The sequence below is a fragment of the Medicago sativa genome, chromosome 5, assembly GCF_051527215.1.
Source record: "Medicago sativa cultivar Bolivia chromosome 5, Bolivia_mono, whole genome shotgun sequence".
In the NCBI taxonomy this organism is placed as follows: Eukaryota; Viridiplantae; Streptophyta; class Magnoliopsida; order Fabales; family Fabaceae; genus Medicago; species Medicago sativa.
In genome coordinates, this window is record NC_140753.1 from 42,112,590 (window position 1) to 42,184,678 (window position 72,089).

General features: G+C 34.2%; 3 protein-coding genes and 2 long non-coding RNA genes across 7 annotated transcripts; 3 read left to right on the forward strand and 2 right to left on the reverse strand.

Annotated features, from left to right (window-relative positions):
* Nucleotides 1–8,084: 8,084 nt before the first annotated feature.
* On the reverse strand, nt 8,085–16,396 carry LOC146922206 (uncharacterized). 3 transcript variants are annotated; one of them, XM_085715254.1, is made up of 5 exons: nt 16,113–16,396; nt 12,844–15,965; nt 11,552–11,620; nt 10,469–10,604; nt 8,085–8,681 (listed from the first exon to the last, which is right to left on the reverse strand). In XM_085715254.1, exons 2-5 carry the CDS (start codon nt 12,891–12,893, stop codon nt 8,409–8,411), a joined length of 528 nt encoding a protein of 175 aa, XP_085571380.1. In that variant the 5' UTR covers nt 12,894–15,965; nt 16,113–16,396; the 3' UTR covers nt 8,085–8,408. The 3 variants fall into 3 exon arrangements, 2 of the variants coding, with proteins under 2 accessions (XP_085571380.1, XP_085571378.1); XM_085715252.1 differs by having other exon boundaries at nt 12,844–16,396; XR_015012400.1 differs by lacking the exons at nt 8,085–8,681; nt 10,469–10,604; nt 11,552–11,620 and adding an exon at nt 12,597–12,662 and having other exon boundaries at nt 12,844–16,396.
* A 1,394-nt stretch (nt 16,397–17,790) lies between these two features.
* Nucleotides 17,791–22,101, forward strand: LOC146922207 (uncharacterized). The gene is made up of 6 exons (XM_085711491.1): nt 17,791–19,179; nt 19,276–19,946; nt 20,051–20,339; nt 20,438–20,896; nt 21,275–21,338; nt 21,779–22,101. The coding sequence occupies exons 1-6, from the start codon at nt 17,920–17,922 to the stop codon at nt 22,099–22,101; spliced, it is 3,066 nt and encodes a 1,021-aa protein (XP_085567617.1). The 5' UTR covers nt 17,791–17,919.
* Nucleotides 22,102–27,281: 5,180 nt separating this feature from the next.
* LOC146922208 (Adenosylmethionine decarboxylase family protein) lies at nt 27,282–29,876 on the reverse strand. Its single transcript, XM_085715255.1, has 4 exons — nt 29,768–29,876; nt 29,600–29,675; nt 28,840–29,000; nt 27,282–28,724 (listed from the first exon to the last, which is right to left on the reverse strand). The coding sequence occupies exon 4, from the start codon at nt 28,520–28,522 to the stop codon at nt 27,461–27,463; it is 1,062 nt and encodes a 353-aa protein (XP_085571381.1). The 5' UTR covers nt 28,523–28,724; nt 28,840–29,000; nt 29,600–29,675; nt 29,768–29,876; the 3' UTR covers nt 27,282–27,460.
* A 19,832-nt stretch (nt 29,877–49,708) lies between these two features.
* Nucleotides 49,709–50,415, forward strand: LOC146922209 (uncharacterized). The gene is made up of 3 exons (XR_015010834.1): nt 49,709–50,055; nt 50,167–50,209; nt 50,338–50,415. It is a non-coding gene; the product is annotated as an uncharacterized LOC146922209 (long non-coding RNA).
* A 926-nt stretch (nt 50,416–51,341) lies between these two features.
* LOC146922210 (uncharacterized) lies at nt 51,342–56,969 on the forward strand. The gene is made up of 10 exons (XR_015010835.1): nt 51,342–51,742; nt 51,854–51,896; nt 52,025–52,099; nt 52,391–52,448; nt 54,462–54,574; nt 55,620–55,753; nt 55,850–55,914; nt 56,081–56,445; nt 56,528–56,641; nt 56,757–56,969. It is a non-coding gene; the product is annotated as an uncharacterized LOC146922210 (long non-coding RNA).
* Nucleotides 56,970–72,089: the final 15,120 nt, after the last annotated feature.

Below are 72,089 nucleotides of genomic sequence, written 5' to 3' on the forward strand. Positions count from 1 at the left end.
TGATGAAACCGATGAGTTGCGCCGTAAGTGAGCATGCTTACTTAAGACGTAAGGACTTCAGGATCAACTTGATCTAGACAAGTTTGGCGAGTTGTAAAACCTTTTTAATAAAATTTAGAGACTTGTCCTGTGGTTCTGAGGTACCATTACAAACTTGGTTCTAAAATGAGATTTTCTTCATTCAAGTAAGTGTTCGTTCCAAGAACCTATGTACCAAAGTTTAGAAATTTTTGAAGCGAAGTACTAGACTGGGTATCGTTATTAACTAACAAGAAGCGGTATTTGAAAGTATGCAGAAACTGTAGAGGATAAAGTTTTATGAAGGAATGACAATGCTCATGTGATACTAATATCATACGAGATACGCAGATTTGTGCTAAGAGTGTTCAATGCAGTGCAAAAAGAAATTAGTAGAAAGTTTCAAGAGCATGTGAACTGCAAGACTGGTTAACAGATTGACAGAAGAATCCGAGTAGTCGATTTCGCTTCTTCATGTCAAGTTAGAAAGGTTTTTGAAGATCTTGAAAGAGTTAAGAGATTTGTATAATCATTAAGATAAGTAACATAAGTAAGAAATATAAATCGCATGATGCGGTAAGAAAGATTATGTATGCATAGTAAGATGTATGCATGATAAGATGTTTCAAATGCAAAGGAGCACTGCAGGGTAGATCCCGAGTGTTTTAGTTAATGAAGGATATTCAAATTAATGGTACAGGCCAAGTAACTAAGTTATGGATCTGAGATGATCATCTACAAAAGGCAAAGATGTGTTTCAAACACGATGTTCTGAGATAGCTCAGTGATTTGAGAAAGATGTTAAGGATGAGAGATCTTATTCAGTTTAATGCGGATAAAGAAAGAAGTTAAGTTACGTGTTTTAATGAAGAAAGCATACTTCGAGATCTTTAGAGTGCGCCCGGTCAGAATTTGTTATGAGGATTAGTAGGTGATTTCTAAATTTCGAGGACGAAATTTCTTTAAGGGGGGTAGAATGTAATATCCCGCCTGTCAGTATCAGAGCTGAATTAATCGATCGTCCCAGAGAACTTATTTTGAAAGAAAGTTTAATGGAGAATATTCATTACGTAATATCATCTTATTACGGATTAAGTATCAGAGGCGTATATAACACGCTTAAGTCAAGGGTATTTTGGTAATTACACACCAAAGGATATTTAATTGGTTTTGGGCACAAAATATCTCATTTCTTTCATCCTTTCTCTCTCTATGCTTCTTGAAGATTTTTCTCTCCTTCTTCTCTCTAGTTCCACGCCTTCCCTCTCTTCTCCAACTCTTCCAAAAGTTTGATCCAACCATGATTCAAGATAAGTTATGTTCTCTCATGATCTCCTAAGTTTATAGAAGCTTGGTTTTGCTTTGGGTTCTCTATTTCTCCACATAAGAAGAGATTAAAGTTAGGGTTTCGATCAAGTTGGAAGTTGAAGCTTGATCTTGTGCAAGTTATGGGTTCTTCATGGTTAAGAAACAAAGAGAAAGATGGTTTGAAGATTGTTTGGTGAGCTAGGGCCATGGAAGTTGGTAAATCAAGAATTAGGGTTTTGTTGAAAGAAGCTTTGGGTTGGATTTGAGGTGAGTTAGCAAGGATGAAGGAGCTTTGGAAAGTAAGAAAACAACAAGATTGGCTTGGTTTAAACAAAGAAAGCAAAAAGGGAACAAGAAGCTAGGGTTTTGAGGCATGAAGTGAAGTTGATGCTTGGAAGCTTTTGGGGATCAAGTGTAATCTTTTAGGTGAGTTCCTTAGATAGCTTCCCACCTTGAGTTTATGTTTTTGACTTGTAAGATAAGAAATGAATTTTAGGGTTTGCATATAGTGTGTAAGCATCCCTTTTCATGTTATGCTTGCTATACTTGCCAATGCTTGCCATTCAAATGTTTTACAAGTTTCCTATGACCTCTAGAATCATACTATGCATAAAGATATTTGGTTTTGAGGCTTTTGGGTCAAGAACACCTTTTATGCAGGGCTGGACTGTCACAGCTCGCCTCGCGAGCAAGTGAGCTCGCCATGGCGAGCAAGACAACCGAACCAGGGGTACTACTCGCCCCAAGCTCGCCTCGCGAGCAATTGCAACTTGCCCTGGCGAGTAATGCAGCTCGCCTCGCGAGCAAGGCAGTGCTTCCAAGGCATTGTTTGCTTGTAACATCCCGCTCGTCAGCTAATGGAAATTTTATCTGTTAAATGAACCAGAGGACTCAGGTTCATGGAAAGAGGTTATGATGAAGGATGCTAAGTACGACAGAAGATTATCCACGCCAGGGGGATACGGGAGGTTCTCGACCTAAGGGGAACGGTTCTGTGATTTATGTACGAACGCAATTTGTTGTATAATTATTCATTCGTATGTAAGTTATGTTGTAAATTTTAATGTATCCAGTACTAATATTAACACACATGCTAGACTTTCTAGATACGTCTGGTATGGGTGTTACATTGCTCGTCTCAGGCCTTGATGTCGTCCTTTGAGCCGGTGTTACCCGAGCAGTCTTTTAAGAAAATAAACCCTCAAGCCAAGATTCTATTGGTTAATTTCTAAGCAAAGATTTCTTGAGAAGAAGCAAGTAATTGGCATAGTTAGTAAAGCATGGCATAGTTTGTCAAGAAACAGAATAGAAGGCTAGACATTAGAGTTGTGTCTAGGAATCATGATGACGAAATGACGATGAAAGTCCAGTAACATATCTCTGGTTAATTATGACGATGAAAGTCCATTAACATACCTCTGGCAAATTATGACGATAGGTGTGGTACCACATTCATATAGGTCTTAGGATTAAGTCCATATGCATAAAAAAAATTGATGATGATTTGTATTTGGTGAATGAGTGTAATTGTGTGAGACGATGAAGGTGTTTATCTGTTGATATTCTTATGAAGATGATTATTGGTGATTATATGTGTTGTGATTATTTTGGAATTGAATTATGACCTCGTGTTAGTGAAGATATTAATTCTTATGATGTAAAGATATTTTTTTTTACTAATGTGGATTGAGTTGATATAATATATTATTCAAGGTTCTGAATATTATTTTTGTAATGTGATACGACTTTGACTTAATTGCTTACGTGTTCTTCTCATTTATTTTATACTATTACATGTTCTCGAAACTCACCCCTTCGTTGTTTGTGTTTGCTGGCTTGGCCCTGTGGTTGCGAAACCGTAGTTTTATAGGTTACGAGTCTTGGAATCAAGTACATGCCTTCAATGAAGACTTGTCCTGTGTCATTTGTTATTTTGGGGAAAAACACCGCTCTGATAGTGACACGGGAAAAGGGATATGCTTAGTTTTGTAGAAATAAATCATACCATTGTATATGATGTAAAAGAAAGTATTTTCAAAAGCAAAAAATTCGATGTTAATATCATTATAATTTTCAAGGAAGTAAAATGTGAATTATGTTCTTTTATGAGTCTTTGTGATATCCTAAATTTTGTGGAAGAATTCTTATACTAATAGAAATGTTTTTATTTGACACTCTCCACTGCGAAATCAAACTCTATTTGTGAATAAATAATAGTAATAATTATTTTAGGAACCGAACCTGTATAAAAGCTGGCAACTTTAATTAAAGAAAAGCAACCGCAGCAGTTTAATTACCCAGCAATTTGAAGAAATTGGTAGCAGCCAAGGAATTTACGTGTAGCAGCAATTTAAATAACCGTGGCAATGGAATTATTTTTGGATTATAATATAGAGCTGAAATCTAAAAGTGGAATAGGCAGCAAGTAGGAAATCGAAACACAGTAGCAGCTAATGAATAATAGTAATAGGGGTTGGGATTGGAATTGGCACGGCAATAGTGAAAACAATATGCATAAGAATTAAATCATAGCAGCAAAAGCAACGTGAATTAAAAAAAAAGAAATAAAATACAATTAAAACATCAAAATTGCATGAAATAAGGTTTCTCCAATTTATATATCAATCGGCGGCTGCAAATTTAAATTGAACGAATGGAATCATACCATCAACAGTTGCGATGAAAATAAAGTAAACAATGCAAAACTTAAAATTGAATTCAAAGGAAAATGCAGAACTGAAATGTAAATTGTGGTGGCTAGGGTTCTCAAAAGAAAATAAAACTGAAACTGAATAACTAGGGTCCTGAAAATTGCGGCAGCTAAAGATCCTTTGCAATCATGTCCTTTTATAGTCTAATTCTTGAACTGAATAATGGCTTGTGACGCATGATTTCTTTCTTTTCCTCCTTTTTCTTCACTTCTGCTTTTTACAAATTATGTTCCTGAAACACATCAAAGTACTAGCACTAATCATGCAAAACAAAATAACTGACTCTAAAATAAATGAAAAACAAACTGTTTAGACGGTGTATTTGGCATGTTATCAATGGCGTTGTTGAACGAAACTCATTGAAGAAGAGGAAAATTATAGTGTTGGATGTAAGAAGCAGAAATAGAGGTAGAAGATGATGATAATGGAGATGGGGGGTTATGATAGAAGTCTATCCATTATGCTTCTATCTATCTATCTGCAAAAAGCACAAATGTTTTGTCGTGGATTCTTTGCGTGTGTGTTTTATTTTGTGTGTTATTTCTCCCTATATACATATTTTTTATTTTTTTTCTGATACTTTAAAATGGATGACGTACCGTATCCCTGCGTATCCTACACTGATACTTCCCGATACGTATCAGGAGAGTATCCGAAGATTAAATTTTATTTTTTTAAAAAATAATTATCTGATACTTCCCGATACGTATCAGGAAAGTATCCGATAATTATCACTGATACCTGCACCGATATTTCACAATTAATGTCAAGTAAAATAACTTAACTCTTGAGTACTGATGTGTTCGTTTTTGGATATAGTGCTTCTTTTTTGGATCGATTTAGTATAGCACTAACAATGTTCCTTTTGGATATAGTATAGCACTAATGGTGCTCTTTTTGAGAGATATTGTGTATGTAATTGACTAATCATCACTCTCTTAATCGTCAATATTATTTGTATTTATGTTGATGTGATACGAGCCTATGACTGGTTACTTTTGTTTGTTAATATATTTGCATATTAAAAAAAATGGTTATAATTATATTGTACATTTAATTATATAATTTTTTTTATTAACGTATCCGAGTTGTATCGTATCTTATTTTTGAAATTTTTCCGTATCAGGGTATCAGTGCAGTATCGTATCTCGTATCCGGGCTTCACAAAAGTTTATCCATTATGCTTCTATCTATCTATCTATATGCAAAAAGCACAGATGTTGTGTTGCGGGTTCTTTTTGTGTGTTTTATTTTGTGTTATTTCTCCCTATATACATTTTTTTTTGTTGTGTTAATGTTTTGAATTTTTTATAATATATATATATATATATATATATATATATATATATATATATATATATATATATATATATATATATATATATATATATATATATATATATATATTAGCTGGTATTTGTCGCTCCCCCTAACATTTTGAGTAAGATCCGCCACTGAACGATACTGGAGCAAAAGTTGTTGCATGCCGTCCAAATCGAAGAAGATGACAACACACAATCCTGAACATTTGTTTCTTCGATTTGCACGGCATGCAACAACTTTTGCTTCAGTATCATTCAGTGGCGGATCTTACTCAAAATGTTAAGGGAAGCGACAAATACCAGCTAAAATATATTTATATTATAAAAAATAAAAAATTCAAAACATTAACACAACAAAAAAAAATGTATATAGGGAGAAATAACACACAAAATAAAACACACGCAAAGAACATACAGTATCTATCATCTTTCTACACCATCACATCAGTTGATCTATGTTATGAAGATTCGTCGATGTTTTTTCGGTGCTGTCATCTGCCTAACATAACCTTGTCGTTTTCTAGGCATACTGCAACATGGCCAATTGGTTTCAATTCATGCTTTCTACGTCGTTAATACTTGATGCAAGTTGATGGCACTTAGAATGAAAACTAAAATCAAATCATGTGCACAATTTTATTTTTCTATGAAAGTTGTTGTGGTTAAGTACAAACAATAACTGTAGTCTTTCCGTTTGGTTTTAGTTGAACCTCAAGGATGATTTTCTCTTACTCATCTAAGAGTATATATGCATTAATTCATCCAAAACTTTTGATTTTGGTCAAGTCATCCCAAACTTTTTACAATCCAACAACCTTTAAATATGGGGGCACCGAGCATTATTAATTTTTTTTAAGGGAATTAATAATTTGTTTTTAGAAACCATGCTTGGTCGCTTTAAAATTTAAACTAATTTCACTCCTATCAATCAGAACATGCCATCTATAAAAATAAAAAAAATCAAAACTTTGGTCAATCTGAGTGAGGGGTGGTAAATGATAAAAAGGGCAATGGATCAAAATTGCCCAATTGTAAAAATTAGGGGCCAAAAATGTAATTAAGCCAAAATCATATCTCTAACACACCTTTCAACACAATTGTAGGAATCCCATAGAAGTTTGATGGGGACTCACGATTTTTTACAAATAATAAAAAAATGTTGGCTTAATTGCACTTTTGCCCCCTATATTTTGCCAATTGTGCGATTTTGGTTCCCATAGTTTGAAACGAGCGATTTTGGTCCCCATAGTTTTCCCCCTTTCTGATTTTATGGTCCCCATGACATTTGGTGTTGATGTGTCTTTTTTTTATCAATTAATGAGTGCCACGTGTGTAATTCTATTATTTAAAAAATAAAAAAAAGGAATTTTCAGATTTCGAGAAAGGGGTCACGTGATTTTAAGTCATACCCTCACAAAATCTACCACCCCCCCCCCCCCCAATCAGAATCTCTAACTTCTCAAAATCCCTAACTTCTCAGATTCTACTCATCTTCTTTAATGGCTGCTCATCGCAAACCCAATGTAAACCATTGAATCCTCCCAATCGAAACCCTAATCAATCGTAAACCCTAAAATCTCGTAAACCCTAATCACTTCACTTTCTGATAGAAACAAAACCTAACCCTAATCTCGATGAAGAATAACAATCGTGGAAAGGCAAACAGAAAGACGAACAACCATGGAAAGGCAAAGATGAAGGAGACATCAACGAACAGCCGTGAGTCATTTGCGAAGAAGATGGATGATAGAAACCGTGAGTCATTTGCGCATCATGCTTTCATGCCAGAGTAAGTGTATTTATGGTTTATGGTTTACTGTATTTATTGTAAAATGGCTGAAAAAGTATGGTTTTTTTATTGTTTTTGTTTTGTTGGTAAAAAATAACTCTTGTATTTGTTTACTATCTGTCTTGTTTACTGTATTTTTTGTTTTTTTTTACAATACAACTAGGCCATCTGTCCATATGATAAAGATAAGATTCCATCATAAGGGAACTTTCACATCTGACCCGGAACCGGCATATTTAAATGGGGAAATATTTGAACCTGAAGGTACTTGGGATATGGATGCAATTAACACATTGGATTTGGAGAAATTTGTAACAGTGATAGGATATCCTGAAACAACTAAGTTTTGGTATGTAGTCCCAGGAAAAGGCCTAGCTGGTGGGCTTAAAAAGTTGGGCTCACTACTAGAAAACTCGGATTTAGCGACGGCCATTTTCCGTCGCAAAATAGTCAAAAATCCGTAGCAAACGACTTTCTGACGGATATTGCGACGCTGCAAAAATCCGTCGTAATAACGGGGGTCGGAAAAATCCAGCGAGGGAAAATCAATTCCGTCACTCGTTGCGGCGGATGACATTTGGTCGCAACTACAAAAAATCCGTCGCTAATCCTATCATAATATGGATTTGTTTGACCAAGTTTTCCGTCACAAATTACGGTCGTAATAAATATCCGTCACAAATTTCTGAGGGCAAAAACCGTTACAAATTACTGAGAGAACAATTTCGTCGCTAAATATCAGGAAATTTGAATAGCGTCGCCATATAGACCGACGCTACTCTTCAGGACAAATTTTGTGACTTTCTGATTTTCCCTCGCAAATAACCATTTTTTTTTACCTTGAAATAAGTTTAGGAAATTTCTCAATTCTTCCTCAAAACACTTTTGGAATATAAAACACGGTGATAAAAAATCACAATATAAAATACATCAATATGACAAAATACGATAAAAATCACATTAATATTTGATGAAAAACCTTTTTAAAGAATCACACTACTTATCTTTTGCATTAAAATATATTGAAATAATTACTAAATAGTATTATAACATTTACTTTAAACTAAAAGTTATAATCAAATTCTCAAAATAATATGATAAATAATCAAGTAGGTGGACATAGATGTTGATTCGAAGGATGAGGTCAATATGGAGGTAGACGTGAATGGCCTTGTGCAAAAGACTCCATAAATTTCTGCGACTGCTCTCGGAGCAATCGCGAATCCTCCTGTGATGCACGAATCAATTCCCCGTTAGTCTTCAACCGCGCTCCTTGAGTTCCATGTTTTCAACTGAAATTTTAGATATTGCAGTCCTCATATGCTCATATTCAGATAGTGAGATGCCGTCAGATGATCTGGATGAAGAAGGCTTGTATTTTCCTGCCTCTGCTCCCAAACCATATATGCGTCCTTTCTTGTCGACTCCAACTACGTCTAAGAAGATGAAGTTGTCTGACCGATGGTCATTAGACACACCATCCCCCTCTGTTTGTCGTGAGTTCCTTTCAAAAATTCGTCTTTCATATACATCCTACAAAATTAGAGTTCGTCTTAATTCTTACGTACAAAATTATGAAATTAAATTAATTACTACAATTACCATAATTAAATTCATATATAAACCAACCAATAACAACTTAGACAAATTAAAACTAGCTTTTAATTAATAACTAAGTTATCATGACTTCTTTCCAAGTGAAGAAACATAAGATTATCAGGTTCAGATGTCAGAACCTGATGAACAATAATAAGCATGCATAACATTAAAAACTATAGCATAAAAGCATGTGACATACAACAATATACATGATTAGATAACAAAAAACAATTATAGCACATGATGACAGAGTAATAGTATAGCAGCATGCATCAATACACATAAGGAAAATTATAAATACTAATTTTAAAGTATTTCCAATTACCTTGACTATAGGATAAATCGGACATCAAACTAGAAGCTACAAAGCAGTTGAACCCGTAGGACTTACACCGCAAAGATAAAATTTTATTCTTTTACATTCTTTTCAATATTAACTACTAGAGTAATAGATTACCTTGCCTCCACATTTTGTAACATGAATTAGAGGTGGAACTAAATTTTAGTTAACAATGAAGATATACATTGTTGTATCCATGGAACTTATATACACATAGATATATATTGTTGTATCCGTGACATGTAAACAATTTTATAATAGCGAAGTACACGACTCTTTAAGTGACAGAACTAACATTGAGAATGCCGAACATAAGTTGCAGGAAGATCAAATAATAAGAGAATAATGGAGTATCTTCCTTATCTCTAAGCAAATGACTGGAAAGAGAATATTTAAAAATAAATATTTTCTTACTAAAAAACTTACTCAAATTCCAAAGAGTTTATCACAACAAGGAAAATTAAAAATTAGTAACTATATGAAGAATTCATACTAGCCAACTACCAACAAGAATAGTTCAAGTTACATTAATATTATTCACATTCCCATGATATGGACTGATTTCATTATCCTTTCCGTTCTTTGCTTTCTTTTCGACCACGAACATTAGGACAAGACGTTTTGGGCTTGGGGCAATCTATTTTTCAGGTAGGACACTTTTAACAAACACTATCACTCACATTTAATTATTTGTCAACACTAATTTTTGCTACTTCTTGTTTGCCAAATTTTGAATGGAAGAGTATTTTGGTGGAGGGAGACATTTGTGCATCACAGCGTTGAGCATCATGTGAAGTTATTTGATATTTAGCTCGATTTGGAAATGATATCTTCACTGCTAGAATGGCAAGTTTTTAAGTTTGCTTCTCAAACTGCATGTTAATTCTGCTGAACTGTGATTACCTAAAACAATTTTTTTCTTCTTCCACACACTCACATATAGCTTCTTATGTTTTGTCAGTGATTTCATTTCTGATTATTTTTTTCCATCTTTGATGGTGGCTCACAGACTAGATCACTACTTGGTGATCTAAATGGAGTAACTGATTCCTACTATGCTGGATCAATTGCTTTGGCACTTGGCTACATTCATCGCAGGTCACTGGTCAATAGCAATTCATCAATTTGTCAAACCCCACCCCCTTCAAACCAAGATATCTTCCTTCTACTCAGAATTACTGATAATTTTAGTTAAAATCAAACATATATACGTAAACATAGATAACAATGTTGTCTCCCTATCATATAGATAATTTATAACAGCAAATTACATGATGTATAGAGATATCTTCAACCGACAATTCCAAATAAAAAATGGACAGAGCGACAAATCTAACATCGAGGAGGTTAAACATAAGTTGGAGGAAGAGAAGGACAGTACCTGAAACTCGTTATACCACAACTCCGCAAGATCCTTGTCATATTTCTTTACCTCTCCATAAGTTGCCCAAGTCCCTTGAAACAGACGTTCCATAATCTTTGTAATGTCACGTGGGGGCTGAACAGCAGGCTCAAACCTATAAAAACAATCAAAAAAGTAGTAAAATACAAGGATACAAGTTATTATAGAATTAAACGGAAAATCTTATAAAAATCTTATGTTAACTGTGGTCCCAGACAGATCCATATACGCCTATTAGTAGGATCTGTACTCCCAACTATCGGATACAAATCATCACATGATGATGATGCATGTAGGATCACCACCAGATACAAAATTAAACAAGTTAAAAGGCACACAAAATTAAACATGGGCATAAACAAGTTAAGTGACACACAATTAAAACATAAGCACAAATAGCATTTTCCATTAATCTGCATAAGAATCACACATAAGGATTTGTTCAAAAAATTTTAACATAAGAATACAAAAATGACTAGTTTGAATATGTATATCCATCATCGTCTTCTTATTATTTCTAAGATTTTGCTTATGTCTTCTTCTTATAAAGACTAATCACGGAAAGACCAAATAAATTGGTTTCCCTGTAAAACTAATCATGGACAGAGTTCCATGTCAAAGAATATAACTTAAACATAGTAAAAATACTATGAAAAAAAAAGACACCAAAAAGAGTACATGGGGAATACCTCAAGCCCAAGACCACTCGTTCTCCTTAATTTACTCATTAAAAACAAAAATAAAAACAAAAACAAAATTATCTATCCAAAATCTGTTCTCCCTAATTACTAATTAAAAAAAATAAAATTAACCATCCAAATTCCATACACTAGTTTGAAGCAAACACAAAGAAGGGGATTCAACTATAAAAGACAGACCAAAAAATCTTCACTAACTAAAACATATAAATCTATAAAACAACCCAAATCACCAACAAATTGACAAAATCCCAGAAAGAAAAATCAAAACCTTAACAGATAGGCATTCAAATTTTGCATACCCAATTTAGTTAGCATAGTTTACAGCATAAAAACAAGAGAAGGAGTAAAAATAGTTTGAAACCTGTTTGCAGTAGCCGAGTGAGATGAGCTAAGTGAGCAACGGGCTGAGCGTAGTGAAGAATTTAGGAACCTGTTTGCAGCAGCAAAGTAAGATTAGCGATAAGTTGATCGAAGTGAACTGATGAGTGAAGGTTTTGGGAATTAGATTGATGAAGTGAAGATTTAGGGCAAATGAATTTGGGAATTAGAAAGGGGAAATTAGATTAGGAACCGATTGGGGGACCTGTTTAGGAGTTAGATTGATGAAGGATGAATGGATTTTAGTATCTGTTTCAAACCTGATGAGCAATTGAGGAATGATGAGCCGATTGCTAATTGATGGGTGAATGAGGAAAAATATGAGTTTTGTTATGTATCTGTTTGTTATAATAATAATGAACGATGTAAACGTGAAATTGAGTTTTAATAATAATAATAATAATAATAATAATAATAATAATAATAATAATAATAATAATAATAATAATAATAATAATAATAATAATAATAATAATAATAATAATAATAATAATAATAATCTATCACAGTATATAATTGGGAGAAAGAATGTTCTATTGTTTGTGTTATTGAGAAGATAAAAAAAATTATTATATATTTTTTAATAAAGAATTTTTATTATATTTGTTATATTTTTGTTAAAAAATTAACGTAATTTGTTACCTATAATAATGAAACCGTCATATCTATTTGAAAAGGTCAAGGTTTTTTTTTTTATAACAAACTTTTGTTGCATATAATAGTGAGAGTAGAAATTCTATAAATAAGACTGTAATGTTGTTAAATATTTAAGGGCAAATTGGAATAACAAATCAGGTTAACAAAAATTGATGCATCCAATTCAATTTGAACCAGATACATTAACTTTTGAGCGAGTAATTAGTACACTTTATTAAGAGAAGGTAAAAGGGGTTAAGCTTTTACTAGACAAATACTCCCTCCGGTCACATTTATAAGCAAAAAACACTTTTTAAGGTACATTGAATAATTGATGTATCTAACATATAAATGTGACTAGATACGTTAACTATTCAATGTACCTAAAAAAATGTTTTTTGCTTATAAATGTGACCGGAGGGAGTACCTCTCGAGGCATGAGTGTCTTGGGAATAACTCTGTAACAACATATAGTAAAATGACAAAGATAGTGTTAATTAATGAGTAAAAGAGGTTAACAAAAGCATGGTAGTTACTCATTGACCAAGTGTCAATTTTTTGTTCTCTCTCTCTTTTTACTCCCAAATACAACTTTGGGGGAAAAACGATGATGAAAAGAGAAAAAAAAGTGTTACATACCCAATGACATGGCGACCACCATCATGAACAGCTTGAGAAACTAAACCCATGAGACCAATGCTACTCCTCCATACACAAGATCAATGTTCAAACACATTTTTTTTCTTCAAAATATATTGCCTCATGCTTGGGTCAAGAACTCAAAATTAAACTCAACCCAATACAGACTATTAAGAGCAATTACATTGAGAATCAATTTAGCATATTCATTTCAAAGGCAACTTCCTCTTCGAAACTCACAGCCAGAACATCTAATGAAATTGTAATACAATTGATAGTGCACCACCCATTATGCATGGATTAAGTTCTTAGGAGGTGGACGTCACAATAAAGACACAACTTAGAAAAACGGAAGATGACAATTACTGCTATAATTTCCTCAAAACTTCGCCTTTATGATTCAAAAAAACCCCTTTCCCTAAGTAATAGAGTTCAATCATTCCCCTTTCCAAAGGTTAAAACAAAGAAAAACACAAGCAAGGACCATTTTAGTACACAATTGTTGATATTTTCTATTGTTAAGCTAGTGTCATGAATCAACTTATCAACAATCTCATAATCCTAAGCTATTACAAAGCGAGGATACTTGAATGAAGTTATATGCATGTCTCTGACACTCCCTCTCACATGAGTTACTTGGGTTTGAAATGTTGCCAAGGTACAGCTCTCCCTATCTAGTGCTGAAATTCAATTTTTCATAAAATGGAGACTTAAAATCAAACTAGATTTCTTATTGAAAGAAGCTATGTGGTACCATGTCATGAACTAACTATCCTAAAAGAACTAATACATTTAGCGTATGAATGATATTTTTGACATCTCAACAGCCAATACCAAGTAGAAACTAAGTCTATAGGCTTCTCTCATTATCTGAGAAGTTATGCTAACTACTGTTTTTACTAGAGTCAAAAATACCTTCATTTAACTGAAATAATAACAATTTCCCAACCTATTTTATTGAGGGAAGATTCTTCATGAATAGGATATAGAATTAAAAGAAACGTAATGAAAACACTATGTAAGATATATATCATTATTTGAGAAGTGCTATATCTTCGAATAATTTATGTCAGCGCAATGTGAACTTCAATTCAGAAACAAATGATTTTTAAAGTAAATATGTATTTAAGAGTACTGATCTGGGACATGATAAACTAAACAAATGATTAGGTAGATAAAATTAATATTCTCAAAGTAATAATGTGATATAACAACAAAAACTATAGATATCCTTTCTTTATTTCCCAGTAGTGAAGATTATTAGAACTGCCATCATTAGAATAAGCGATAAAACAAGATACAAGAACAAAGTACACAATTTAATATTCTCCTACTCTTGGAAGTAAGGAAACTCTTTCTTTACAAAAAGATCTTTTAGCGCATTAATTTTTATTTTATTTTTTTGAGAAAAAAAAAATCAGAATTATAGTGCATTGTTTAATACAAATATAATATCATAGTTTGTTTGAGCTGATAGCTATAAGTAGCATGAAAGCAAATTAATATAGAGCTTCATCTGAGATAATTTGAATTTTAATGATAAAAGGACTTCTTATTATCATCATCAAGTCACTGGAAATCCATCCTAAATCAACTCATTTCAGAATACTTATCAGTATCACTAAGATGGTTAGGAGTCACTCCACTCCATTTACAAACTGACAAGATTTCTATCTGAAATTTTCAAGTCACAACAGGCCATGACATTGACTGGTAATTTAGCCAAGGAATATAAATCTATTTATGAACTGCCACAGTTACGGAATCAAGACAACTACAATACCTGCTTTCTCATCCATTCTTTAACAGAAACACAAGCCTTATACATTATAACTTCATATTCTTATGATGAGCAGGACAAAATTTTAAAGGGTGAGCACAAGCCTTATACATTACATCAATGAAGTGTTCAATACTCCATTTTCCTCATTATTCCTAATGAGAAAACCAAAAGCTTCATTTGCAATGAAGTAATGAGGAAAAATGGAGTATCGAACAAGTACCGTACAGGTATTGGTACTTCACTGTATTACAAGTACCATGCTTCAGAGTTAGAAACTAAACATTATAAAGTAGCTTGTTGTGTTGTAAAATCGTTATTTTGGTTGTAAAATTTATGAGAAATAAGGGGTACAGTACTGCACTGAATCTAAAGTTGTGATTGATACTCAGTACATGTTTAATCTTCACCAACCATAGTAAATTATCTCTCTTTTTGCTTGTGAATGTAGGATGTAGATTGAACTATATAAAATCTATGCCTATTTTTCTTCTCCTTATTTTCCATTTATGAATCATGACCAACTTATATATTTAAGATTAAATTTAAGATTGACTTAAATATTTTTCCATTCTGAAATTTCAACTTATATATGATTATAAAGAAAATTGAAACCACAAAATTCTCAAGCTACTACAACTGCTAAACTAAACTTCACTCTAGTTGCTGATGAAAGTTGGTTCAATTGGTAAAGAGTCAGCTCATAAGCGCTCTTTAAGCTTTGAGGTTTGTCCTGATCCTAGTCCATTTTTTGGTCTCTAGACGAAGTGACAAGTATCATTAGAAACTCAAACACTTGTGAGGTTCTAGGTTCGAACTAACAATATCAACATTTGTCAGTTAAGTTAAGCCTTATAAACAACTTCACTCTATTTCAATTAGCATGTCTAAAAACAAAATAAAATACCTCTTAAACAAGCATTACAACAAATCTTCAAAATTCAAAATTCAACATTCAACTTTAAAATAAGTAACAGAATCTAAAAACAAAACTCCAGTAAGCAGAGAAAAAGGAAGAACCTCAATCATTTCTATGAGCACCAGGAACGTCAAGATCGATTTGAGGACCAGTACGGATGAATTTTTGTTCAGCGTTATCTTCATATTCTTCTGAATCATGTACATTAACGCATCCTCTGAATTTCAAATCGGCGTCGTATTCTTCAATATCAGATGCGTCTTCAGTCCCAAACGCGGTTTGAACCATGAAATGAGCTTTTTCAGTCCCAAACGTGATTCCAACCAAGAGATCATATATCTGTTTGGTTGCATGTTTGCAAGCTTCAAACGAGCTTTTTCAGTCCCAAACGCGGTTTGAACCATGAAATGGATGTTTGGATAACTTGCAAAATCAAATCCAGAAAACGTGATTTTAGCCCCAAATGCGAGTTACTTCAAAGCCAGGAATCGAAGATTCTGCGACAAAGGAAAATCGATTCCAAATAGTTTTTTTTTTCATTTTTTAATTTTTGCTGACATGTAAATTTACCTTGTTACCCACAATTTCTTGGATTTCCTATTCAATAACAGCTTTCTTCTTCTTCACAGCGTCCATAATCCCCACAACTTTCTTCTTGTTCACATGTCTCAGATCTACCACTTAAATCAGATTCATGCTGTCCTTTCCTTTGAAACCTTGTAAGCTTGAGAGAAATGGTAAAATAAGATAAGAATGTTGATATATGGGGAAGGAGAAGTGGCAGAAGAGTGTTGAGAGATGGGGAAGAAGATCAAAATGGTAGAGAAATGGATTGAAGCTTCTGGAAAATGAAAGACAGGCACGTTGGAGATATGATTTTAATTCACTATTAGTTAAAATTTATTTATATAATTTATTTATATAATAATTAAACCAATTTGGTTCAATGTTTTTTTACATACTACATTTATTTATTTTTTGAAGGAGCATATTGTATCTCTTTTAATTGCATAATTTTGATGCTTAAAAATTACCTAATTGATAAAAAAAATTATATTAAAAATAACTTTTATAAATTTATATTATTTTAAAATGAATTTTTGAAACAATAAAATCAATATATAATAAGTTGAAATAATTATCTAATGTGAATAGATATTTACTTTTAAATAGAATTAAAAGGATAATTTGGTCATTACACATTTAAAATCAATTTTGATTTATACTATCCAAAGAACATCAACTTGTAAGAATCAATTTTAAATAAGTGTATCCAAACATAAATTAATTCACGTCTAAATCACTTTTAACCAAAATCGATTCTCTCAAACTCAATTATGGGTGCGTTTGTTTCAGCTTTAAAAAAATAGATTGTGTTAAAAAAAATTAGAGATTTTCAAAAAAAATCAAAAGTTATTTTTGTTTGTCTGTTATCCATAAAAATCCATTTAAAAAAAATGAGTTTTAACTTGTACATGTGTTACCTCATTGTTCTTAAAAAAAAATAGATTTTGAGAAAAGTTAATCTTAATAGCTTTTCATTTTAGAATCAAAATAGATTTTTTTGATAAAATGATTTTTCTAAAAATCTAAAACAAACACTTAAAAATGAAAAAAGTGATTTTTTTAAAGGAAAAAATAGATTTTTTTTGAAAATTTTTTGAACCATCTATCAAAATCAATTCTCACCACCACCAAACCAAACACACACTTAGAAGAAAAGGGAAAAATTAATAAATGATGGAGGAGGATTTCACGTGTTTGTCAGGAAGGATTTAAAAAAAAATATGTAATAAGATACTAAATAATACAATTTGAATAAAATATCAAAAGAGTCGTCATGGCCTGGTGGTAAAGCACCTTTTCCATGAGTTGAAGGTCATGGGTTCGAGTCTCACCTCACCTATTAATCTATTTTTGCATCATTTAATATAATTATAAAAAACGCGAAAGTCTCTTTGTGACGAAATTAAAGGACGTCACTAACCTTTAGGAGATTTTTCGACGGAATCAGTGACGGAATATTTAGATATGAAATTATACCGTCGCTAATCCCCTCACAAAATCTGATCCATTCAAATCATTGACGGAATTTGTGACAGAAATTTAGCGACGAGCTATTCCGTCAACAATTCCGTCACTAATTGTATAATTTGTAAAACCCTCACAAAATCCGTCACAGTCTGCGACGGAATATATCTCCTCACAAAATTCCGTCGCTAAATCTGAGTTTTCTAGTAGTGGCTGTGACAAAGATATCCATGAGTTTGTAAGATTTCATAAGGGCCTCAATTATGCTGATCTGTATTTGGAAACACCTGATCATAACCAAACCACTCCAACCATTAGAAATGCGACACCTGGCACCCTTAAGCTGATGTGTACAGAGTGTAATGAGGGGAACATTGATATTGAGGCTAATGAGGGTAATAATGAGGGTAATGAGGGTGGTGATGAGTTTAGTGAATCTGGTGAGGATGACTATGATGTAGGTGATGAAAATATTGAAAGTGGTAATGAAGAATTTGATGTAGGTTCTGATCTTGGATCTGGATCAGAATTTGATGATAGTGATTTTGATGAAAATTGGGCTTGGACTGAAATACTTCCAGAAGAGACAGTGAATCCTATAAAAGAGGGTAACAATGATGTGGATGGTGGTGGATCTGTAGAGGTGGGGGCTATTACTTCATCAAGAAATCCAAACCCAACTACTATTGAAGACTTTGATGATGAAGATGGTGACAGTGAAGACTTAGACACACCAGATGAGGAGAGTGAAGATGGTGGTAAGAAGAAATATCCCAAGTTCAAAGTTCCTGATGGTGATGAGCCTGTGAGATTTGAGTTAGGTCAGATATTCACTTCTGCAGACCTTGTTAGAACTGCTGTGAAAGAGTATGGTTTGAAATCTAGGAAGAATGTGCATCTAGAGAAAAATGACAAGAATAGAATTGTTGTTAAGTGTACTGATAAATGTCCATTTTATATGAGACTTATTAAGTCTACTCACAAGACTTACTTTCAGGTTGTTAGCTTAGATCCTCTACATGAATGTCACACAACTGGTAAGAACAGACAAGCAAAACCTAATCTCATTGCTAGGAAATTGATTCCTATTCTTAGACACACTCCTGGTATGCGAATTAAAGCTTTACAAACAGAATGTAAAACTAGGTGGGGTCTGATGCTAAGTAGATTTCAGGTTTATAGAGCAAAAACAAAGGCTTTGGAGATGATTGAGGGAAGTATGGTGGAACAGTACAAGCATCTTAGGAGTTATGGAGAGGAGTTGTTAAGAAGTAATCCAGGCAGCACAGTTTTAATCAAGAGTGATTTAGGAAAGGATGGCCCTGTATTTTCTAGGATGTATGTATGCTTCAATGCATGTAAGACAGCCTTTGTGAGGCACTGCAGACCTTTAATTGGTCTTGATGGTTGTTTTTTGAAAGGAAGGTATGGGGGTCAGTTACTAACTGCTGTGGGAAAAGATGGAAACAATCAAATGATTCCAATAGCTTTTGCAATTGTTGAGGCTGAGACAAGGGACTCATGGTCATGGTTTACTAATCTTCTGCTGGAGGATCTCAACAAAATTCAACCTAGGAGATGGTCATTCATATCTGACCAACAAAAGGTGATTTTTTTCATACTTGATCATAAACTGACAATTAGTATGTTATTTGTTAATAATTTATTTGTTTAAAAACTGTTTTTTATTTCTTCACACCAGGGACTAGTAGATACTTTGAAGGATATTGATGCAAATGTTGAACACAGGTTATGTGTGAAGCATTTGTATGGTAATTTTAGAAAGAGATTTCCTGGTGAAGCATTGAAAGAAGCCTTGTGGAGAGCTGCTAGATGTAACACAATTCCTGAATTTGACAAAGCAATGGAGAATATGAAGAAGATCTGTAAGGAAGCATGGGAGGAAATGTCCAAACACCCACCTGGTATGTGGAGCAGGGCACATTATAGTACTCATACTCACTGTGATTTGCAGGTTAATAACATGTGTGAGGCTTTTAACATGGCAATTCTAGAATATAGAGAATTACCAATTATCTCACTTATTGAGGGGATTAAGTTCTACATGACTAATAGAATTGTTAGACTTAGAGATTTTATGTTGAGATATGGGGGGGATATATGTCCTATAATTCAGAAGAGATTGGAGAATTCAAAAAAGGAAGCTAATGGATGGAGTCCAACCTGGTCAGGAGATATGAATGAATCACTTTTTTCTGTGTCAAATGGTGTTGATCAGTATGTGGTGAACTTGATGGATAGGACTTGTGCTTGTAGAAAGTGGCAGTTATCTGGTATTCCATGTGTACATGCTATATGTTGTATTTGGTACAATGAAGAAGTACCAGAGGATTATGTTTCTCATTGGTATAGGTATGTTATTTGAATAAATTATCTTACTTTTGTTACAGGAAAGACACATTTGTTTTAATGTCAATTAAGCTTGGATTTTAATACATTATGGCAATTTGTTACAGGAAAAGCACATTTGTAGAAACTTATAACAACATCATACTGCCTAACAATGGACCTAAATTATGGCCAACTGTTGATGCATTACCAATCCATCCTCCATATTTTAGGAGGACAATAGGGAGACCCAAGAAGGCTAGAAGAAAGACAAATGATGAGCCTACAAACTCTAGAAGGTTAAAGAGGGTAGATGGAACTGTCAGATGTAAAAGGTGTAATGAATTAGGACACAACAGAAGAACCTGCAAGGGGAAAGCAGCTGCAGAGAGAAAAATACCAAAGGGTGGAAACAAGGTGAATATTTTTAGCATTTATAACTGCATTTTTGTAGCATATAATTGAATTGTCTTCTTTTTAGAATCTGAATTGTCTTCATAACTGTATTTTTGTAGACAAATACTTGTGTGACACAACCTGAGACTCAAACTACTATGAGACAAGGAACAAATCAAGCTGCACCAGTTGCACAATCTGCACATGTTACACAATCTGGACCTGTTGCACAATCTGCACCAGTTGCACAATATGCACCAGTTGCACAAGATGCTTCTGTGACACAAGCTGCACCAAGCACTACATCCATGAGGCAAGCTAAAAATCAAGCTAGGAGCCAAGCAGGAAATCAAAAGGAAGCTCAAACTGTAAATCAACAGGCTTCATCTGTGTCACAGGCTACACAAACTGCAAAGAGTCATTCTAGGAGGCAAGCAGGAACTCAATATGGGACTCAAACTGCAAGTCATGCTGGAAATCATCAACCTGCAACTGTGTCACATCCTACTCAACAAAAAGGTGCTAAGAGGGGAAGGAAGAGAAAAGCTCAAAGTGACACACTAGGAACACAACAATCTGTCAACCAATGAATTGTTGTTTAGACTTTTTTAACTGCTATGCTAATATAGCCATTTTGCTGTCAATGTCTTGTTATTGAGGCATTTAGTCTTTTGAAGTGCTAGTTAAGTAGCCGTTTTGATGTAACTGCTATGAGGCATAACTATTTGGCCTAAGTACTATGTTTTGTTGTTTTATTTTGATGTAATTGTTATAAGGCATAACTATTTGGCCTAAGTATTATGTTTTGTTGTTTTATTTTGATGTAATTGCTATAAGGCATAACTATTTGGCCTAAGTCTTAATTTCTAATCACTGCATTTTATATCAGAAACATACTATTATACCAGAAACTAAGTACTATGTTTTGCTGGCTTTTTATGCTTCTGTTGGTTTAGGCAGATTCGTGGTATGCTGTTACGGTGTTCGAAATTGAGGCTGGGGTATGCTTGGTTATTGCAAGTATATTTCAGCCTCATTATTTGATGTCGTTTTGGTTTTTGGTGTGTTTAGGTGTTCCGCATATATGCGACATACTCGACGTTGCATCATAAATCTTCATTTTCATAACATTAAAAATTCAACATTGCATCATAAATTCATCAAATACATCATCAACATTACATTAGAGATTCTTCAAATACATCCACAAAAATACATTAAACATGATCACCATTACATAAACATCTTCCTTACATAAACATCAACATTACAATCACAACCAACAGGAACATTACAATCAAACCTAAACATACAATTCCGATAACAAGTTTTTTGTTCGAATTCTGCAGTGAGTCATTTTTCTTCAACAGAGCATTGATAAGCTTCTTCTCTCTCTCAGAACATGCTTCATCGTACCATTTGAAGAAGTTACAGACCTTGCCCCTACTTTTTGTATACAGCCCGCAACCAAAAAAACCTTCTACCTGGGTTTTCTACGGTCCATGATGTACAAAGAGGAGAATCAACACCGCATCTACACTTGAATTGTGGCCTCTTCCAGCTTGATGCAGATGAAGAACTGGATTTGGAACCAAAGGAAAACGAAGAACTGGGTTTTCTATGTTCCATGATTTTGCGATGCCAACCAAAAACGATGAAATCAAACGGTTCTAAATTCAGGAGAAACAAGTTCAAAACGGTTCAAAAGGAAGAAGGAAGCAGAAAAAAGGAAGAAGGGAGAAGATTGATGGAAGAAGATCGAAGGAATGAGGATGGAAATTAGGGATTTCAGATTTTAATCCCTTTTTGCAACGGTCACAAAAGCCTCACGTGACCCCTTTCTCAAAATCTGAAAATTCCTTTTTTTTATTTTTTAAATAATAGAATTACACACGTGGCACTCATTAATTGATAAAAAAAAGACACATCAGCACCAAATGTCATGGGGACCATAAAATCAGAAAGGGGGAAAACTATGGGGACCAAAATCGCTCGTTTCAAACTATGGGGACCAAAATCGCACAATTGGCAAAATATAGGGGGCAAAAGTGCAATTAAGCCAAAAATGTTTGTTGGAATGTATGTTAAAAAACTATAGTTTACCTTATATTCATACTTTATTTTTAAATCTAATTATGACAATAACAATTAGAAATTCACATATTAATGGCGGATTAAGGGTTCAAATCTTAATCGACATCCGATTAAGCAATTTCAACATTTTCGTTGGTTAGATTGGGACTTGGGGATAATTTTTTTTTTTTATTTGTGATAAGGTTTTACATTGTAGTTATTATTTGGTTTTTTTAAACAACTATAGTTTACCTTTTTCACAAGATTCAATCTTTTGAACTGACTATGAAATTCATCTATGCTTGTATGTGCTTATCTCGCAACATAAAGCTCTTCGGAAGGAAAGAAAAATGGAAAAGAGGAAAGAAAAGGGTAAAAAAAAAAGCATCTAGAAATGGGGACCAAACCTTACCCAAAAAATGAAAGAAAAAGGAAAGAAAAATTCTAAGAGAAAGGGTTGTTTGGCAAGCCAAACCTATCTTTAAAGAAATTCTCTCTAATGAAAAAAGGAACTTCAATGAGTATGTTGAGTCGTGAGCTTAACTCAGTTGGTATGGACAATGCATAACATAAAATATGCAAGGTCCAGGGTTCGAACCCGGCCACCACCAAAAAAAGAAGACACCTTCCTGTTGATTCATTGTGTTATGCTATTTTGGGTAGTTGAACCTTTGTTGATCTCCAAAAAGTGTTTATGGGACAACTTAACTGGAAACCAAGTTAGCATTTGCTTCAAGCAACTCCATTTGCAAATATTGAACATAACCTGATTTCTTGTTTGGTAGCTTTCTTCATGCCATATGAGGACCTTTGTACCATGCACACCAAGTCCCATGATGGGGGTCCATGTAAACTTCTTCCTTTAGATCACCATGAAGAAATGTTGTTGACTTTATTATCAGTTTAAAAATAAGAAAATAAACAAAATCGATTACATTAATTTTTTCAATGATTTTGTTAATAACAAAATCAAAATCATGTAAAAAAAACATTTAAACAAAAAATAATGTTAAGGACTTTTTGAAAATACCTCATTTTTATATTTGCCTTAGGCCTCATAATATATAGCATTGCTTTGAATTATTAGAAAAAAGAAGTTAATCAACGTGAATCTACGGTGGTGTTTTCTTTTACCACCGTATTAAGATTAAAGTTTGATTAAGCATGGATGCTACCCTTTTTTCTGGTGTTTACAAAAGATTGAAACCATCCTTGTTAAATTTTTGTTTTTTATTGGTAATCAAAGTTGTAAATAACACATAAAACTTACACATGTAACTACAAGATTTTCGATTCGAAGCTGAATAAAAATATTCAACCTTACAATAACGGCGTTGTCATAAACCTTATGGATAACTACAAGATTTTTTATTCGAACCTGAATAAAAATATTCAACCTTACAATAACGGCGTTGTCATGGACCTTATGGACTCTATGATATAGGCTATAGAAGAGATAAATTATACACACACTAATAAATTCAATTGTATTAAAAATGAGAAAATGAATTTTATATGGGTTTAGATCACTTAATTATTAGTGGTGAGCAAGTGAGTAACTAATTAATCATAAACTACTTGCTCAATCCTTAATCATTGATTCTTTAACTCATTCAATAAAAGTAACATTTATTCAATGCACACTTTTATTTTTATATGGGTGCAAATGAAGTATAAGGGGTGCTCAAACTCATTACAACCAAACTAAGGTTCAACTAACAACAACAAAAACTTAAATAATCACTCAAAATTCAAGCAAAATATTGAATTTATCAACTTTCAAGTTGTATCAACCAATCGGAAATTAGGACGCACATTTTAGTTCCCCTTTCCCACCAAACCAAAGCCAAGACAAAAAATTTGTTTTAAACAGAACCTCATGCTACTTGCTGCCCCGCCATTAAAATTGGGTTATTCCTTTTTTACCACAAATCCACAATGATCATAACACTCAAAACCAAAACATATGCTTCCATGTTCTCTATTGCTTCTCTTTAAAGAGGCATCAATGTTGAGCAAACTGATACTAACATGTCTTCTTTCATATGGTTACAAGAAAGTAATAGTAATATAACATTTGATTTTCATCATTGATTGACCAATCTCATTCAGCGTTTTACCATGATTCCTAGTTAAGTCTTTTGTATTAAGATGGTAGCGGTTTTGGCCCATTGTTGATTGATTGTAACTAAACTCATGTAACATTTATTGAGTCCTAGCCTAACACATTTTGTCTCGTTGTGGAGCTCTGTTGTTTAATATATCCACTTTTTCTTTAAAAAATAAAACAGATACACACATGTCCGCACGACATAAACCATTAATTATATTATGGTTTCTTAAAAAAGTAGGGTTTTGAGACAAAATTAAAAAGCTTAACGTATTAAAGATTAGGGACGGAGAATGTAGTAAATATTTATATCTCTTTTAACCCCTACAAGTTAGAAGTTGTTTCACACCCTTCTAGCATGAAAAAGTTGAAAGGAAATTCCAAAAATATATCACCGTACGAAAATGGTTGTTCAAAATGCAAATGACACACCTCCGCATGAAAATTAAGATTAAACTTTAAAGTATGGCAGCTAGGATCCGAGACGTTGCTACATTGAATTCTAACCACAAAATTACAACATCATAGTCATTCAACTTGATTAAACTTAAAAAGAATATTAAAATTCCTCATTCTATATACTTATAAGAAAATTTTATTTACCTTCTAGCCGATCTTCCGATTAGGCCCGTTATTGTGGCTATGATATGTGCTGAGGGAATTGCACAGCTCGAAAAAGATGCAAACAGCTTAGCCTCGGAAAAGACATTTGGGGGTATAATAGATTGTCCAATTTGGTACACAAATTGCTTTGTGTATGGCTTTGCGAAAGACTGTGTCCTCTACAATATGCACTGTATTTTGCACACTTAAGTTGAAATTGGGACTGCTTCAGCTCCTATAAAGCTGAACGTGGTCTTCTCTACTCCCACCTTTTATCTTTAAGACAAAAATCATTTCATGAAATTATATATATGACGGTTAATAAAAGGTGGAAGGTTGGAGTGAGTAATAAGAAAAAAAAAGATAAGTATGCAAAATATTGTAGAGGACACAGTCTTCCGAAAAGCAATACACAACAATTTGTGTACCAAATGGGACATCTATTATAACCCCCAAATGTCTTCTGAGAATTGAAACAAAATTGATACTTTTCGCCATTTGATTTAGTTTATGAGAATGTAATTACACAGACGGTCCAATTTATAGAACATTTGATTTCTTAAAATGACATGTGAATCAATTCAATTGGCTTTGCGTGTGTAATTTTATTTTCACTAAATTGGTCATAGATTGTTGAAAACGTGTAACCATGGTATTAATTGAAATGAGAGGAAGTTACAAGTCATTCTCACTATGCATATTGGAATACGTATTAAACACTGATATGAGAGAAAGATAATAGAGGAAAAAATGTGTGCAGAAATAAAGTAGAAATTTATTAATGAATTAAAATGAGGGTATCATAAGAAGAAGAAGAAGAAGAAGAAAACTTCAGAAATCCACAGTGTTTTACTATTCTAAAACGACATTCAAAAATAAACGGATGAAGCACAAACCAACGAAATTGATCAAAAAGGTGTCACATCCGTCCGAATCAAGAGACATTTTACTATGATCACAAGTATAAATGAATAGTGTTTAGATACAGACGGATAAAGAGATTTTTCCTCAAAGTAATCATTTTATAATAGTTAATTTCTTTTTTATTATTAAAAATAATCTCTTTATATGTATGTGCTCAAACACTAATCATTTATGATGATACCGACGTTAGAAGAATATCTTTCAAATGAAAGAAATTTGACATGATATATATCAAGCAAAATTAAGAAGAAATTTCACCATTTCCGTCAAAAAAAAAGAAATTTGACCATTATTAAATATCTTGGCCATCGTTTAGGTTTGGGAATTTGGCTTTGAATTGAGTCATATAGAGTGGTTGGTCGTACGATAGAGCCAGAAGTGATAACATAGTGGTTGGCTTTGAATTGGGTCAACCGATGATGACTGGAAGTGGCCAGAATTGATATAAGCCACGCCAAAATGACTCATCTTGCCTTTGTTCTCAATCTCATCTTTGTGTATAGATCGTAACAAAGACACTAGTTTTTTTTTTTTTTTCATGGCACAACCGGGTAAGAAAGTCACTTAAGCACTAACCTCATATCTTTGAGAAGAGACAGAAAACAACATAACCATAATCGTGTGAGAGTGGTTCACATGATATTTAAATGAACAAATATAAGTTAGATAAAAAAAATTACTCTGGATATATATAAACATTACAAAGTCACGTTCTTTGTAATTTGTAGATGTTCCATCATTCAACACAAATATTAAGATCGGAGACATAAAAAAAATACCATAATCAACACAAATATTAAGATCGGAGACATAAAAAAAAATACCATAATATAAAAAAGACTAAATATTGGTGTAGAAAATATACGTAGACTGCAGATAAATTTGAAAACAATTGCAATTTAACCTTTGTCAGGATACAATACTAAACAAATGATGTGTGGTTAGTTTTACAAGGAATTACTCCCTCCGGTCATATTTATAAGCAAAAAAGCATTTTTTAGGTTCATTGAATACATAATGTATTTGGTCTATATATTGACCAAATACATTAAGTATTGAATGAATCTAAAAAGTGATTTTTTGCTTATAAATGTGACCTGAGGGAGTATTTGATAGAGTTGCATGGAATTTACCGAAACATGTCTCTCATCAACAAGTTGCATCATGCCCCACTACTATCTGATAAATATTGTTTTGTAACATGATGAACAGAAATTGATAAATTACTAGATAAATAGTTTAAATAGTCAAAATTCCCAAAACATGCACTTTATTTCAATTCAAAGTTCAAATGAAAATAACAATGAAGGTGTACAAACCTTCGACACATAAACCGCAGTGTACTAAATAAAAACAGACAACAACCGAAAACAATGAGTTCACGCCTGAATAGGCGACACTTATTTAAGAGACAGAACATAGAGACACAAAGCTACTCTTCTTCATCTTCATCTTTCCAGCACTTAAGTGTTGATCTAGGCGAGCCACAGTCGGCAGTCTTGACAAACTTTTGGTAGACAACAGAACCACCCATTCCAAGCCCTTCATGGCTCCTCTCTTCACGACAGTATCCTTTAACATCCAGCGAACAACCCTGCTCAAATGACTTGCTTGCATTGTCCACATGAACAGCTACAGAAAACTCATTTGGTTGGAAACAAGCTAGCACCTTCACCACCAATTCATTCAGATTCATTGCTTTCAAATCATATCCAGCAGTCTCAAAGCTTGCATAACTGAACCCATCTTCTGGAGTAACATGAATGGTAGAAACAGCAGCACCCTCAACAGAATTCATTGAATAACCACAAGGTTCAAAATCAAAGTCGCATATTTCAGAATTTGGAAGAATTTTCCTGATGCCAGAGTTCAAGGTCATCTTGGCAGCTGAATCTGATTGATCTTTGAAGAAAACCAATGCTTTCTCTCTGTCTAAGCCAGTCATGCACATCTCGAGTGTGTAGACAGAGTCGTTTGGGCTCACGGAATCTGCAGAGGCAGAGTAAACATGCCAATTCTGGGCTTCATCGGATCCACCCATAATATAAGCCTTGCTGCCTGACCCAAGCTTTCCAAAGTAGCCATCAAGGACAGCCACTTCTTCGGAAAAGTGGCGATGAGGGAAAGACTGGGCACCAGGAAAAATGAAACTGCCTCGGGTGTACCTCACAGATCTGACTTTAAGGGAAATGGACTCGGCCAATTTCAATATGGGTGGGATTGCAAGCAGTAATTTGGTAGTACCACAGGTTTTGATTATGATCTTGTAGGCATAAACAAAAAGGCTGGACTCAGACAGAACATAGGAGTCAACATCGTCATTTGCTAAGGAAGAAACAATGGTGCACTCAGCTGGTGCAAGAATCTCATCCAGTTGGGATTTTGTGAGAGATCTTAAACCCCTCCCGTGAGGGTCAGAAAAAAGTCCAGGGTCGGAAAAGGAAATTTCCAACCTCTTTTCAAATCCTTCGAAACCAATTGCAGAAACTGCCATGGCCACAGTTCAAACAGAAAGACAAACAGAAGAAACAAGGAGAGAAACAAAGAGTACAATCGCAAAGAGAGGGTTTGGAAAGATGTATTTTGAAGGAGAGTAGTAAATAAACCTAGACGAAAACAAAAAAAGCTAATAAAAAACTGCTTGCATGCAGGGGAACGGGAATCAGTATGGAATATCAGGATGGCTTGCGAGCGCACTGCACAAGAGTTTGAAAAAAAAAAAATAGGTATTAGTATAGCTCAATAAGTAATCAAATTTATAGAACTCACAATACCAAAATACATATATTATCAAGGTGAATGAACACTCACGTTGGAGTAAGCAGCTGATCTGAACTTCTTGATTCCACCGTTAGGACGAATGTCTTCAATGCTGTATCCGAGGGGAGCTTCGTAGAATAATGATGATGATGATTTACTACTACTACTGGACTTCTTTTTACCTCCTTTAGACTCCATTAGCTCATTCAGTCCTGTTACCATATGAAATAATGTTAGAACTCTACATTGTAAAATCACATAGATACATAAAATACATAAAAAAAATGAGACAGAATATGGCAAAAATCATCCTTCAAGGGTACCAACAAAATGGCTTAAAACACCCATCAATTTTTAACAAACAAGCAAGCAACCATGTTATAAAATAATTATATAAAATCAAATTTCTTGGAAGAAAGGAAAAAAAATCAATCATTTAAAACCAAGATGGCCAATAAAAAAATCAATTGAAATATTATCAAACTTTAAAAGCAATGAATAGTTATAAAGTGACAAAAAGTATTAAAGGGTGTAAACAAAATTCCAACAAACAATCCTGGTAGGTCCCAGATAATCATAGACATGACAATCAGAGATTAAATACAGATCCATGCACATAAGATCGAGTACAAGTAACAATCAACGTATATGAAATTCTAATTGACAAATCAACAATAATAATCAAAATAAAATCAAATTACAAATCATAATATTGTTCTATAAAACAAACCATAATGATAATACAAATGAAAATAAACATCTGATAGAAAAATAAAAACGTAAGATCTGAATGAAAAGAAAGAACAGGTACCTGATTAGATTATATCTGATTAAAATGCCGCAGCTTTCAAAACCTTAAAACCCACCAAGATCAAATCAAACGAAAACTACAAAAATGAAACGAAAAATTAGAACGATGAAACAAAATCAAAATGAAGAAAACTATAACAAAATCGAAAAGAAGAAGAAAAACGCTTACAGATGCGGAGTGGGAAGGGAAAGCGCGGAGAAAACGAGACGGAAACCCTAGAAAAGAAAAGAGAGACAAGAAAGATTGAAATATCACAGAGCTGCGCTGCGTTTTGTGTGATTGGGGAATTGTGAGGTGAGTGTGTATTTATATCGTTAACGTGGGGTAAAGATCCCCTCCATTTCTAATTTGTTCCATTTGTTGCAATTTGGAGAGAGATAGACACAAAAAAATTAATGATGGTGGGATCCACTTAGTGATAGGACCCACCACTTACTTTTTTGTGTCTATCTCTCTCCAAATTGCAACAAATGGAACAAATTAGAAATGGAGAGGATCTTAACCCGTTAACGTGTGGGGTTGAGGGTTTCGTTTGTTTAACAGCCGTCCGTGACCGTGAAAAGCGTTAAAGTTGTTCAAATTTGAATTTACGGTCTTGCCCTTACTTCTTTTACGTTTCATCATTTTCTATTCATTGGGGAGTGTATTTCTTTTTTGACTATAATAATGTTCTCCTTGATTTGGATGTGGGTCATGGTTTATGCTTTTTTTAAACTTTAGGGATTCTTCCCCTCAAAAAAGTCTTGCTAATAAGTGTCATAAGAGCATTGTTTAAGGAACCCAAAAAAAGAAATTATATCTTAAAAATACAAGTCAAACATTTTTTAAAGTCATAACCGTACAATTTCTAATGCAAAAATTGCTACTTTTAGATGCTTAAACAATGCCCTTAGGACACTTGTTAGCATTTTCCTAAAAAAAGTGCAGGGATTCTTATTCCTCCACTATAAGACAAAAAATCTAGTTCGTAAACTTGTTTGGTTGATTTTGTCATTTTTATTTTTTAATCCAAGATTAAATAATACACTAATTATTTATTAATTCGGTTTTATATATAAGAAAAGTCAAAATTTATGTCTTCGAAAAAAAATCAAAATGTATTTGATCTTAATTTAGATTAAATACGTTTTGACTTTTGTTTATATTTAAAACAAAAAAGACTAATTTATTTTATTTATTTATTGGTATAATTATATTAAGAGTTGTGTTATTTGAACATCCATACATGTGACAACTTTTGTGACAACCAAAATTTTACAAAGGAAATGAGATATTGGCACAAAAACTAAAGCAATAGAGAGAGGAAGTAAAAAAAAATAATGTGAGTATGAGAGAGAAAGTTGTCAAAAATGGTTGTTCAAATATCATTTCTCTTATATTAATTGGTGCTAGATTAGAATTGAGAACCTGAAAGGTAAAGCACCAACAAAAGGGTCTTGTTAACGAGTGCCTTCGGGACACTCTTTAAGCATACTAAAATAAGCAATTATCTTTTAAAAAAGTCAAATATTTCAATTTCCAATGCAATAATTACATGTATTTTCATAAATACTTGCTACTTATGGTCCTTAAAGATTGCTCCGGGGCACTCGTTAACATTTCCCTAAATATAATGATATACTTATAATCATAGTTTTAAAATTCGGCTCGGTCATCAAATCGACAGAGGCATTGAGTTAATGGTCGAACCAACAAATCATTAGTTAAACCGCATGGCTGAATCGGATTAAACCAGATGACTCGATTTGATAATCTGATGTTTGGATTAAATTTGTATAGTAGGTTCCACATTTATTGTATTCAAAAAGTAATTGTTGTGTTGAGTCAAAATATATTTATACATTAAAATAAAATTAAAAAAATTCATTCATAGATTTATTTATTATTAAAAATTTAACGATTTAAATTATTTTAAGAAAATTAATTAAAATAAATTTTTAATTTTTAATAATTATTAATTAATAATTTTTTATAGAATACTTACTCATTCAAGTTTTGTTTTCAAAATAATTTATTTTGTAGAAATAAAAAATTACTTTGTTTATGTTACGCTACACAAGTTTGAATATGAAGTTGTGTAGTTATAGTTTGTGTTCTATGATCCCTTGTTACCTTGTGTATTGATTGTAAGAAAACTTCATTTTTCTTGGTCAAAATGATTTCCTCGTCAGTTGATTCGATTCAAACTTTTTTCAATCGTATCACTCAAAGTTTCTGCCAATTTTCCATACATTTTGATTCGATTCATGATTCCTTGAATCGTATCATTGTGAATCGAATCAACACCTTTTTGAATCGTATCATTTTTATCCCCTGGTCTTGGTTTTTGCCAAGTTGGATTTATAACAAACCATCTTACTTTATTTTTAACATGTGTTTTCAGTCTAATTTAGTAGGTTTTACAAGCAAACCAGAGGAGTATTAGAGGCATTGTCTATGATTTCGGGACATTTGTAATGTTTTCTATATTTGAGTCGGTAATTATATTCTTCCCGAAACATAGCAATTTTAGGGGGTTCTTGAAGTAAAACACGAAGAAATCAAGCAAATCAGGCAAAACAAGACCTCTGAAGATTATGGGGCCTTGTGAAGATGAAGAATGAAGATTCAAGAGGCCTCAGAAGACTTTACAAAGGGAGGAATTTTGTTCCCAAGTTCCAAGACAACTTAACTATGAAGAAAACACCTCAAAAAGCGAAGAGAAAACATGAAAGTAATGCACTAAAGCGCCCAGCGCACAAAATGAGGCGCGAGACGCCCCAAAATGAAGAACTACAACGTCTGGCGCATGCCTGTAGGGGCAAGGCACCTCAAAGTCTTAGACACATACGCCAGGTGCATGATCTTAGGCGCTAGGTGCCCCTTGTCTTGCGAAAAAAGTCACTTTTCGTGACTTTTTCGCCCCTGGAAGCCCATTATTTTAGCCCAGCTTAGGTGGAAACTTTCCCTATAAATACCAGCATTCCTCATTCACAATTTCTCGTTCAGAACTGGAGCAGTTCAAGAGGAAGGTTGTTCTAGGAAGCCAAGGAGGAGTTCTATCTTCTCCTATCTTTTTTAGGGTATGTTTTTATCTTTTAGTTTTTTTGTCTTAGTTATCATGTGTAACTAGATATCTATAGGTTAGGGTTCTAAGATGAACCTCTGTTTATTTTTGTTGGATAATTATTTAATTTAATGTCGTTTTATTTTAGTTTATTTTTTGTTCGCTATTAAGTTTTATTAGGATTCATTTATTCTGGCGAAGTGCAACCCTAGATTAGGTACTTAGGTTGTGACAAGGCTAAATATTGTTATTACTATCTGGTTGCTCATAGTTTGATATTTATATCTTTATACTAATAACTACCTATCTAATAAGTAAGTGATTAGTAAACTAGATGAAAGATACCGAAAGCGAGTTGACCCTAGTAGTAAGTACTTAGAGGTGACATTACTAATATTGCGTAAAATCTGTTGAACCTAGGATGTAACTAGTTTATTAATTAGGGAAACAATCATCGAGGGGAATAAACCTAGTAAAACCATTCCCATCAACCTCTAGATAAGGTAGACGCTGATAGGGCTGCCCGTTTGTAGAACTATCTAGGGGTGAAGGAGAGTGTGTTATGAGTGTCCTAAGATTCATAGATGGGCCGACCTACATGAACATTGGCCTTTATTGATATTTATTGATCAAATAAATAGTAAATATTATATTTATGTTGTAAATATATTTTACTTACTCTCCAAGTAAATTATAATAGAATATTATGTAGAATATTTACTCTGGAAATATATCATAGTTTATTTTCTACGCTACTTAACTCTTATATAATAGACATTCTGTAGTGCTATTCAGTCACACGATATTTCAACATATGTCTCTCTTTTCTCTCTTATTCAACATGGTATCTAGAGTCTATTGAGAGATAACCTGACACCGTGAATACCCGGTTGACCCACTGTCTTCCGGTGAGAAAACTTTTCGGCAAACCGTGTTTCAACTCCGGTTTTCCCACTTTCCTCTCCTAACCACCGCTGATGCCATCGTACATCATTGCTTATTCACGCGATTTTTCCAAAAATTAAACCCACGATCTGAATCGCCTTGACGAATCCGGCCTATCACCGAAATCGCTGCCGCAAACAACCTATCACGCTCCCGCACGCGCCGCCTATCTCTCCGGCGTTGTTTCTCACGCGTTGCCTCCTTCCACTGCGTGTGGGAGCGCGTGCGGCTTCTGTTCTGGTTGCTGCTTTGATAACCAGTCTCGAAATTCTTCCCTAATTCCATATCTGGTGTCAGTTTTCATTCACGAAATTGCGTGATATAGTACAAAACAGCCTTTTTACCGATTCACATGTTGTCCTTTTCTTAACAGTTCACTATGTCTGGCACTTCTCCATCACACAATTCCTAATTTGCCAAAAGTACCACCTCTGATGCTAACAAAAGTATATTTACCAACTACACCCCTCAGGGGTGAATCCAGGAATTTTGATAGGTGGGGGCAATGTAGCATACTATTATAAATATTGGATGTGAAAGTAAGCTTAAATTACTATTGATCCATTAGGCTTCGTTTGTTAGTTTGGAGGGGAAGGGAGGGGAGGGGGTTGGAAGAAAACGAATGAGCAAGTGGAAGAAATAGATGACATTGAGAGGGGAAGGCTTTGAGGGTTCATTTTTCTTCATAATAAAAAATACTCCTCATTTATGGCAACACAAAAATTGTATTGGAATAGGGTTTTTTTTGTGGGGTTGGAAGGTTTAAATGAATTCTTCAAATTTAATCTAGGTAGTTATAATATTTTTAAAATTAAAAATCTATTAATCATCCTTCAAAAAAAATCTATTAATCATAAGCGCTAATTTTTTCATTCTCTAAAAAATTACTATTTCAAAAAAAGTGAAAGATTTTACCATTTTTCTCTATATTTCCAACACTGCAGAGCCTTTCCCTCCCCCTCCCCTTCAAACTCCCAAACAAAGCCTTAGGTTATTTTAAGGTATTCATTTGGTCCTTAAGTTTTTTTTTTCTTTTTTCGTTTTCTTACCACTTAAGTTACAAATGTTAGACACTTTGATCACTTAATTTTTTTTGTTTTGTTTCAGTTTAGTGCTTTAAGTTATAAATGTTAGTGTCTAATGTTGATAACTTAAGAGACTAAAATACCTTTTCTGTTATATTTTAAACAATTATATTGTCTAATATTTATAACTTAAAAACCAAAATAAAATATAAAATCTTTAAGTAACTAAAGTGTCTAACATTAACAACTTTATAGAATTAAATAAAACAATAAAACTTAAACATATATTAACATACGGTATTATTATTTTTTTAGTTTCAACTAATATTTTTAAAAGGTCATATAGTGGGGGCAATACCATATTTTATAGTGGAAATATTCCATAACTACCTAAGAAAATTAAGTAAGTAGGGGCAACTGCCCCCAATACCCAACACCTACGTCCGTGCTTGTCTCCCCTTTCAATTGAAAAATTGAACAGGTCAAATTACGACAGTTGGTCTGGTGACATAAAACTGTGGGTTGAAGGTCAAGAATATGAAGACCATCTCACTAAATCGATTGACAAGGTACCTGCAAGTGAGAAATAAATGTGGAAGAAGATTGATGCTCAATTGTGCAGTGTTCTTAAGTCAACACTTCATCCAGACATCAAACCGATCTTTCGTCCTCGTGTCACATGTGAGTCATGTAACACCCATTTTTATTCATTTATTTATTTGTTTGAGTTTAGAGTCTCTTCTTTTATAATTTAATTAATATATTTGATAAGTGATATTTTTATTATGTGTTGAATATTTATTAGTAGCCCCTATTTTATTTATTTAGAGAAGAAATATAATTATTTAGAATTATGAGGTTTTGGGGGCAGAATTGGAAATAAGACAAAATAAGTAGGTTAAGGTTTATATATAAAGGGAGAGCTAGAGTTAGAAAAATCATATTACGTGCAAAACTGTTTCTGGAGGAGAAACCTAGAGAAAGAGGAGAAACCTAGAGAAAGAGAAGAGTCAGAGAAGAGAAGTCCGTAGGATCCTCGCAATCAATCAATCTAAGGTAAGGGTGGGATTAACCTTCTGTAATTCTAAGTAATATAATTCTGAAATTGGGTTTAACATGTTTTGTTGTGAATTTGTAAGTTTGAGAATTTAGGGTTTATGAGTCGTAATAGGTTGTTAATAGATTAGAGAACCCTTTGAATTTGCATACAGTTGGTGTTCAGATCATAGGTTGTTTTATCTTGGTTTTTCGGGTGTCAAACATTGATTACGTTTGAACCTTTTTAACCTTTGATATCTCATTTTTTTCTTGGGAAGGGAAAAATAAGAAAAACCCTTGAGAATCGAGGCCCGGGAGTTGTTTTCGCTACGGGAAGGTGTTAGGCACCCATAACGACTATAGTATCCTATAGGAACCGTCTTTACTTTCTACGCGCGCGCTTTATTTTTAAATGCTATTTGAAAAATGATATTTACACCTAAGAGTTTACTAAGTGAAGAATTGGAGGGAGAAGAAAGTGTTGGAATTTTTATTTTATTTGAATTGAAGGAATATTGGTTCCTTGCCTACGTACCCTTTTAAGGGATCAAATCCACCGTAGTTCTCTTCCAAAAAATGTTTTTGTTTTCGTTGATTGTTTTTAAGTTTGAAAAATGGGATTTTGAAGAATAAGAGAGAGAGAGGCCTCAAGGGCGTAAGATTGTGAAAATATGAGGTTGAATTAGTTATTTTGCAAAATGAAGTCTAAGTATGATTAAAATTCATTAAAGTTTTTGTTTAAGAAAATAAAGGGAGAATCAATGGGATTTTGATCCCAAAGTTTATTTAAAAAATGATTTGAGTGATCTTGTTCATATTTTTTGGAAAAGAGAATTTTTCTAAGTATCGTGATTCCTAAACATACATCTAAAGCATACATTCCCTAAACATTCATCTAAAGTAACCATGTGATGTGTGTGCATGTGTCGGTGCTTGTGTCGGTGTACATCATTAGAGTCCATTGTCCTTTACATATGCCCTAGTTTACATTCTATGGTCTTGCAAGAAATTAAAAGCATAAGGTAAAGTACAAGAATTCCTAGGTATTACATTCTAACTTTTGCATGAATTTTAAAGTGTGAGAAAATGAAGACTAAGAATATAAGATGGAGGATGAGATGCTTATGGAATGTATGAAACATGAAGTAAAGTGGTTAGTAGCATAAGGCATGATAGAATGGAAATTAAAAGCACAAGAAACACTAAAAAACTTGACAAAAGTTAGCAAGACTCTTAACCTAAAAGTAGCAAAATATGCCTAAAGTTTACCATAACATCAAAGCAATTATATGACTTATAATCCTCACATCATAACAATTTCCTAAAGGCTTTATTACAATCAATGATATGAGAATTATAAGAACACATGCAAGTCAAGAATCATGATATATTTAGACATACTTGGCACTTTATTTTCACAAACAAACTTTCACATGACTTGTAAAGCAAGCAAACACATACAATATATTCACATGCAGTAAAAAAAACACTTCAAAACAGCAAGAAATTCACTACAAATTTACACTTCACAAATCAATATCATGTATCATGATTAGGGATCAAGAACATGCACTTTTCACAAAATTTTTAATATAAAACATCACAAAATAGCAAGAAAAGCATCACATTATTTTTTATCAATTTTTTAACATGCAAAATCATCTCAAAAATATCACAAAACTAACAAGAAATATACATGGAATTTTTTTAGAATTTTAAAGGATTTTTAGACTCAATAACATGCAAAACTTCACAAATTTTAACAAAAATAGTAAACAATTTAGCAAGAAATACCACATATATTTTCCCTCAGGTTTTTACACATAAAAATATCACAAAAATGTCAAGAAAATGTCAAGAACATGTAGAAAATTTTAGGAAATTTTTTATCAAAGTTTTGAACACATAGAGGTGCAATTATCAAAAGTAATGTACAAAATAGCAAGAAACAAGTAAAAGACGAAAATCTGTAAAGAAACAGGCCCAAGCCCAAAGGGAAATGGATCCTGGATCATCCAAACGCATCAGGGGCGTTGGATTGATCCAGTTCGTCCTAACCCTAGATCAAACGGTGGAAAGCTTGGCCCAGAGGTGAACCAGACTGGTTCAAACGAACCGGTCCGGTTCACACTCCCTAATAAACACAAGAAGCCGGTCTAATCCTCATTTCTACACTCTTCTTTCTCTCTCTTCTCTCAAACCTAGTGAGAGAAGCTCTCACTTCTCTCTTCACCGGCGTTCTTCCCTTCGCCGTTTTCTGGAAAAGAACGGATGAGGAAGATGAAGATTCATCGGAATCTTCATCATCACCGCCGTGAATTCCAGATTCCGGCAACACCTCAAACAAAACGGTTTGTATGGATCTAAACCCTAATCCACTTGTTTTTTCCCACAGATTATGAATATGAACTCAGTTCTTAAAAATAAACGGTGAATCTTCGTAGATCTATGTTTTAGGGTTCGGTTTAAAACTTTTTCGAATCTTTTCAAAATTCTTTCGAAGGAAAGTGTTTCTACGTCACCGATCCATTCTGATTCACTGTTTATTTGTGTTAATAGACCTTCGTTGAGCTTTTTGCGATGAAAAACGAGGAAGTTTTTGTGGTTACCTGGATTGAATTAGAGATTCGAACAAAGATCCTCCAGAAAGTTTCTGATTCTTCTGGTAAGTGTTGAACCGAAAATAAATCGGTGAAACTCTTCTTCTTCTTCACCGGTTCAAAACTTTGCTTCGATCTTTCTTCTTCTCACCTCAAACTGTGATCGTACAAATTCGTCTTTTGGTGACGAATTTGTGCTTGAATTGCAGTTATTCTAGTTCAATGATGAAGATTCAAGTTCGAATCTCTGAGAACTGCGATGAATTCGCTTAATTTTGCTTCAATTTCTGGTTCTGGAAATTTAGGGTTTCATGAATGTTCTTGGTGTTTCTGGAAACAGTTACGATTTTGATCTTGATGAAAAGAGAGATAGAGAATTGAATTGTGTTTGTGATGTGGCATTGAATGAATGGTGATTGCCCTGTGCATTGATGAGTTGGCTCGTATTTATAGCTGACAAGTGTATTGCTTTGACCAATGGACTCGTGACACCTGGACTGGGCTCATTTGGCTCGGCCTTGGACTAATTTGGGACTTGGGACCCTTTTGCAATTCTTGAAAGTTAAAGGACCAACCTGCAAAACTAAAAAAAAGACAAAAACAAACTTGATACAAAATAAGGACTATTCTGTAATTGTTAGAAATAATGGGACTACTCTGCAATTTTAATAAAAGGACTAAAAACAAATTCGAAACAAAAAGGACTTGAATGCAATTTTAGAAATTTGAGGACTAAAAATGAAAAATTAAAAATAAAATTGAACTAAAATTGGTAAATTTGACTAAACGTAAAGTGAAACAAACAAAAAAATAAAATCAACAAAAGGACTAAAATGAACCAACTACATAAATGAGGTACTTCAAAGTAACCTCTCTCTGTCAAAATTTTATGTGAAATGACCAAAATACCCCTGGGGACTAAACTGACTCAAAATGACTCAGATGCAATTTTAAAATGGTTTTTTAACAGAGAGTTAAAGCAAGAGTTTGTTTCAAGCAAATTAAAAGACTCAGGGACAATTTTTTAGAGATTAAACAGAGTTTTAACACTGGAAATGACTAAAATGCCCTTGAGGACTAAACTGACTCAAAATGACTCAAATGTAATTTTTGAAATGGACTTTTACATGGGATTGAAACAAGGACTCATACAAACCAATTGAAAAGACACAATCAATTCTTAAAGACAAAAATGAGTTTGAATGGGAAAATGACTGAAATACCCTTTTTCATGAATTTTGTAAATAATATTGAAATAAGATGCAGAGGAAGATGCAATTGATCAGAGACAATTCAAATGACTTGAAATACAAAAAAAACCTTTGGATGGTTTTAACATGCAAGAAAAGAAGAATTGAGTCAGTATTTTTAGGCCCAAAATTAGGGTATAACATAGGTTAATCATAGTGCAAAGTTTCAGTAAGTTTTTGGGATTTGGGGGAAGAAAATTGGGGTTTTTGATGAAGAATTGATTAAATAAATAGTAAATATTATATTTATGTTGTAAATATATTTTACTTACTCTCTAAGTAAATTAGAATAGAATATTATGTAGAATATTTACTCTGTAAATATATCATAGCTTAGTTTTTTAGCTACTTAACTCATATATAATAGACATTCCGCAGTGCTATTCAGTCACACGGTATTTCAACATATGTCTCTCTTTTCTCTCTTATTCAACAGCCTTAATTGCCTTTGGAAATTTTGGAAAACCAATTTAAGTCTATGTTTCAATTAACTTTAAATTAGCAAGACCCCGCACGTAAGAATCACTGTGCGATCAGCAGGTTCAACTTGACAACTGATTAGGTTAGAACATCCCAACTGCCTCGTCACTTGTACAGTCTACTTAAGATAACTAAATGCGACATGACTGTTATTTAATATCCAACAAAATAAGTAGGAGAGATTCAAAGAGTCATAACTGCTGCTAACTTTTCTGCAACCAAAACATGTAACTTGCTCTGTTGCAAACATATAAAATTGCAATCTCTAACATTTATCTCTTATTTTATATCGTCAACTTAAAATAAGTAACGCAAACTGTTTAGATGAAACGACAATCCTTTTGGTTACGATACTCAACTTATCACTTTATTACTTGGTAAAGGATTCGATGATGTTATAAGAGTGGAAGTAGAAGCTTTGTACCTGCAAGCAAAGACAACGAAGGAACAAGGATTGAAGCATGTTAGCTTTGAATCTAACAATGAAACCCTCATGAGAGGAATGAACAAGAAGGTGTTTCCGGTCAACTATTGGGGGAAAATCGAACGAAACAAAAACAATATTTATGTGTATTTTGAGGATATATTTTTAAGTCACATTAAGAGAAGTGGAAATTGGGTAGCTCAAGTGTTATTAGCCCATTTAGCTATAGAGAACCCAAATAATGAACTTCAAACTTTTTTTTATTGTATTATAACCCAATCTAAATTGGATTTGGGAATTTCAATTAATTAAATAAAAGTTTTTTTTCGAAAAAATTAAAAAAGAAGCTCTATGGCAAACCAACATCAACTGTTGCTCCTTACATTTACAAACAAAAGACACCAACTTTGAAAAAACATAACCATATGTTTGGGTAAAACAAACTCCACGCCAAACCACTTGAAAATCCTTTTCTAAATATCACACGCATAATCGCAACACAAAAACAATTGCCACGAAAAAATAACAATCAACTGACACCTCATATATGAACCAAAACCTCCCGATCAACTGACACCTCCAACTCCAAGGAAGGATGGAACAAGAAGTTAAAAATAGATTCGTTTTTGTTATTAACCGTGAAACACCCCCCCCCCCCCCCCCCATCAAAACTCAAAGCATCCGTCGTAACACTCAATGAAACCGTACCTATCATGCAACACTATGTGGGTACGTACACACATATATAGAGGGATTATTTTCTCATGAGAACAATTTTCTTGATCATAGTATAACATTAGATTGGATTCCTCCTTCAATTTAATTTAAGGTAGTTTTGCCCTTGTAATTTGAGCGAATTTTACTTTATCTCTATCATATAATCTATTTTGTACGATCAAAATTCACGAACGTCCAAAAACAAAGTTTCTTTTTTTACAGGAGGTCACAAATCTTCAAACTATAAAGTTGAAATCCAAAGATTTTTTCTCGCACGAGGTAAACCAAAACTCACTTAAATAACAAAGGATAAACACCATTTAATTCTGTTAGGAAACATGGCATCCATTGATGAAGGAGAGAAAAGCTTATAGAATTGTTCTATTGAAAGTGAAATGTAATATTACAAATGAGAAAGTTAACCCACTTATGGGGAGGTTACACCTATATATACTAATAGGACTAGTACTCCTTGTAACTAAACAATGTATCTCTAATAGTCCCCCTCAAGTTGGAAGGTGTTCAAAAACACATCCAACTTGAAATGAGAAAATACAAGGAAAGATGCCGGAAATACATCGGCTAAGAAAAAATATCAAACAAGTGCTCATCCAACAAGAAGCAACCACAACTCAAGGTTGAACCAATTGAAGGAAGGAGCATCAAAGCAACGCTTAACCACCATCCGGTAGAAGCCAATATCAACAAAGCCAATTAAGGCACAACGCTTAACCATCAAGAGTGTCCAATCACTCAAGATAGAAGCACAAGACAAGAAAGAAGTGCAAGGAAGGGCCATAGTCTACAATGGAAGGAGGTCATATACAAGACCAAGGTTCCAAAGATAAAAAGTGATGCCCTCCAATGCCGAGCCGAGACAAGAAAAACCAAATGCAAGGAAGAGCCATAGTCAACAATGGAAGGGGGTCATATGTTGAACAAACTTCACACCAAAAGTACCATGAAGCAACAAGACCAAGCTTCCAAAGATAAAGTGATGCCCTCCTATGCCAAGCCGAGACAAGAAAAACGAAATCAATAGAGATGCATAGCCATGTGATGTGTCTTCAAACCATAGAAAACAACCCATGTTGATGCATTCAAACCATAGGCCAAAACTAATGCTTCCAATAATGAAGCACTCCAAACAACGATCCAGGACAAAGAAACCGAGGAAAATTAATCAAACCAAGAATCTTCCAACAATCCAAAACTGAGCCAAAATCATAAACCTCACCAAATACCAAACCAAGGCTTCCAAAACATATCCGAAGCCACCAAGAAATGAATAAAGAATTGCAACTAAAGCATGAAGGTTGGTCACAATGTCAGCCTCACAATTGCATTTGTTCCTTTCACACAAAATATAAAGAAACCATCTGAACAAATTGGAGTGTACTAAGAGCTTCTGCAATTACTATTGAAGAATGCTTGACCATATCAATCCAGTACCATGATAAGTAATCAAATGCCAAAAAAAACATTAGCCCAGCAGTATGCAAAGACTACCAATTGTGATAGCAACACCATGAAAGAAATAAAGAAGTTTGCCACAACCAGCCATATAACGTTGGGATTTACACTAAGTGTTAATCTGCCAAATCACTTGCCATGATGAAGGGAAATATATTCAATGCACTAGAGCATAAAGAATTTCATATCATGCTAAGCAACAAGCGTAACCCAAAAGCATGGATTATATACACAATGGTGTGAAGAGAACAAAGCAATTGGTGTCGACATTAACCTTGTCCAAATAAGCAAATCAAAATGTCACAATCAGTACTCTTTGAAATAGCAGCAACAGGTTTACCCAACAACAAGCACTAACAAGTTTTCTCAATCATATCCAATTTCGTTTCAAGTTGCAAATCACAAACAATGAGGCTTCCAAATCAGAAACTGTGACGCAGGAGCAGAATGTACAAACCATAACTTGCTCAATTTCAGCAAAAAGAACACCAATATATGAACAATTCATACTCATCACAATCTTCTCCACAATTTACTTGAAGATAATGATTGAATAAAACTGAAACTGAAAAGCAATATGGAAAGAGTGAAACCTCTGAAGCAACCTGATGTAGATTACGACAACCAGAGATGAATCCAACTGAGATGAATCCAATCAGTGCACAGGAGAAATTCTCTGATCCAAACGTGTAACAAAACACATACTCACCACGTCACTGAACGAAACCAAGTCTGAAGTTGCACAAGAATTGCACATAAGAATCAACAACATCACGTAATCTCAACGACAAACACAGTCGAAGTTGTCGAAGTTGAAAAATGAAACGAATACAAAGAAGCTTCCTCAAATTAACAGTCGAAAGAACAAAAAATGAGTTGAATCAGCAAATCTTGCTTTGATTCATCATTCATAACTGTTCCCAGCAAGAAATGGAGAAAGGTAGAATTGTGATCGACATCAGGAACAAGAGCAAACGAAATTACTATGAAAGAAACGGATCGAAACAAAAGAAAACGATGATTTCAGAACTGTGAAACCCTAGAAATTGGGGAAAATTTATGAAAACAAAATCAAAGTGATTGGTGAACAGAATCATGAAGGATCAGACTCGGAAAACAAAATTGAAGCAAAGAAATTAAACGAAAATGAGATTGCAGCAAGAAATCAAACGCAGAAGGAGATGAAATTGAGATGTAGACCAAAAACGAAATTGATCGAACAAATCAAGATCATTACCTGAATTCGAGTACGGGACACAGATGAAAAGAAGGAATATTGAATCTCAATTTAAGATTGTAACAGAATCAGAACAAAGTGTGGACAAGAAATTTTCCCGAGAAAGTAAAAGAGGAAAAAAAATAACAGTGAAAGTGAAAGGAATTGACAGAAAAAAAAAATGAACTATGAGAAAATCGGATTTTCTAAAGAAAATGCGGCGGAAAATTCATTCAAGGTGGATACCAAATTCGCTCTGATACCATGTTAGGAAACATGGCATCCATTGATGAAGGAGAGAAAAGCTTATAGAATTGTTCTATTGAAAGTGAAATGTAATATTACAAATGAGAAAGTTAACCCACTTATGGGGAGGTTACACCTATATATACTAATAGGACTAGTACTCCTTGTAACTAAACAATGTATCTCTAATAAATTCTATTATTATTTTTGTTTGACAAGGTAGATTTGGCTTGGATAAATTTTGACAAAATATTATTTTTAGTAACATTATTATCGGAAAAAGAGAGGAATAGATAAGGACGACAGAATCGGATCCAAGTGGGAAAGATTGGGATTCTTAATTAAAATACTATGCAGTCGGTAACCGAGGGTGGATGGATGGTGTTTTGGCCTGTGCTAGTGTCATATACAAAAAGACTAAAGAGCCCATCCATGCCTCCGTCACATTTTTTTATATAGTGATATAATATTGTTATTTCAATGTTTTTTTGAGGAGTTATTTCAATGTTTTTTTTAAGGAGAGTTATTTCGATATTGTTTTGGCATATCAAAGATGTAAATAATTCTTGAACAGTTTTATATATCATTATCATATTTTATTTTTGTAACTGTTAAAATCATTAATATCAAAACTATCATTATCAAAATAAATTATACATAAATCCCATATATTAAAATTTGTACTGTCTAAACCAGCCACCACTACCGGTACCCGTGCGTCAGCACAGGTATTTTACTGATCAAAATACTTAAACAAAATTTATTATGATTACAAATAAAATAACAGAACATTAATGGTTAGGCATGTATCAGAGAATTTTTACATTAATTCTTAAAAACAATACATTTAATAAATAATTAATGTAATGTTGGTAATTAACACATGGATTAAATTTTAAATAATATTATACATCAAACAAATTTTATTTGATAAAAATTGAAAAATAATTATAAAAATTGTATTTTAAAATAGTTAATATGCATGGGAAGAGTCGTCGTTAGTAAAAAGTACAACAATAATTATTTTACATTGTACAATTTATGCTAATTAAAATTTAAAACAAATATTATATACGGGAGAATTTGTTCAAATAAACGAGATAAGTTGTCACTGACTAAACTAACGTTGATACACGGGACAAGTTGTCATTTATCAAAATTATTCATGATAAAAAGTTTATCCTATTTATAATATCACCTAATTTCAATTTTACAATTATATAGTATCTTCATCAACTAAAATGAACTGCATAAGTGGGCATTATCTAAAATATTTCTAAATAATGTAAATACACGAGAGAAGTGGGGATTGACTCAAATGCACGGGATAAGTTGTCACTGATTAAATTAACTTCGATACATGATACAAATTGTTATTTATAAAATAAAAAATGTTCTTGCGAAAACGTCTATAGTATTTAGAACATCACATCACTTTAATTCTATAATTATATTATACCCTCATCTATGTAATGTTGGTAATTAACACATGGATTAAATTTTAAATTCTAAAATTATAACTGTACCCGTGCGTTAGCACGGGTTTTTTTACTAGTTCTTAATTAAAATACTATGCAGTCGGTAACCGAGGGTGGATGGATGGTGTTTTGGCCTGTGCTAGTGTCATATACAAAAAGACTAAAGAGCCCATCCATGCCTCCGTCACATTTTTTTATATAGTGATAATATTGTTATTTCAATGTTTTTTTGAGGAGTTATTTCAATGTTTTTTTTGAGGAGAGTTATTTCGATATTGTTTTGGCATATCAAAGATGTAAATAATTCTTGAACCAAAAAAAAAAAAATGTAAATAACTTATTCTTTTTCTAAAAACAAGAAGTAATTAACGTTCGTCTGTCTATATTTATTATTGTACTTCATCGTAATAACTATTTTAAAAATGACAATTTGAAAGGAACATTTTTTTTTCTTTAAAAAAGCACTTAAAAATCATGAAGAGTATTTCATTTCTCCCAAACGTAAATTTTATGTACTTTCTTAGAATGTAAAGACATAGCTTATTTCAGAAAGGTTTTACGACTTGACTATGAAATTGAATTTAGAGTTTGTTACATATTTTTTGAATGGTGCCCATAATCTATATCCTAACAATGAAACATTTTCTTTGAAGGAATATACTAGCTATGAAACTTATATAACCATAAAAAAATATAATTATGTTATATTCTAATTATTTGACATCTCAACATTTTTTAACCTTTTGTGTCTTTTACAACGAAAAATCTCTTTTGAAGAAGAGAGAAAAATAGTGTCAAAAGATTGAGGTAGTTTTATAACAAAAAATCTTTTTTTTTTTTTGAAATAACAAAAAATCTTTTTTATTTAGTTGTATCCAAACAAATTAAATTATTCATTAAAAACATAAAATTGATTATATTTCTATTAAAATAATTTATAAATTATTGAATGTCAAAATTCCTTTTATTTTAATCTCTAACAAATAGGCCCTATGAGACTGTTTTCTATAACTTTTTTAAGAAAAAGAACAATAAACCATTTAAAGAGTATTGTATCCTTATGTTATAGTTTTTAAAAGAAATCAAAATCTAAACAAACAATGCAAACAACTTCAAATAAAAAGCTTGTTTAAAAAAAACTTCAAATAAAAAGTTATTAATTGTAGCTTGTAAAAAAAGAGATGTTTTTAGAGAGGAGAGAAAACAAGAGACCATTTGTTATATTTTTTTTCAAGGAAAAATAATCACATTTTTGTAAAAATAATCACTTTCAAGAGCATTGAATCCCTTTCTGATTTGTCTTCTGGATTCTGGTGGACTGATCGCTTTTGTTTTGAGACTGAGAGTTAGTGTCTAGTTTCAAGTTTATGGGAGTTAATGTTTAGTTTTATGTTTTTGGGAGTTAATGTTTAGTTTCAAGTTTTCAAGTTGATTATGGTGTCTTCTCTGGTTGACCAGAAGTTGAGGGGTGCCTTAGTGATTTTTTCTTCTTCTAGAGTATGGTGGGTCGATCACTTTTTCTTCGATCGGGAGTCAATTTCTAGAATAAAGTTACTTGGGCTTGTAAATTGTAATGGTGTCTTCTCCGGCAGACTAGATGTCGAACAATGGAGTAATATGAATGAGTGTTGGAATAAGTGTTTTTCGGGTGTTTATATGGACTCAATTGTGGGAAGAGGAGAATATGATCTGTTGTTATATGGGTTTTTAGTCATTTTTGATGGGTTTTTGGAGTTCTTGGTGCGATTAGCAGGCGATAAGTGTTTGTTACTTGTTTATGTGATCATTTGTGGTGGACTTTGAGGTTTTGACCCAACTTTGGTTACTGCACTTGTGTGGAGGTTTGGCGTTGATTTTACGGTATTTGACTTTAGTTTTGGTAGTTAGTTTTTATTGGTTTTGGTGGTAGCTATCGGTTGGGTGATGTCTTTACTGGTGTTTTGATGTATGATGCATATGAGTTTCCTTTTAAATGTTTAATTTATGAAGAGTGTTATTTGAACAACCTTTAATTGACAACTTATAGGGACAACCATAATTTGCAAAAAACAATAGGTATTTGCACGAAAATCAAAGGAATAGAGAGATAAAGTAAAAAATAATGTGAGTATGAGGGAGAAAGTTGTAGCAAAAGTTGTCACAAAATGGATGTTCAAATATCATTTCTCTTAATTTATATACAACGTCTTTTACTTTGTTACTTCTCTCTTGTCGATCTCTATTCCTATTGAGCATAAACTTGGTTAACTAATAAATTTTGCCATTAAGAAAAACCACTTTTATGTCATCTAAAATTGTAAGCAAATTTCATTTATTGAACGGTAAAAATGACTTCTACTTTAGCTTCAAACATAATTCTATTCTACTTTTGTCTTTAAAAACAAGATGTTATTGATTAAATCACGTAAACTTAAAATCAATAATCATCGTTTATTTAACTTTATTCAAGTATACAATTGAATGTCTAAAAATAATCACATGATAAAAGGAGGACAAAAACAAAGAAATCTCCCATTTTACATCATATGAATTGTTAATGACAAAGATGCTTTGGAGTTGGACTCTTGGACTTACGCTACCTTGAAAAATTTATTTGTCCTTTATGTCAAATTGTCAACGTTATCTCAGCCTCACAATCAGCAGCTAAAGTTAATATTCCAGAATCCAATCACATGCATCTGGAAAATGGATGACAGCCTCAAATTTTTATAAGAAGTAAAAGTTAAATTAAAAAGGAAAATGCTAACAAGTGCCCTAAGGGCATTGTTTAAGCATCTAAAAGTAGCAATTTTTGCATTGAAAATTGTACGGTTATGACTTTAAAAAGTGTTTGACTTGTATTTTCAAGACATAGTTTCTTTTTTTGGGTTCCTTAAACAATGCCCTTAGGGCACTTGTTAGCAAGACCCAATTAAAAATTGGGTCTTGTTAACGAGTGTCCCAGACACTCTTTATGCATTCCAAAATAAACAATTATTCTTTAAAAAAGTCAAATATTTCAATTTCTAAGGCAATGTTTACATGCATTTTTTAAAATATTTATTACTTATGGGTCTTAAAGAGTGTCCGGGAGACACTTGTTAACATTTCATTTAAAAATTTGATCCCAAGCAAGAAAAGGGAAAGGGAAAAAATTGATGCCTTCTTGCTTGGCATCTGCATTATTGCTGTGCTATAGACAGTTGTGGAATAATGAATGCGTGCGTGTTCCAAATTTCTCATATATTATTATGTGTTTATATTATGGGTACACTATGTTGTTGCAAACAATTAAAATTGATTCAATTAAAAATGTTATGATACAAATTTTATTGCACGGGCATCTTATTAATAGAAATTGCATTATTATATAGTATATTATTTTGTAGGTTTTTTTTAACATTTTCTCAATAAAAAATATGTTGTAGTAGTAGCAGAGATGAACTGATGTGTAGGGATGTGAGGAAAAATGTATCCACTAAGATTTAAGAGAACACACTCTCCACCTCATAAAAAAATTGTCCAAATTAAGTGGAATGGGAAATACTAAAAGTTGTAAAATAGAGGAATACACAGTTTTGAAAAAGGTCGAATTGAAATTTTAATTTAAGCAAACTAAAGAGAGCAAAAATACATTTAAATCTTAAACATGTTATGAAATACTCCACTTTATTATCTTCCAGCATTATACTCCCCTTTGCATTATTATAATTCTCAAAACATTATATTCTACTTAGTTAAAACTGCCATTACTTTTGCTAATTTTATTGAATTTCAATATCTGTAAGAAATTTTTTAAACAACTTCCATTTTAAAATGGAGAGAATACCATTTAACTACGAATTTCATAGTTCTTAATTTTTGTTTCAATAGTCTAATGTGCACAAATTCATTGGCTATTAAATAGAGTTGTGTTGATTGAGCCGTAATGAATTGATATACTTATTAAGAAATTTGAACCTGGATCAATTACGGGTTCAATTCTAACTTTTGTGTATACAGAAAAATAAATTAAGAACGAAATCTATTTTACTAAATAGAGATTAATTTTTGCTATATACAGATGAAAACTCGTCCATCTATTCTATATATAAAAGTTGTCCCAAACCAATTTTGAAACCCTAATTTTTCCAAAACCCTAATGGCTACAATTACTGTTTTACCCTAACTAAATCATTAATTATAAAACAAAAAGAAAAAGAGCCGCACAACTCTAACTTTCTTCAAATAAATCTTTTCTATCTCTCTGAATTTTCTATCGTCTTCACAAATTAGGGTTTTTGCGAATCTCTTCCAAAAATCAAATCCCAACTATTCAGCCATGGTTTCCGATTCAATCGCCGCCGTTCCGATTCCTTCTGTCGCTAACACCAAGAACCCAAAAATCAAATCCCAACTGTTCAGCCATGGTTTCCGATTCAATCGCCGCCGTTCCGATTCCTTCCGCCGCTAACACCAAGAACCCTGGCAAAAACAAGAGTTCTTAATTCAAGGAATATCAATAGGACCCGAAAACCACAAATAACATTCTCTAAAACGGTGACTTTTCTTCTTCACTCCTTCTTCTTCGATTTCCTTTTTTATATACTTACTTTTATGTTGTTTTTGCTTCTATTGTTTTTGTCTGATGATTGAAATTGTGTTTTGTAGATAGATTTTGGGGTTTGCGGCTGCAATAGTGTATTTGCATAAGGTTTGTGATATACTTCATTTGTTTATATTTGGTTACCTTTTGTTTTTGTATTTTTTTTCTTTCAAACCCTAATTTCAATTTTTCTTTACCAATCTTTTTCGTGTCTCTCTGATCTCTCACTATTTCAGATTTCTAATTATATTCATTAATGGAGAGGAAAGGAGCTTTCTACATGCACAAGAAGGAGATTTTTCTATTTTATTGTAAGAATACTTCTTCCTTCACATTTTCCTCTAACTATGTGTTGTTGTTTTATTCACAAAATAATCAACATGCCTTTACTGGGAATGTCTCTCAATTGTATCTTTATAGTTAGTTAATGCAATGATACAAGTATTATTTTTCCAAAAGGGGAAATTTTTTAGTACAAACGACTGACTTTGAATATTTGTATCATCAAAAAGTATTATTTTTCTAATATGAATGTTATGTTATGCTTCTCCCATATTTATTTTTCTAATTTATGTCCCTAACCTACTTCTTCATTGCTTTAGATATGAATGGTTGTGAGTGCTTTACAAGCGGTGTTGAATTGATGTTATTGTTGTAAAGGTAATGTTATTGTTGACATGTATTGCTTGCTGCCACAAATAAAATGAACTTGATGTCATAATCATAATCGAACTATTGACTATATGTGATCCTCATACATCAATCTGCATATTTGTAAGCATAACCGGTAACCATAATTCTAAATTGAGAAAATGACGACAATAGTTGTGGTAAGGTTGCTACAGAAAATGTTTCAATTTATTTTTCTCTTTTGCAATAGTTGGTGGTGAGGAAATTATAGTTTATGTCCAATGTACTTCTGATCATTCTGAGGTTTTGTCCTTTGCTGTGTGATTTTTCTCTTTTGAAATAGTTTTTGTCCATTTTGAGAGTTTATTTTACTCATAAAATTCTGTTCTAATTTTTCACTATTATCCTTTAGTTGAGATTGTTATTGACTAAAATGAGATATATGTGTTTGTAGAAGTTGAAGAATAGATGACAACAAAGTTTGTATTCTAATTACTTCAAGCCCTTCAAGAAAAGTTTGCGCAAAACCCATATTAATAGATCTCTTAAGAATATTCTATATATAAAAGTTGTCCCAAACCAATTTTGAAACCCTAATTTTTCCAAAACCCTAATGGCTACAATTACTGTTTTACCCTAACTAAATCATTAATTATAAAACAAAAAGAAAAAGAGCCGCACAACTCTAACTTTCTTCAAATAAATCTTTTCTATCTCTCTGAATTTTCTATCGTCTTCACAAATTAGGGTTTTTGCGAATCTCTTCCAAAAATCAAATCCCAACTATTCAGCCATGGTTTCCGATTCAATCGCCGCCGTTCCGATTCCTTCTGTCGCTAACACCAAGAACCCAAAAATCAAATCCCAACTGTTCAGCCATGGTTTCCGATTCAATCGCCGCCGTTCCGATTCCTTCCGCCGCTAACACCAAGAACCCTGGCAAAAACAAGAGTTCTTAATTCAAGGAATATCAATAGGACCCGAAAACCACAAATAACATTCTCTAAAACGGTGACTTTTCTTCTTCACTCCTTCTTCTTCGATTTCCTTTTTTATATACTTACTTTTATGTTGTTTTTGCTTCTATTGTTTTTGTCTGATGATTGAAATTGTGTTTTGTAGATAGATTTTGGGGTTTGCGGCTGCAATAGTGTATTTGCATAAGGTTTGTGATATACTTCATTTGTTTATATTTGGTTACCTTTTGTTTTTGTATTTTTTTTCTTTCAAACCCTAATTTCAATTTTTCTTTACCAATCTTTTTCGTGTCTCTCTGATCTCTCACTATTTCAGATTTCTAATTATATTCATTAATGGAGAGGAAAGGAGCTTTCTACATGCACAAGAAGGAGATTTTTCTATTTTATTGTAAGAATACTTCTTCCTTCACATTTTCCTCTAACTATGTGTTGTTGTTTTATTCACAAAATAATCAACATGCCTTTACTGGGAATGTCTCTCAATTGTATCTTTATAGTTAGTTAATGCAATGATACAAGTATTATTTTTCCAAAAGGGGAAATTTTTTAGTACAAACGACTGACTTTGAATATTTGTATCATCAAAAAGTATTATTTTTCTAATATGAATGTTATGTTATGCTTCTCCCATATTTATTTTTCTAATTTATGTCCCTAACCTACTTCTTCATTGCTTTAGATATGAATGGTTGTGAGTGCTTTACAAGCGGTGTTGAATTGATGTTATTGTTGTAAAGGTAATGTTATTGTTGACATGTATTGCTTGCTGCCACAAATAAAATGAACTTGATGTCATAATCATAATCGAACTATTGACTATATGTGATCCTCATACATCAATCTGCATATTTGTAAGCATAACCGGTAACCATAATTCTAAATTGAGAAAATGACGACAATAGTTGTGGTAAGGTTGCTACAGAAAATGTTTCAATTTATTTTTCTCTTTTGCAATAGTTGGTGGTGAGGAAATTATAGTTTATGTCCAATGTACTTCTGATCATTCTGAGGTTTTGTCCTTTGCTGTGTGATTTTTCTCTTTTGAAATAGTTTTTGTCCATTTTGAGAGTTTATTTTACTCATAAAATTCTGTTCTAATTTTTCACTATTATCCTTTAGTTGAGATTGTTATTGACTAAAATGAGATATATGTGTTTGTAGAAGTTGAAGAATAGATGACAACAAAGTTTGTATTCTAATTACTTCAAGCCCTTCAAGAAAAGTTTGCGCAAAACCCATATTAATAGATCTCTTAAGAACGAGGTTTATTTGAAAGGTGGTTATAGATATAAGACTTGCCGCAGTGACCATAACTTGCGACGAACTTACACTTTCATTTTCAATTTTCTTTTACAAATCAAGGAAATGATGATTGTTGATGTTTAGTTTGTTTGTCAATCTAGGAATTTTCATATCAAAGTCCGACTAACTTATTTGTAACCATCTTTCCTATTGATTTTGTTTTTAATTTATTCAGTGATTTGTTGTTAAAATTGTGTAGTTTGTTGGTTTTTTTTGTTGAAGAAATGTAGTTTGTTGGTTTAGTCTTGAATTCCTTTGGTTTGCTTATCCCATTATCTTCCATGAATTTTTTTTCCATAACCTGCATTCATATCTTTTGTAGGACTAATATACTGTGGTTTTTACTTCACTCTTATATTGCATGAATGTTGGAATCAATAAGTATTTATACTGCCTAATACTCTCCAACCATGAAGAATGGTGAAATAAGTTCTTATTTTTTGGGAGATCATATTAATTAGGATAGTAAAAACTGACAGGAGTATTTGTTAGATCTATGAAGATGAATTTGTAATTGTAATTTACCAGTGTTCTAAGTAAAACAAAAATTAGCGTTCTTTAAAAGGTATGTTTGAAGTAGGGACTTTGGTTCGGGTTTTTTCCTTTTCCGGGGGCTTCTGTAGCAGTTAGTTGCTGCTGTTGTATGCCTTCGGTTGTGCAGCAGTTGTTTCCTGTGCTTTGGTTGGGGAGGATACCATTTGGAGCGCCTGTGCACCTTGGTGTCCTTGCTTTTTCTAAGCTTTTTTCCCTGTTGTGTTCAGGTTTTCAGGGCCTGTTTTTGTTCCCCTTCTTGCCCTGTCATTCTCTTCTTGAGAGGATTTGATTGCTTTAATAAACTGAACTGAGATGATGAGTGATAAACTTGAAAAAAAACTTGGCCACTCATCCAAATTTTATAATTATCAATTTGAATTTTTTTCCAAATTTTATGTAGGATACAACTATTTTTTTTCTTTGCTCTTGCTTTATACTACTACTACCAATGTAGGATACAACTATTTTTTTGTGGTATATGCTGACGGTGATGACAAGAAATCGGGATGGCTTACACAAATTTATTAATTATTTGATGAACACAGTTCTATATTTATTAACATTAGCTCGGTTGGAATATAGTTTGCTGTAAATTATCTTGATTGTACTGATATGGTCTCTTTGATACCTAACACTAGACTATTTATTATTGAAAGCTGTAAGAATTATTTAGTTGATGCATTAGTTAGAGTTTATGTGAGTTTTTTTTAGTGTAATTTAATTGACTCAGATGTCACTTCATCACTAGGCTTTTTAGTGTAATTTTGTCTACATATTTGTTCCTGTTATATTATATAAGTTGAAGTTATTGGTCATGACTTTTTATTTGCAAAAATGACTAAAGTAGATAACATTGCTATTCTTTCCCTCTTAACTTTTAAGCATGTTTACTATATTCAAATTGTTTATTTCAGTTGTTCTTTATGAAGGAATGTAATCAAATTTGAAGGCTATTAAAGGAGGAGTTGAGGAGCGCACAACATGATGATGTTACATGTTAAGTAAACAATGTTAAGAGCTTAAATTGGTATAGTTTCTGTCCTTTTTTTTTCTTCCTTCTTGCAATGGTTTGATACCTTCTCAATATTAATTGTAACTATATTGATTCTATAAATTAAAGGAACCTTGAAATTAACTTGAAAGTTGATAGAGTTGGATCAAAATACACTGTTTTATGAGGAACCATTGAGTGAAACAATTTCTAAAAAGAAGTTCAGGCATCCAGTTTTATCAATTGTTTCTAGAGTTCTTAATGTGAGTTTTTTTTTTTTTTTTTTTGTGATCTCCCCTTATCTGTTTCTTTTTCTTCAACAAGTATTTTATGCTTCAGCAGAAATCTGTATGGTTTTCAGTTTGTTGGCTGAGTAGACCTTTGTAATATTACTTCATTGGCAAAACCCATTTTGCTTTGCTTTTGCTTTTGCTTTTGCTTTTGCTTTTGCTTTATACTACTACCAATGTAGGATACAACTATTTTTTTCTTTGCTCTTGCTTTATACTACTACTACCAATGTAGGATACAACTATTTTTTTGTGGTATATGCTGACGGTGATGACAAGAAATCAAGAAATCGGGATGGCTTACACAAATTTATTAATTAGTTGAAAGTAATTTATTTGATGAACATAGTTCTATATTTATTAACATTAGCTCGGTTGGAATATAGTTTGCTGTAAATTATCTTGATTGTACTGATATGGTCTCTTTAATACCTAACACTAGAGTATTTATTGAAAGCTGTAAGAATTATTTAGTTGATGCATTAGTTAGAGTTTCTTGAAACTATGGTTCTAATCTTGGTTTCTCAGCTGATCATCAAGACACAAATTGATTTTCATGTATCCTTTTTGTGATGCTTATGTCCCACATATTTGCATAGGTGTCCAGTGTTCATGAGCTTATATTTTAATTATCTTTTGCTAAAATTATAATTTGAACGTGATATATGTTATTCATTTTCTTATATCTATACAATGGAAATGTAAGGGGTTCTTACTTATTTATGTCTAAGAATCACTAATGATAGATATTTTTTGCCATGAAAATTCTATTGACATCAAATGATAAAAAGGCTATATGTCACTCTATTAGAATGGATGGCAATTGTATGAATACTCTACATCAAATGTTGTTTATAAAGAAGTCTTCCGCAATTTGTGATGAGTCCTGCTGTCTGACTGCTATGCTACTTTGTCAATGAAATAGGTAATTGCGGAACCGATAATAAACAGAATTTGACATTGTTATTGTTTTTCTCCAAGGCTGCAAATTATAATTTTAGTAGCTGATGTGTTTTTCCAGGTTAAGTTCAGTATGTACCATAAGTTCTTGGTTGTTTGTGCGTCATTCAGAATCAAATATCTAAGGTACCTTATCTAAGTCCAATGGTAGATATTGAATGGCATATTACTTATTGTTTTTTTAGGACATATTGCATATTCAAGCATGTTAATGTTAATGGTTAATTAGGTGTGATGTTGTAGATGCCATTGCCTCTAATTCGATTTCCCTTTGGTTGTTGTTGTATTGCAGATGAATTGGAAACTAATTGACAGGACTTTCATGCCACTGTTGTTACAAGACAAATCCCACAGCTTATTAAATTGCTATATGTTTAATGGCTTTGAAAATATAAGGAGGTACTTCGCAATGTGTGATATTCAATACCTGATAGTAGCTTGACGATGGAATCAATTACAGGTGATATTTCCATAACGCATTTTTCCTGTATGAATAACTATATGTTGTCAATTTAGTTTGTTTATCATATACTAAGTGTGTATATTAATACGCGGGCTTTTGATTTATGGCATTGCTTCACAAAACTCTGGTGTACACCTTAAACATGAGTTGAGATACAATTTTCAGATGAGATATCATCTTTTTCTTGAAGAATGGTAAGTTTTGTAATAATATTCACTGTTACTAATTGAGGCCGATGAACTGTAACTGAATTACTGCCACTTTATGTTTTTTCAGAGTATTTTCAATATCATCCAGTTTTTTTGGCAGTTTTTTCACCATTTTTACAATGGAGGAACAGTCATGGCTGCATTGTTCTGTTGTCAATCTAAAGAAGAATTGTCACCATTGGTATGTTCAGCTATCCTATTCATATTTAAGTTTCCACCAATTTTAATTCAAGTCATGTCTGCTAAAATCCACACTCACCCCTGACAAACTTTTCGACTTTTTTATTCCTTTTCAGATTGTTCGTCATCTGGAGCTGTTTTCTGTTTGTAATCCTTTCATAATATGCGTTGTTACATTGTTCAAGACTTAATGTATGCTCTTTCTCATTCTGCTTATGGCTACTACAACTAATGCCATCATACACTTAGACCAATCAGGCCTAACATTGTTACAACAACAAGGAGTCCCAGTCTTTTTGGGTTATATATGTAATGCCATTGTTGATGCATTGGTATGTGCTCATTTTGGTGATTGTGTATGTTTGCTGTTTTCAAACACCTTATTAACATTTACATATTCATTTTATTTTATTAAACCGCGTCAACATGATTCGAGATGATATTTTGTTAGGTCAACGTCCTTTATAATACAATTTATGTCCTATATAGATCAAGTAGTTCATGGTTCTTACTATATATGACCCGTGCGGGAGCACGAGTGAAAAATCTAGTATATATAACACGAAGACCAAACAAATAAAAAGTAAAAAGTAAAAAAATAAATAAAAAGAGTTTATTTAGATTTGACATAAAAGTCGTCCTATAATACACCCAATCAAGAAAAATCGATTACATTTAATAATAGATTTCATCAAACTCAAACTCAATGTATCCATAATTAGGCATTTATAGACGGACCCACAAAAGTAAGACATTTTTTGCACAATTTTTTTAATTTAAAAATAGAAAAAAATTAGAACAAATTGTGGCCACTAACATCTCTTTGTCGTAATTTTTTTTTTTTTTTAAAAAAAAAACACTTTTCTAAGCTGAACGTGCCCTGCCCTCTAGCACTCTGCACGTAACATTACTGCTCAAGTGCAACTAAAGGACAAGAGATTCTGAGGTTGCATTCACGTGTTGGATTGTGAATCACACACTTGAAAATTCAAAGCATATACCTTAGTTTACAGAGGTTCTCTCGCAGGACTGGCCCAACATTATGGAAGTTTAAAGGCTCTGAACATATCTTTTTATCACTAAGAAGATCTTAACATTATTTGAAAAATATATTTAGACAATATTATGGAAAAAGCTATGATCTTAATATAATCTTAACATTATTTTAGAACTGATCATGTGATTATTTTAAAAATAGTGCACATAAAACATAGAGAGGTGTTGACAAAAAAAATATAGAGATAATAAGACGGGGAAAATTCATATATTTTTATGCAGGTAATTTACCCATTAATATTAATATGAATTCTCACTACAAGCTCACCATGTCACCTAGACCGGCAGAATATATAGCCTTAAAGGGACGACTAAACCAGATGAACGCATTAGAAACAAGTCATTTAACCACTTTAGCCTTATAGACTTTGTGTTTGGGAGTCGTGGATCGTCATAAGAAATATGAATTTTATGGGACGAGTAAGTTAGATAAGTCTCACTACCTGGATGATCAATAAACAATAAAGCTCAGCACCGGCTATGAGATAAGAACAACCATGCCAACTAACTCGTATAACAAATCAAGAGAGAGGCTCCATTGGCTAGGAAAAGAGGTTGCCTACCAATCTATAAATGCACTCCTCACCCAAAATAGTAAAACCTAAGTCCTAAATTCATACCGAACTAGAACTACGTAAGCTGATTCCCTAAAATCATTAGGGATACGTAGAATCAGGGAAACCTTGTTGAGCTTACATCTAAATCAGCCCCTCTACTTACCTTAAACCTAAGCCTTTCCCGTCCACCTTGGGGTCCGATAAAACTAATTTGGCCCTCAAGATCATGTAACCATGGTGGTCACAAGAAAAAACCGCTCGTGGAGCTATGAATGGTTTTTTCTCCCCAAAACTGTTATTTTCGAAGCTAACTTATTCATCAAATTTAATATCTCCACTCACATCCGATGATTTTGTTTTACGTATGTGTGTTTACCTTTTCTATTCTTAAGCGAGACGTTAGACCACCGAAATAAAATTGAAGCTTTTCGTTATGTTCTTGGTTTTGATTCTTGCATTTCTGTAGATCGCACCGGTAGAAGCGGGGGTCTTGTTCTTTTTTGACGGTCTTCTTTAAATTGCAATTTGGTGAATTATTCTAATAACCATATTACTGTTGAAATTGTTAACTCTACTCTTGGTTCTTGGAGGCTTACCGGTTACTACGGCTACCCCAATGGGCAACGTAGGCGAGCAGCGTGGAATTTCCTCCGTAGTGTGTCTGAACAATATGCAGGTCCTTGGTGTATTTTTGGAAACTTCAATGATATAATGGATAACAGTGAAAAAGAGGACGTGCTACAAGACCGCAATGGTTAATAAACAGCTTTCGTCAAACTGTTCTTGACTCTGGTCTATCTAATGTTCCTGTGGAAGGTTATCCGTTCACCTGGTTTAAAAGCTTGGGGACACCTCGTGCGGTTGAGGAAAGGTTAGATCGAGCCCTTGCTAATAATGCTTGGTTTAATCTATTTCCGAATGCACTGTTGGAAAATCTTGCAGCTCCGGTTTCTGACCATTACCGTCTTCTCTTGCACCGTTGTTATGTGTCTCGGCCTCTTGCTCCTCCTCGCAAATTCAGATACGAAAATGTGTGGCAGCTGGAGCCGGGTTTTAAGGAAGTAGTAACTGATTCTTGGAATTTGCATCCAACTGATTCTATTATTCCTAAATTGTCCGCTTGTGCAAATGATATTTCTATTTGGAGCAACACCCATTGCCGCAAGTTGAAATCCGAGATTGAGGATTGTCATCGTCAACTGAAGCTTCTTCGTGGTAATAATACAAGTACGATGCAAGCTGAATTGATAGAATTGCGTAAGAAAATGCAACGGTTACTCGCTCAAGATGATGCTTATTGGAAACAGAGAGCAAAAACACATTGGTACAAAGACGGTGATAGAAACACAATTTTTTTTCATGCTTCCGCAACTGCTAGGAAAAAGGTAAATAGAATTATATCTCTTGATGATAATCAGGGGAATAAAATCACTGATTGTCGCGGCATGCAAGAAGTGGCTAGAAATTATTTTGTTGAGCTTTTTCAGAAGCAAGGTAATGTTACCCATCTCGTTATTGACGTTGTCCGTCAATGTATATCCGCACATGACAATGAGCTTCTCACGGCTCCTTTCAACATGTGTGAATTTCGTGACGCAATGTTCTCCATGCATCCCGATAAATGCCCCGGCCCTGATGGTTATAATCCTGGCTTTTTACCAACATTTATGGAATTTATGTAGTGATGATATTTTTAAAGAATGTTGTGCTTGGCTTGATACATGTCATTTTCCTCCAGATTTAAATATCACAAATATTACTCTCATTCCTAAAGGCGATAGGAAAACATGTATGAAGGATTGGTGTCTGATTGCACTTTGCAATGTTCTTTATAAGTTGATAACCAACGTTCTTCCTAACAGATTGAAGGTTGTTCTTCCTCATTGCATTTCTGACAACCAATCCGCCTTTGTTCCTGGTCGTTCCATTCTTGATAATGCTATGGCCGCAATAGAGGTAATTCACTTTATGCAAACCAAAACTCGTGGTAATGATCGTTATGTTGCTTTAAAGCTTGCTATTAGTAAAGCCTATAATAGAATGGATTGGGATTATCTCCGAGAGGTTATGATCAAAATGGGTTTTGATAATAGGTGGATCCACTGGATGAGTATGTGTGTAGAATCAGTAGATTATTCTGTTCTTGTTAATAGTGAATCAGTTTGACCTGTTATCCCAGGTAGAGGCCTTCGTTAAGGGGACCCCCTCTCTCCGTATCTTTTTATTCTGTGCGGAAGGTTTGTCTTCGCTTATTACGGATGCGGAAAATAGGGGTACTATTTTAGGCACTCGGATATGTTGTGGGGCTCCTGCCATATCCCACCTACTCTTCGCGGATGATTATTTTCTTTTCTTTCAAGCGGAGGAAGACCAAGCCCATGTTATGAAGCACATTCTTTCGAATTATGAGACGGCTTATGGGCAGGCTATCAGTTTACCTAAATCTGAAATTTTCTGTAGTCGTAATGTGTCTGAGCCTTTGAGGAACTCTCTTGCGGCTATTCTAGGAGTCAGAGTTGTTCTAGGTACAGGTAAATACTTGGGGATGCCTTCTATGATTGGAAGGAATCATAACTCTACTTTTGCTTATATTAAGGATCGTGTGTGGCAGAAAATTAATTCTTGGAGTAGTAAGTGTTTATCAAAAGCTGGGCACGAAGTTATGATTAAGTCCGTTTTGCAAGCTATTCCGTCGTATGTGATGAGTATTTTTCAATTACCTACTTGTAACACCCTATTTCTATTAAAGCGATAAAACACGCGAATAAAATAATTATTCAAACGCTGCGTCTCACAAAATCCAAAACATCATGCATATATAAAATATCTCAACTGTCGTAGTGGATACAAATCATATATCTCCAAATATACATGCCATGGTCAACAATACAACATCATATAAAATCCTCCAAGTCCCGACAAATGGGCAATTCTCAGCAAAATAAACAGGATCCAACAACAACATAAAGACACCGACAACCTAATCAGAGTCTAAACCTACGACTCCAACACGATAACGGAGATAGCTCCCGTTATCCAAGCACTCACCAAAAGCAAACTACGCCTGCACAATGTCTACCCATCCATACAGACAGGTAGGCGGTCAAAACCACTGGGGGTAAGCTTTACATCAATCATAATCCACATATGAAAACATAAGCATTCAAGGATTCATACATATCACATATACATAACCATCCCTCCTAGAATACTAGCAACACATGATTATTATTCCCCATTACTTGCACCTCAAGCTATCACATTATTATCTTAGCATAACATACATATTTAATCTTTAATCAAGTCATCGACAAGAGTTCAACATTTATCAACATCAATTAATGAAAACATTACTCACCTCATTACTCATCTAGCATGCTTAACTCAACAAGTACAATTCATCATTTTAAAATTACAAGCAAGTAATTATCATCATCAAAGAGATCACCACATCATTATTATCAAATTAATTATCATCAAATAGGTTCACCAAGTGTATAAGCACAAGCAAGTAAGACATGCAATTAGAGCATAGTTCAATTATTCACAATCATCAACAAAATCCACCAATGTGCATATACACCAATCCACACAATCACACATTCACCAAATTCTACCCATGCACAAATTCACCAAGTCACATATTCAATTATGACAATGTAACGCCCTATTTCTATTAAAGCGATAAAACACGCGAATATAACAAATATTCAAGAAATAGGTGCTACGTCTCATCCAAATAACCACAGTCATGCATATATATATATATATATATATATATATATATATATATATATAAATAATATCTCATCAGTCACAGCGGATATAATCATACATCTCCAAATCAAAACAATACATATGCCATGGCCAATCATCAACATCGATATAAATTCCTCCAAAGTCTCAACAATGAGTACATCTCGACATAAATAAAATCCAACAAAAGTAAAGGGACACCGACTCGACCTAATCAGAGCCCTAGAATAAACTCCAAAATGATAGTGGAGGCTAACTCCAGCTATCCAAGCACTCACCGCAATCGGAATACTCCTGCACAACATCTACCCATCCATACAGACAGGTGTTATACCCTAATTTTGGACCTAAAAATACTTGCTCAAAAATGTCTTTCCTCTGATATGTGTCTATTACTCTTGAAAGATTGCCAATTTGCTATTATTTTACACTGATATTTTACCCTGCTTTATCTTCCAATTTTGCCTCAAAAATCTTTTCAAACTGTGAATTTGTCTATGTCTTCTTACATTTAAAACCATCCAAATGTTTTTCTTGCATGTCAAGTCATTTTGAAGTTGTCTCTGATCAATTGCATGTTTCTCTGCACTTTATTTCAATATTATTTGCAAAATTCATAACAAAGGGGTATTTTAGTCATTCCATGTGTCCAACTTCATTTTAATCCCTGAAAATTGTCTTTGAGTCATTTCAAGTTGTTTGTATAAGTCCTTGATTTAATTCATGTCAAAATCCCTTTTAAAAAAAAAATTTGCATCTGAGACATTTTGAGTCAGTTTAGTCCTCAAGGGCATTTTAGTCATTTCCAATGTTAAAACTCTGTTTAATCCCTAAAAACTGTCTCTGAGTCTTTTCGATTGGTCTGAATAAACTCTTGCTTCTATTCCATGTTAAAATCCATTCCAAAGCTTGCATCTGAGTCATTTTGAGTCATTTTAGTCCCTAGGGGTATTTTGGTCATTTCACACAAAAATTTGACAGAGAGAGGTTACTTTGAAGTACCTCATTTATGTAATTGGTTCATTTTAGTCCATTTTGTGTTTTTTATTGGTTTCACTTTACGTTTTTTCCAATTTACCAATTTTATTCCAATTTTATTATTATTTGCATTTCAGTCCTTCAAGAGTTAAAAATTACACTTTAGTCCTTCTTTTCATTTTATTTTTCTTTAAAATTCTTTTTCAATTTACATTTTGGTCCTTTAGTATTAAAAATTGCATATTAGTCCAGTTTATCAAAATTGCAGTTTGGTCCCTGTACTTTCGAAAATTGCAGGAAGGTCCTTAAGCCAAGTTTAGTCCAAGGTAAAGTCCAGTGTACGTGTCAGCTATTCATTGGGTCAGAGGCCACATGGCAGCCTATAAAAGGAGCATTCACTGCACAAATGTCAGATTCACCATTCACTAAGTGCCAACTCACACAAACAGACTTCACATTCTCTCTCCAGGATTGAAAAATCAAACCCAGAAACTCACCAAGAACACGATGAAGTTCATAAAGAACTTCATCCCCAAATCATGAACCCTAATTTTCCAGAACACAAATCCACACCAATTCATCACAAATCCTTATCAATTTCATCACACAAAACTCAATCCAACAACTACGTAATCAAAACAGTTCGAATTAAAACAATTTGTTTCGCAGTTCTCAGAGATTCAAAGTGAATCTTCATCATCGAACTACGATCTCTGCAATTCCAACACCGATCCATCTCAAGGACGAACCAGTGTGATCACAGAGACGAAGAGGTGAGAAGAAGAGGAATCGAAGGAAAGAACCAGTTCGACAAATTCACAAAGAAGAAGCATAAGACGAAGACTGAGAAGACGAAGAAACTTCGATTTATTTTTGAAGTTTGAATCAAGAAGTTCACCAGAGGCAAGAAGAAAGCATCATAACATTTTCTCACGTTCCTTTGCTCGAATCTCCGATTTCCAGCAGGTAAACCCTCATATTCTTCTCCTTCTTTCGAAATTCCATGCTCTGCCGTTTACAAGTGCTTTTCATGCTTAAATCAGTGTAGATCGAAGCATTTTAAACTGTTTTCTTCAAAAAAAGTTTCAAGATCCAAAACGTTTTGAAACCGTAAAAGTTTAGGTCTGATCTACAGTGATTCATGGAGTTTTTGTGATTTACAGTTTGAAATTTGTGTTCGTTGTGAAAAAACGAGTAGAAAGATGTGTAGATCGAAGAAGTTAGGGTTCCGTCACCGGAATCTTCACCGGCGGTGGTCAAATCCGCCGGAGAAGATGATCGGAAATCTTAGAGAGAAGGAAGAGCGTTTAGGTGTAGAGAGAGAAATGAAGGAAGCAAATGAGGTTGAACCGACCTCTTATGCTTATAAAGGGGTTTGAACCAGACCGGTTCACCTGAACCAGTCTGGTTCACCCCTGAACCTTGAGTTGCCACCGTTAGATCTAGGTTAAGCTTGATCTGGATCAATCCAACGCCCCTGATGCGTTTGGATGATCCAGATCCATTTCAACCTTTGGGCCTGGGCTTATGCTTGCTATGGATTTCGTTTTTGCTTGTATTTTTACTATTTGAATATTGTGTTCTATTTTTTGCACCCCCTGCTTGCCTAAAAAACTTTGATAAAAATCCTAGAAAATTTCCTATGTGTTTTTAATGTGTTTCTTGATATTTTTGTGAATGTTTTACATATTAAAATTGATAAAAAATATGCTTGATGTCACTTGTGATTTGTTTGTTTTTTCTTGTGAATTTTTACTATGTTTTGATATGATATTTTGTCAATTTGATATTGACATTTGATGTGCAATCTTGTGATATGTTTGTCTCTAATTTGGGTCCTTTTTTACTGTTTGTGAATGCAATTTGTTGATTTCTTGTGTTGCAAGTTATGTGGATATTGTTTGTGAAAATTAAGTGTCAAATATGTCTAAAGTATATCATGATTCTTGACTTGAATGTGTTCTTATAATTCTCATATTATTGATAGTGATAAAAACCCTTGAAAATTGTCATGATATGGGAATTATAGGTCATATACTTGTCTTGATATTATGACAAATTTTAGGTATATTTTGTTAAGAGTTTTGTCCCCTTTTTTGTGTTAAGTTCTTGCTACTTTTGTTTAATGTTCTTGTTGTTTATAATTTCTATCCTATTATGCCATATTATGTCACTAACCCTCTCAACCATAGTTCATTCATAGCATTCTCATCCCATCTCTTTAGATTTATATTTCTTGCAATTTACATTTCTTGCAAAGAATTAGGATGTAAAGACCTAGGAATTTTGTAATTTTTCTTTATGTTTTTAATTTCTTGCAAGACCACAGCATGTAAACTAGGGCATATGTAAATGACAATGGACTCTAATGATGTACACCGACACAAGCACCGACACATGCACACATATCACATGGTTACTTTAGATGTATGTTTAGGGAATGTATGCTTAAGAATCGCGGTACTTAGAAAAATTCTCTTTTTCCAAAAAAAACATGAACAACTTCACTCAAATATTTTTCTAAATAAACCTTGGGATCAAAATTCCATTGATTTTCCCTTTATTTTCTTAAACAAAAACCTTAATGAACTTTAATCATACTTAGACTTTTTTTTGCAAAATAACTAATTCTATCTCACATTTTCCAAATCTTATGCCCTTGAGGCCTCTCTCTCTTATTCTTCAAAGTTCCATTTTCAAAATTAAAATCAACCAACAAAAACAAAAAACATTTTTTTTGGAAGAGAACTACATGGAGTTTGATTCCTTAAAAGGGTATGTAGGCAAGAGGCCAAAACCTCTCCAAGTCCAATAAAACAAAAATACAAACATCTTCTTCTCCCTCTAATTCTTCACTTAGTAAACTCTTAGGTGTAAATATCATTTTTCAAATAGCATTTAAAAATAAAGCGCTCGCGTGGAAAGTAAAGACGGTTCCTATAGGATACTATAGTCGTTATGGGTGCCTAACACCTTCCCGTAGCGAAAACAACTCCCGGACCTCGATTCTCAAGGGGTTTTCTTATTTTTCCCTTCCCAAGAAAAAATGAGATATCAAAGGTTAAAAAGGTTCAAACTTAATCAATGTTTGACACCCGAAAAACCAAGATAAAACAACTGGCGACTTCACTGGGGAGATTCGAGAGTTACGCCTAGTCTTTATTTCCACGCTTGCGCTTTCGTTTTTACTTGCTTCTTTTTGCTTTCCTATGTGAATAAATGCTTAAATTCTTGCAAACGTGTGGGGTGAGAATATCAAAAGTCCTACACCCAGGCTGAGTGAACTTAGGATTTAGGGGGGATATAATCGACAATTCATTCCGAGGGTTGCCTCGTGTATTGGATTATGCGATCAATCCCACATAGCTGAGGCATTTTGGGGGTGATGTTGTCGGCGCGTGTTGTCGCGTTTAGGCACTTTACTTCTAATTGTTCTATGACGCTATGAACCGTAGATAACCAAACCCATCCATGGCCATTTTCTAGGATGTAGTGCGGAGGTTAAACCGAGTGTTGTATCGAATTTTAGTCGTCACGTGATGCTACACTCAAGTTAGACCTTCTTACGGATAATCATGGAGTGAGTGTTTGTCTCGTGGCACCATGATATACGTCGGAGAGGTTGCAACTTGGGAACTTTTTTAGAACCCGGTTACTATTATCCAAAACCCTAGATTCACCGGACACCGTGTCCACCCATGACTCCTTGACTTTGAATTCCAACACTCCATGTTTTCTCCGTACTTGAATGTGATCATGCATACATGAATACATGCATAAACTTTTTTCCATGCATTTATCGAAGGGCTTAGACGAATTGAATTTGTAAACATTGTAGGAATGGGGAAGACTAAGTCCTACAAGTTCAAGGAAGTGGATTTGGCTAGTTTGAGAGATTTGGCACTCAATATCAAGGATCCGACCGGTTTCCGACATCGTTACGGGGCCTTACTTACTCTTCTCCGGACTAATGTGGATGAAAAGCTTGTGCACACTCTAGTGCAATTCTATGATCAGGACTATCAGTGCTTCACTTTTCCCGACTTTCAGTTAGTGCCCATACTCGAGGCTTATTCTTGCTTGATGGATCTATCTATTGCTCAGGGGGTACCCTTCGCGGGACTTGAGAATCCTCCTACTCCTTTGGTTATTGCCCGTGATCTTCATCTCAAGACCACCGATGTCTCCAAGAATCTTGTCACTAAGGCTCACATCCTAGGGTTCACTTTGGAGTATTTACTTGAGAAAGCCAACCTCAAAACCACTTGTCAGGACACTCTCGAGGCTATTCTTGCACTACTCATCTATGGGCTTATTCTCTTCCCGAATCTTGATGACTTCGTGGACATGAATGCTATTATGATCTTCCACTCCAAGAATCCGGTTCCTACCTTGCTAGCTGACACATACCATGCTATTCACGATCGATCCGGCAAGGGTCGTGGATACATTCTTTGCTGTGTACCTATCCTCTATAGGTGGTTTATTTCGCACCTTCTGAAGTCTTTCCATGATAATCCAGAGAATTGGACTATTTCACAGAGGATCATGGCTCTCACCCCTAATGAAGTGGTTTGGCTCACTCCCGCTGCTAGAGTCAAAGAAATCATCTTCGGTGGTGGGAAGTTTCTTAATGTACCTCTTCTTGGTACCCGGGGTGGAATCAACTATAACCCGGAGCTCGCCTTGCGACAATTTGGTTTCCCGATGAAAGAGAAGCCTATCTATCTTGCTACATCTCCTTACTTCTTCCACTACTCCAATGCACCCACAGGAATAAGAGAAGATTTCATAGAGGCTTGGTCTAAGCTTCGGAAGAAAGAGGTGAAGCATATGGGTGTGAGGTCTGGTGTTGCTCATGAGGCCTATACTCAGTGGGTGATAAACCAGGCCGAGAAGATTGGCATGGCTTACCCGGCCATGAGATATGTGTCTGCATCTATTCCAACCATGCCTTTGCCTCTACTCCCACCTACTCAAGAGATGTATCAGGAGCATCTAGCTATGGAGAGCCGAGAGAAGCATCAGTGGAAGACTAGATACTATGAGGCTGAGAATTTGATCATGACTTTGGATGGAAAAGATGAACAGAAGACTCATGAGGTTCTGACATTGAAGAAAGAGCTGGCTAAAGCTCGGAAAGAAATTGAAGAAAAGGATAAGTTGCTTATGAGAGATTCCAAGAGGGCTAGGGGTGCCCGTAATTTCTATGCCCGATACTGCAGTTATGAGTCCGAGTCTGAGTCTGAGGATGATGCTTCCACTTCCTATGCTTGAGGATTTCTGTTTCCTGTTGTTATTTCCAGTTGTTATTGTTGATTTACATTTCAAAGTCTATCCCTTGGCTTAGTATTTCAAAGGGAGTTATCTTGTAAGACCTTGTGATGTTTAAATGTTTCAGTTTGCTTAGTAATGTTTACAACTTTCTAATTTGTCTAAAAACCCTTCGATAACACAAAAAGAGTCTTTTTTTGCATACGCATCTACACATCTCATGCATCATATGCATTCATTAGTCACAAAAGACTTCCCTCGTGCTCATTGCCTCCTGGTTCTTCTGCCGCAGTCTGAAAAGTGGCTCGTGCTCATAAGGTTTACCAACCAGATAGAGTTCATCAAACAAGATTGTACAAGAGAAGAAACATGGCTAACTTTGAAGAAGAGAATGCTCAGCTCCGTGCCGAATTGGCTGCTATGAAAGAAGACTTGGCTAAGGCTCATGACACTATGTCTACTCTGATGGCTGCGCAAGAACAACCAGCCACATCTATTCCGGCTTCTACTGAAATGATTCCATCCATCCCACTGTCTACTGTGGTTTCTGATGCTCGGTTTGTTATGCCCAATGGACGCCCTTATGGACTCTCAGCTTTCTATGCTCCTAATACTGCGGCTGGTATTTCTGGTATTGGCAATCAAGGACATATTCCTATGACAACTTTCGCTTCTACATCTACCTCTATGCCTCAAGTAACTACTGTTGTTACCGATCCTATTGTACACACCGTGCAACAAGTAATCGATGTTGACACTCCGCGTGGACAAGACCCTATAATGGAGGCTATGAGAAAACAGTTAAGAGAGCTGGCTGGAGAACTCTGTGAGGTCAAAGCTAGCCGTGAGAACGATGTTTCTGCTAAGGCTCGTGATCTATGCCTAGTATCCCGATTTGAGATTCCTAAGAAGTTCAAAGTGCCAGATTTTGACAAATACAATGGAACTTCTTGTCCACATAGCCATGTCATTCGGTACGTCCGAAAGATGGCCAACTACGCAGATAATGATGCGCTGATGATCCACTGCTTCCAGGATAGCTTGATGGAAGATGCGGCAGACTGGTACACTGGTTTAAGCAAAGACAATATCCATACTTTTGAGGAACTCGCTGCTGCTTTTGAAAATCATTATGAGTTCAACATCCGCTTGAAGCCGAATAGAGATTCTCTTAAGTCTTTATCTCAGAAGACAGATGAAACCTTCCGTGAATATGCTCAGAGATGGAGAGGGGCAGCTGCCCGTGTTTCTCCTCGGCTTGATGAGGAAGAACTGACACAAACATTCCTGAAAACTTTGAAGAAGGAATATGTTGAAAGAATGATAGTTTCTGCACCAAATAACTTCTCCGACATGGTTACCATGGGAACTCGTCTAGAGGAGGCTGTCAGAGAAGGCATCATTGTTCTTGAAAAGGGGGAATCTTCAGCTAGTGCACCTAAGAAGTATGGTAACAGCCACCATAAGAAGAAAGAATCCGAAGTAGGGATGGTATCTGGTAACGAGTCTACAACTGCTGCTCAGTTACCTCTGCCCTACCAATATATGCAGTACTCTCAACATCCTTTCTTCCCACCATTCTACCAGCAATATCCTCTACCACCGGGTCAACCACCAGTGCCCGTTAATGCCATTGCTCAGCAAGTACAACAGCAGCCTCCTGCTCAATAGCAACAACAACAACAACAGGGTCCTCGACCCAGGACTTATTTTCCACCAATACCAATGCGGTATGCTGATCTGCTCCCAACTCTACTCGCTAAAGGCCACTGCGTCACCAGACCAGGCAAGCCTCCGCCTACGCCATTGCCTCCCAGGTTCCGACAGGACCTCACATGTGAATTCCATCAAGGCGCTCAAGGCCACGATGTTGAAGGTTGCTATGCTCTGAAGTATGTTGTAAAGGACCTAATAGACAGAGGACGGTTGACTTTTGAAAATAGTGTTCCTCATGTTCTTGACAATCCACTTCCAAACCATGCTGCTGTTAACATGATCGGGGCTTCCGAAGGAGTTCGTGTTTCTCGAGAAGCTCCCACTTTAGATGTCCGTAATGTTGCTACTCCTTTGGTACTGCTACATGTCAAACTTTGCCAGGCTTCTTTGTTTAATCACGATCATGCTTCTTGTTTAGAATGTCTTCAAAATCCTATGGGTTGTTGTGTGGTGCAAGATGATATACAGAGCCTAATGGATGATAAACACTTAATTGCCAGTTATGTTTGTGTGATTGTGCCAGTATTTCATGATTCTCCTACTGGGGGTGTGCCACAGGCAAGGAATGTTGAACCCTTAGTAATCAGGTTACCTGGCCCGGTATCTTATGCCTCTACTAGGGCAATCCCTTACAAGTATGATGTAACTATGGTTGAGAATGGGGTAGAAGTGCCTCTGGTATCCCCAGCTACGGTTGATAACATTGATGGAGAAGTTACAACTCTGAGAAGCGGAAAGGTCCGTCCACCTTTGTTCCAAAAGAAGGTGGTTACACCTGTTGCTATAATAACTCCACCAGTTGCTCCTCCTGTTGACAAGAACGCCGGCCCATCAGGCTAGTCTATTGAAGAGTCTAATCTGGACGAAATCCTGAGGCTTATTAAAAAGAGCGACTATAAGATTGTGGACCAACTGCTGCAAACTCCGTCAAAAATATCCATCTTGTCTCTACTCTTGAGCTCAGAAGCTCACAGGAAAGTGTTAATGAAGGTACTGGAACAGGCCTATGTTGATCATGAAGTCTCTGTGGATCAGTTCAATGGAATAGTGGGTAACATCACTGCCTGCAATAACTTGGGGTTTGGTGACGATGAGCTCCCCGAAGCAGGGAAATACCACAACTTAGCTTTGCACATCTCAGTGCACTGTAAGTCTGACATGATATCCAATGTGCTGGTGGACACTGGATCATCCTTAAATGTCATGCCTGAGTCTACATTGAGACAGTTGGGTCATCATGGAATTTCTCTAAGGGGAAGCAGTTATTTGGTCAAGGCTTTTGACGGATCTCGTAAAGATGTTCTTGGAGAAGTAGATCTGCCAATTACCATTGGTCCTGAGACGTTCCATATCACTTTCCAGGTCATGGACATCAATGCTTCTTACAGTTGTCTCCTCGGAAGACCGTGGATTCACGACGCTGGGGCAGTAACTTCTACTCTGCACCAGAAGCTCAAGTTTGTGAGGAATGGTAAGCTTGTCACTGTACATGGTGAAGAGGCGTATTTGGTTAGCCAAGTGTCATCTTTCTCTTGTGTTGAAGCAGGGTCCGCTGAAGGGACGTCATTTCAAGGCTTGACTGTTGAAGGTGCAGAACCCCGGAGAGCTAGTGCTAGTATGGCTTCATTGAAAGACGCCCAGAAAGCTGTTTAAGAAGGGCAAGCTGCTGGCTGGGGCAAAGTGATACATATTTTGGAAAACAAGCGTAAAGAGGGCCTTGGGTTCTCCCCGACCTCAGGCATTTCAACAGGAACTTTATATAGTGCTGGGTTTATCAATGCTATTGCTGAAGATGCTGCTGAAAGTAGTTGTGTGCCTACGTTTGTTGTACCAGGAGGCATTGTGAGAAATTGGGAGGCCATTGATGTTCCTTTAGTCATGCATGCTTCCATGTAATGTGTCGTGTTGCTCATGCTTTTCTTTGTTTTCAAAATAACAATCCTTTCGCTCTGCCCAAGGCGAAAGTGACTTGTAAGGGCATGTTTGTTTCGGCATTGCCGTTATCAATAAAAGTTGTCGTCTTTTCCGCGACTCTTTATTTTTGTACTTTTTAGTGCCTTTTTCTTGGAAATAATGGTAATGCCAGAAAGAACCAAAACGTCTTTATTTTCT

What these genes read in the sequence shown, in the direction of transcription:
- LOC146922206 (XM_085715254.1), bottom strand. Translation starts at nt 12,893, where the DNA reads ATGGGTTTAGTTTCTCAAGCTGTTCATGATGGTGGTCGCCATGTCATT. An exon ending in CACTCGGCTACTGCAAACAG is followed by an intron (nt 10,605 to 11,551) that starts GTTTCAAACTAT and finishes TTGTTTTTATAG; the next exon opens with GTTTGAGCCTGCTGTTCAGC. An exon ending in TGTGGTATAACGAGTTTCAG is followed by an intron (nt 8,682 to 10,468) that starts GTACTGTCCTTC and finishes CTAATTTTGTAG; the next exon opens with GATGTATATGAAAGACGAAT.
- LOC146922207 (XM_085711491.1), top strand. Translation starts at nt 17,920, where the DNA reads ATGTGTACAGAGTGTAATGAGGGGAACATTGATATTGAGGCTAATGAG. An exon ending in TCATATCTGACCAACAAAAG is followed by an intron (nt 19,180 to 19,275) that starts GTGATTTTTTTC and finishes TCTTCACACCAG; the next exon opens with GGACTAGTAGATACTTTGAA. An exon ending in TACCAAAGGGTGGAAACAAG is followed by an intron (nt 20,340 to 20,437) that starts GTGAATATTTTT and finishes GTATTTTTGTAG; the next exon opens with ACAAATACTTGTGTGACACA.
- LOC146922208 (XM_085715255.1), bottom strand. Translation starts at nt 28,522, where the DNA reads ATGGCAGTTTCTGCAATTGGTTTCGAAGGATTTGAAAAGAGGTTGGAA.